Raw genomic sequence first — 68,895 nt, 5'->3', positions numbered from 1 at the left:
GGGACTGGCTTTGGAAGGACCCATGCCTTGTGTTTTAGCTTTCTGGCCTTTCTTATGTCTGTGGCAGTGGGTCTGAATCCCAAACCAAATGTTCCCAAGTTTTCAGGAAGAGATACTGGTTGTATGATGCCTTGCAAAGATGAGCCCAAACCTTTACCGAGTACAAAACCATTCTTCAACATCTCATAGGCTACCATGACTGATGCGGTGGTTATCTTTGGATTTGGAATGTATTTCCCCTCCGGAACTTTCTCTACCAACATCGTGTCAGAAACCTGGTAGACCCACGGTCCCTGGTCATTTTTCACTTCAATGATCGGTACAATGGCATTGTTGTGCGCACATAAGCTGTCTTCCCCATGCACAACTATTTCTTGTCTATCCCATTCAAATTTGACTACCTGGTGTAGTGTTGATGGGACTGCTTTAGCAGTGTGGATCCACGGTCGACCCAACAGTAAATTATAGGAAACAGCTATATCCAACACCTGAAACTCCATTGTGAACTCAACTGGCCCTATCGTCAGCTCCAGCACTATGTCCCCAACTGAATCTCTACCTCTGCCGTCAAATCCCCGCACGCAAATATTGTTCTTATGGATCCTCTCCTCTTCTATTTTCAACTTGCTTAGAGAGGAGAGAGGACAGATGTTTGCGCTTGACCCGTTGTCAACCAATACCTGGGTCACCACAGAGTTTTCACATTTTATTGTGAGGTAAAGAGCTCTATTGTGCTCAGTACCTTCTATAGGCAATTCATCATCAGAAAAGGTGACTCTGTTTGCCTCAAAGATTTTGTTGTCTATTTTTTCCAAGTGATTCACGGAGATCTTATCGGGAACATGTGCCTCATTCAAGATCTTCATTAAAGCTTGACGGTGCTCGTCTGAATGGATCAGTAATGACAATAGTAAAATTTGAGCGGACGTCTTTCTTAATTGTTCCACGATAGAATAGTCATGCAGCTTCATCTTTCTCAAGAACTTTTCTGATTCTTCTTCAGTTACGGCTTTCTTCATTGGTGTTGGATTATTTTTAGCTATTCTTAACTCCTCGGGAGTAAAACACCTTCCCGAGCGAGTCAAACCCTGTACTTCACAGATTTCTTCCTTGACTTCCTTTCCTTTGTACATCACCGTTACCCGTTCGTAATTCCATGGAATGGCCTTGTTGTTGATTACTGGTAATTGGGTTACTAGCTTAATAATAACCCGATCTGTGCATGCTCCTTCCACGATTATGATGGGTTTGCTGGCCAGTCCTGGTACAATCACCTTTACCCTTTCCTGTTTCGTTGCAACTTTGCTCAAAGATCCCTTCTCAACTGCCACAGATGGCTCAACACTCTTTTTGATCTGCTTGAGCACCAGCTTCTCCTCTGCTAATTGTTCATCTGTCTTGGCTTCACTAGACCGAATCATCATGACAGTCTGTGATGGCTTCTTGGGTTCCCCCTTTGCATGCACTATTTTGATCATATTGCCTCTTGATGGGCTGGCATCGGATTCCTGTTGATATTGGGTGCTTCGGGAGCCTGAACTTCAATTATATTGGTATCAATTAGCTCCTGTATCACATTTTTTAAGTGCCAGCACTTTTCTGTATCATGACCCGGGGTACCAGAACAATACTCACAACTAACAGTATAGTCAAGATTCTTTGGAGGAGGATTTGGCAGTTTGGACTGTATCGGCCTTAGAATATCTAGCTGTTTTAGCCTGTGGAACAGACTAGTGTAGGATTCTCCCAACGGAGTAAAGGTTTTCTTTTTCTGCAACCTTTCACCCTTGAGTGCTTGACTAGGCATGAAACTTGGTCCGGGAGCGTTTTGGTAGGTTCGTGGATATGGATAATTATTTGGTAGGACAGGAGCACGCCATTGAGCGTGGGTGGTTGGTTGTATGCTTGTGCATTGTGGACGAAAAAATGAGGTTCTGATGGGGGATAGTAGTGTTGGGGTGAATTGTGGTGATAAGTTTATTGGTGGGGTCGAGGTTGATTGTAGTAGTGAGGTGAACCTCTGGATCCGGACCAAGTTCCTGAATCAACCATTGTCGCTTCCTCTCTTTTCTTCTTCCCAATCCCTCATATGCCGCCTTGAATAGCCTGAGTAGTTGCTTTGGTAGCCGAATAGCTCGTGATTTTATTCGCTTTGAGGCCTTTTTCTACTATTCCCCCCATCTTTACTACTTCGTTGAATGACTTTCCCACAGCTGAGACCAAATAGCCATAGTAGGTAGGTTCCAAAGCCTGTAGGAAGTAATCTACCATCTCACTTTCCTTCATTGGGGGATCCACCCTTGCTGCTTGTTCCTTCCACCGGAACCATATTCTCTAAAGTTTTCACTGTGCTTTTTCTCAAATTTAGTCAAGGATAGTCGATCTGGAATGATCTCAAGATTGTATTGGAAGTGACAAGCAAATGCTTGCGCTAGATCATCCCATGTGTACCATCTCCCATGGTCCTGGCGGGTATACCATTCCAATGTTGATCCGCTCAAACTCTGACTGAAGTAAGCCATTAATAATTCGTCTTTTCCTCCAGATCCCCTCATTTTGCTGCAAAAACCCCTCAAGTGGGCTACTGGATCACCGTGCCTGTTGTATAGATCGAACTTGGGCATCTTGAAACCGGCCGGTAATTGCACATTTGGGAACAAACATAGGTCCTTGTAGGCCACATTGACTTGCCCTCCTAACCCCCGCATATTTCGGAATGATTGTTCTAAGCTTTTAACTTTCCTGAACATCTCCTCCTGTTCGGTATTTTTGACTGGCTTATCAGTTTCTGCTGGGAGGTCAAAGCGAGGGGTATATGAATGGGTTTCTGAAGCTTTGAAAGTGGGCTCTGAGGGGTAGTATTGGTTTTCCTGGGCCTGGAATATAGGCTCGCTAGGAGATTTGTGGAGTGTAGTTGGGGGAGGTGCTACGAATACAGGAGTTACTGGTGGAGGAAGGTATGGAATTGGTTTAGGGGGTGGAGATTGTGGTGTATGAGAAGTGGTGCCTCGGTAGTGCTGATAAATGGGAAAACTCGAGGATAGATCGGTGGCAGGATGATCCTGAGTTTGAGCCGGTGGTGGGGTGGAAGCAGGGTTAGCCGGGTAAGCTGAGGGTGATTGTCCTTTAGACCAAGCCTGATACATCTCGGCCATCTATTGCTTAAGTTTAAGCATCTCCTCTTTCATTTTACTAACGTCCAGCTCCTCTACTTCAACACTTGTGTCAACATCCGGGATAGACATAATTTCTGGTATTGGTCCTTTTGATCTGGTTTGGTAATGATAATGTGCCAGTATACTCTAGATAAACTAACTGCTTGAATTCTGGAAATAAACAAACTTGTTAGTTTTTAGAGTTTAACACATATGCAATTACACGTTGGGATGCAATGTACCTAGGCAATTAACCATTTTTTATCATGTATTCGCTCGGTTGCTTGTGTCATCTCAGCTTTTCCTGATCTTTCCTTTTATTGTCACTCACGCCTATCTTTATTTCTCTCCCCTTTTCATTTTATTCTTTTCTTTTGGTTGTGGTCGAATCTTATAGAGATTGCCTACGTATCATGTCCCCGCATGAATCAGACCGTACGTAGTTCTGGCGAAAACAATTATTAATACTCTTATTTATTTTTTTAACACACGAAACAGTACAAAGACAGAAATGACATTACATTTGGACAACACTTTAAGAAAATGGTTTAAAAGACTTGACACAGACTCAAACTAAAACATGACTATTATATAAAAAGTTCCAACAACTATGACTACGATCCACTCCACAATCTTTTGCTTTCAATCATTGGAACATCTGCTCACGGTGGGGCTTGACCCGGTTGACCTCCTAGTGTACGGTACATTCTTTCTAACTCCATTGCAAGATAATGGGCAAAAGTAGGTGCATGCTCTAGAAACCTTTCATAATCCATCCCTTGGCAGTTTACATAACTTTGAGAGGTGTAAACAGCCAAATCATGGATTTGTGCTCTGAAATCTTGGAGATTTTGGTCTTGGTTTTGCAATCGTTGTTGGCGAGTGGTGGCTATATCTCTTATGCGATCTTCGCGATCTAAAGCTGACTCCAATTGAGCTCGAAGTCTGGCTTGATCGAGTCTTGCCTGTGCTCTTTCCCTATCAATATTTGTGTGCTGATGTTCTCTATTGTACCTTCTCATTTCTTCCAACTGTGCATGGAGTTGAGTTTCTAAATGTATCCAATGGTCCTTCTCTCTATTGAATTGAGCAATGTTTTCTTCGGATCTTATTACTTGGTGTTCCTTATTAGATTTGGCCTCCTCATTTAACTGTATGATTTTTTCCTTAGCTTTGTCTAACGCCTTTTCAGTCTTTGCCAAAATGGAATCATAATCTTGCATTTTTTCCATCAGATTGGCAATGATTTTCTGATCTTTCCAACTTCTCACTGGCATTTCAGAGGCTTTCTTCATCTGTTGAAACGGAGCGCGGAGAGTTTTATTCTCGCTAATCAGACTCTTCTTTTCACCTTCTACTTATTGTGCTTGTAAGTCTTTCTCCAAATTGAGGTTCCTCAGACTTTCTTCTAAGGCATGAATAGTTACTTTGTACCCCTTTTCCTTTTCAGCCCAAGCCAACCGTTCTTGGATTTTATCATCAAAGGTTTGAACATGCGGTCTTTTTATGGGCCTTCTAAGATCAGGTTCTGGTGCATCATCCACGCGGGATCTTTTCTCAAACCACCTAGCATATCCTGGATTTATCTCGCCTTTCGCAGGATTTGGAACTTGAGTATCATCTTTCAAGTATCGACAACCATTCCAAATCTGCTGGATTAAAGCCTCAGGGAGAGTGGCTTCGGGGTGTAGCTCGATCACTTGCACACTCAAATCTTCATCATCAGGCACCACTTGGTATCTCCCTAGCTGTCTTAGAACTCTCTGTGGCGCATACGGCTGGACGTTTCTTAAACCCAACAGCAGCAAATAACTCTTCAAGGTTGACATGTGTATCACCTCTCTTACCGGGAGCCATCCCAAGGTCCACTCAATTTGACTTGCCATTAAAGATCTTAAATGGGATATGCAGGCTTCCACCCCTTCTGGAGATTTATAATCTTTTATTCTTTCTTCATAACTCTCTATGAAATTGTCCTTGCTTGGACCATACTGCATGAACTTGGGGTGATGTCGGAGATGTTCAGTCAACCACATTTGCAACAAAATATTGCACCCTTCGAAGAATTTTGCTCCGGATTTACATAAAGTAAACGCCCGATAAATGTCTGAGAGAATGATCGGGGCAAGGGTGTGAAGTTCCTTGGTAGTGGGGACTTGTACGACTCTGGCTATGCAAATATCAATTGTCCGCTCTTTGTTTGGGAAGACCATGATTCCCAGAAAAGTCACCATGAAAGCGAAGAGACGGTGAACCTGCCAGGTGTCCTTGTTTTGTTTGTTAGTAAGGCCCTTTTCATGAATTTCAAATCCATCCAGCTTTCCGAACCTTGAATATAGGAAGCTGAAAGAACTACACCCTCTGACAACGTTGCTTTTTCTGATTTGATTACTGATGTTCAGAAGACCAAAGAATCGATGTACTGAGGGAGCCCTTGGGAATATAAGATTCTGGTTTCTCAAATCTCCGTCAAAATCGGAATATCCAGCTATTTCTTCTAATGTGGGAGTAAGCTCGAAATCAGAGAAGCGAAAGACATTGTGAACAGGGTCCCAAAAAGTCACTAGTGCCGTAATCAAATCATCGCGTGGTTTAACTTTCATAATATCTGTGAGAGCTCCCAAATACTTAATGACCCATTTCTGACCATCTCCTCCTAATTCATACCACCACATCTGAAGCCGAAGAGAAACTCGTCTACATCTGTGAACGGTGGGTTTTGGATGGTGCTCATTTTATATCTACAAGTGATTTTAAAAAAACAAAAATCAAGACTTATTTTGAAAACAAGAATTCATAAAAAAACACTTCGATGAAGAAGATTTTAAAAAAAATCTTTTTTTTATTATTAATTTTTTTTAAAAAAAAGCGAGTGTTCTTGCAAAAACAGCCTTCCGGTGCCCTTTTGGGGACATTCGGCATTTTTTTTTAAAAAAATAGTTGGGCCCGATGTGGGTTGCTTACGTATCTCACATCCGGCGAGAATTAAACTTACGTAGTTCGTAATAATAAAACCATTTTTTTAAAAAACACGACATTTCCTTTCCTTTTCAGAATTTCAAACTATTTTGGAATTTTTTTGAAAAAAACCAATTTTCTTTCTCGGTTCTCACATTGATTTTCTAACTTTTCCTATAAGCTGGTCAACATGCAAATCCGAAACAAATGAATGTACAAATAGCAAGTAAGATGCATCAAGATGGTCTTTTCATTTCGGGTGCACCTGTCCTAGACAGACCCAACCCCTGTGTTGAGTCTCCAAAGTCAAATGCACATGATGCAAACAAACGTTCCTACTAGGGATACAACATGAAGCTGAGTTATTCTAAGTGAAAAACCTGGGGTATACTATTCTAGACCTGGCTTACCCAAGCGGACAGCTTGAGCCGAAGTGGGGGCAACGTACCGGGAGCACGAAAGTCTACCCGGCCTAGTTACTTGTCCCAACTTCGTTCTATTTGGTATGACTTCTAACAGAAAGGTGGGCCACGTGCACGTGTGCACCATAAATTCAGAAGACTCAGAAAGAAGAAGGGTTTCGTAGCAGTTTTATATATACAATTCAGATAATATCAAAGCGGAAAAAGCAACATTTAGCACATTAAGCATAAACATGTAAAAATAATATAATAAATAAATCCAACTATAACAGTTATTCTAAGCTCGAATTCTTGAACCCTGAACCAGAGATTCTGGGTTCGGTGTCCCCAGCAGAGTCGTCAGAGCTGTCACACCTCCTTTTTCCGCTACACCCCCGCTAAGGGACGTAAAAGGAGTTTTTCAAATTAAAGGACAATCGAAACGGGATTTTATTTGAAGGTTCAGAGTCGCCACTTTGGAGATTTGTGGTGTCCCAAGTCACCGGTTGAATCCCGAATCGAGGAAAAGAATGACTCTGTTTAACAGTCTACGTACCAGAAATCCGAATAAGGAATTCTGTTAACCCGGGAGAAGGTGTTTGGCACTCTCGAGTTCCGTGGTTCTAGCACGGTCGCTCAACTGTCATATTCAGCTTATTAATCTGACTTTTAATATATTTTAAACTTATTGCGTATTTTTAACTTTTATCACCCACTTTAACTTGATTATTTGTAGTTATAGAATTGTCTTGAAACGAATTACGCGTACGTATATTCGTTTTATTTTTACTTTGTTTTTATGTAAGGAATCATGTCACGCGTACGTGTACATAATAATATTTTTATTATAAAAATGAATTTGGCCGAAGTTGTGCGTGCTTAAAACAAACTACGAACATTTGTCATTTTTGTATGATTAAATGGTAGGTGGCGTGCCTCGGACTATATGGGCTAAATTAATTTAACAACCTCCGAAAACCCATTTTTATTGAGAAGATTTGCCCGAAGTTGCGCGAACGCATACTCCGAATTGTCTTTAGAATTGTAATCATGTCACGCGAACGTGTCCACAACCATGACAGTATATTAAACGTGCCTAAAGCAACTAACGCATTATTAACTTTGCGAGGGCCCTAAAAATTAGCTAAATGGCACGCTTCAAATTTTAAGTATTTTTTAAAGAAATAATTATATGAGGGCCACGCATTTGCCATTTTTATTTGGCGCGGCGCATCACGATTATAAAAGAGTTAGTATTAATTATCTGAGGGCCATAGATTATTCAACAAAATGGCGAATCTCAATTTCTAAAGAGTTAAAACTAATTAAATGGGGGGCCATGAGTTTTGGGATATTATTCAACATGACACACCTCGAGTTGTTTTACTCAACCAAAACGAACTAAGGATGTTCATGAGTGACTATTTTTGCTAAATGGGAAAAATATGCTAGCTTTATGACTTGATTGCCTTACCAATGCCTATATGAAATGGCTCGAACCAATAGATCATATTTGTTTTAATCTCAATCCAATTTTGTATCATCCTAAGATTAACAAATGACCTAACCAAAGTAAACGCTAACCAAGAAGCTTATCGATTAGTAAAGCAAAGGGAATTCAATTTAACGAAATTCACATTTTTTCAAACAGCTTATTTTCCAACTAAAGATAGACGCTACATGATATTGTAGCAAAATTATGAATATTAGCACATAATTAAATAAATACAGAGGAGGCAAATTGTATTTATTCAATTCTTACGTACCAAGAGAACAATCCAAATCCGTCGATTATTGCTGGCTTAAAATGATTACTAGTTTATATCTAAAACCCTTAAAAGAGAATAGCCATCAAAATAACTTAAACAAACATATATCAACCAAATTTCGAAATTACGACAAACCCATTGCAGTAGAACTGGAGGATCGTAATTCAACATACTTCAGATTTCCATTCAAACTTAAAAGCCAAACGAATCAAACCTAATAATGGTTTGATAATGAAAGCACGATTATACTCCAATTTCAATGATTAACAAAAGGGAATGGAATTTAGCAATTTCAATTTCGCAACAACGCAACTAATCACGCTGCTCCTACGCAGAAACTACCATATCTAGTGATATTTGATCATTCAATATCTAATTGAGCAAATGACTACCCAAAATTATATACAGAACTCCATTACTGACCTAACTAAGCAAACATGTTGTCCTGACTTTTTAAACAGATTTTAACATTATGACCATGTCCATTCACACGATGCTGGTTTTAGATTACAGAATATTCGACCAAAATCGAATCCCATATCTATTTTAAACCAAACTCAGCCTCTAGAAGCATTACCACTGACCAACATTAAAACGCAAACTGTTCAAACTAAAACTTGAAATAAAGACAGAATTAAACTCTTTTAATGAGATTAAATGGCCAACATGCTTCAGATTCCCATATCACAGAAGGTTTTACAGTGGGTGGAATAAAAATGTACCTGGAAATAAAAGAAGGAAGCAGAAAAATGAGGTATCAGCAGTAACCAACAGCAGCAGTAGCATTCAGAAGTTACAACAGTAGTGCAGCAAAAAATAACCAACAGTTTTATACTTCTCCAAGTATATAACAGAAGTAAAAGGAAGAAAATTCTAGATATTTCAGATCCTAAACCAGGTAATGAAAACAGTAGTTATTTTTCAATTTCTCAGCTTTTCTCTTTTAATTTTCAGTCCTCTCCTCTCTCTCTCAAAATCCGTCTTTTAATCTCTTAATATTCAGAAAATTCTCTCCTAATATTTAGAAAACCCTCCTTTTACTTGTGTTCAGCCCCCTCTCATTTATAGCCAAACTTGAAGCATTTAAATTCAATCCCACCATTTTCTACCCTTCCCCTTTTGAATCCCACTACTTAATGTTTTGTCCTCCACTATATTAAACAAATATATTAGTTCCCACTAACACATATCTTTTCCTTATTTAATTCCCTTATTGCCCCACTACTGCATGCTTTGTCCCCCACTATATTAAACAAATATATTAATTCCCCACCACTATGTCTTGTCTCCCACTACGTATTATTTTATGTATTATTTTAATAATTTAGCGCTTAGTGGACAGAACACTCAAATTAATCAATTGCTAAAACTTAAAATCCCGAAAATGCCCCTGAAACTACTGAAATTACCATTTTACCCCATCAGCTATATCCAATCCTCCTAAATCAATTAACCAAACTATAGCAGCTATAACTAATTCCTAATCAAATTTCATCAACAAATTTAAGCTAGAAACTCAGATTATGTCAAATATCATTAAAACAAATACTAATGATTCAGGGAACCACACCATATGATGAACAATAAAGAAACAACTGAAATCATTTTGACTGAACAACATTTTTTAACAACAAACATACTTTCAGATTCAATAACAGTAACAAATTGAACATAACAAACAAGTAGATTCAAATCACTAAACTCAAAAATCAATTGAACTTCAAATTAAATCTAACAACATTACAACCAACACACTTCTATATTAAACTAAACAAGAACAAATGAATAAAAACAAACTGAAGAAATAATCAAGAAATGATAAACAACGAACAAGAAAAGAATCAAACATATATTGATTTCAAATCCGAGAATATCAAACAAAATACGGACAGAAATGAAACTTAAACCAACTAACCGGAAATGAACAACGACGAACTCGAACGGAAACAAATCTGCCCGGAAACTTTGAAACCAAAATAACTCGAATCTGCCCGGGAATTTTTTGTATGTTTTCCGGTTGATTTCAGGCGATGAAGTTGGACGACGAAAACGAAGAAGGAGCAGCAGCGTTTGGTGTTATGGTTGTTTGGACGTGAGGCTCTGTGTGCGTGTGTGTTGTGGTGAAGCAGCAGCAGTGGCTGCTGGACATGGAGCTAATGGTGGTCGTTCATGGTTAAGCTGGGGACGAAGAAGAAGAAGGAGCAGCAGCCATGGGGAGTTGGTCGTCGATGGCTGTTCGTGGTTGGTCGACGAGGTTGCTACTGGTTTGGGGCGATGGAGGCGACGGACTGTTTGGTTGCTTGGTGGAGCAGTTGGTCGTGAGGAGGAGGCTGTGTGTATGTGTTGAGCAGCAGCAGCCATGGCGGGCTGTTTCAGGTGGAACGAGGAAGAAGATGACCGGAGCTGCTGCGTCAATGGCGACGTGATGGGGTGCATGGATAGTGGTGAACGGAGGGGGGCTGTGGGGCTTCGTGGGGGGTGAACGAAGAAGATGAAGAGAGGGGGAGAGGGTACATGGGTCCGGCGGCTAGGAGAAAGAGAAGGGGTCTTTAGGGTTTTTTGAGTAACAAATGAAACAAAAATGAGAGAAAGAGTGAGGGGGGGTCGTGTGGTCAGATGGGGGGGGAGGTTGGGCTTTGGTCAAGGGGTTTTGGGTTGGGTAGAAGTGTTTTGGGCCTAGGTTTAAAATTGAAGAAGAGGCCCAATTCCGATTTTCTTTATTTCCATTGCTTTTTTTCTTCTTTTATTTTTTCTTAAACTAAAACTAAATTCTAAAAATCCTAAATTATCCTATAGAACTAAATTAATTTATAAAAGTACAAATTAACTCTCAATAACAATTAACACACAATTAAATAGCAATTACGATAAAATCATACAATTTGGACATTAAATGCTAAAAATGCAACGTACATTATTTTTATGATTTTTTGTTCTTGTAAGAACAAACTTAATTGCTCCTAATTGTAGAATTAAATTCTAAATGCAAATACGACATATTTTTGTATTTTTTATTAATTTAATAAATAAACATGCATGGACAAATACAAATCATTTATCAAAAATGCCACGAAAATTCTCAAAATTGCACACAAAGGAAAATTATTATTTTTTTTGAATTTTTTTTTGGGAGTATTTCTCACATAGGGCAAAAATCACGTGCTTACACCTGGTATGTAGAACAGAAAAATGGGGTAAGCAATCAGCAACAACAAACAGCAAAATACAGCAGCAAAAAGCCCAACACAGTAGCTTCAACACCTCAATCCAGAAATCCCAGCAACACGGAGAAAACCAGTAAAATGGAGAAGAAAAATAGTCCAAAAATCTCTCTTTGTTTTCTCTTTCTAGATTTGAACTCTCTCTAGTGTTCTTCCTCTCTCAATATTTCAGAAAATTTGGTTCTATCTTTTTTACTCTCTCCAAAATGAATTTTGCACCTGTATATCCAGTGTATCCAAAGTGTATATCGGGTGTATATCGCTCTCTCCACCCTCTCTTTTGTTCTTCTCCTCTCTTCTTTTTTTTCCCTCCTATTTATAGCAAAATTTTCGAGATTTTTCAGATTTTTTTAAAAAATATTTTATTATTTTATTATTTTTTAATTAAAAGAAATCCCACTTACAAATTGCTTTTATTTTTTTATAAAAAGAAATCCCAACTTTGTTTACTTTTATTTTTTTAAATTCCAACTTTAATTACTTTTATCTTATTTAAAATTTCACTTTTTTTACTTTTTAAAAGAGAATTCCACTTTATTTAACTTTTCTTAAAAAACAATCCACTTTCTTTTGCTTTTCTTTTAAAAATGCTACTTTCTTTTACTTTAATTTTTTTTTAATTTTCAGATACCTTTATATTTATTTTTTAATTCCACAAAACTTTACTTTTATTTTTTTAATTTTCTACTTTCTTTTACTTTTTAAAAGAGAATTCCACCTACTTTTACTTTTATTTTTTTTATTCAATACTTCCCTTTTTCTTATTTTTTAAATCACTCCCGACAATTAAAAAAATTAAAAAAAAAATCGCATTTTTTTTATTTTAAAAATAAAAATAAAATAATATTAATAGTAATAATTCACCTTTTAAATTTTGTATTTTTACCCTATAATAAAAAGTGTAACAAAGCTAAAAATTGTAGGTTAAAACCCCTAAAATATTTACATAGAAGAAGTGATAAAAAAATTAAATATTATCAAAAATTAGGTGCTCACAGCGGAGGTCTTGAGTTTGGACTCTCAACAAGAGCATTTGATTTTTGGTATTTTGCCTTGGTTTGTATCCGTTATGCAACCATAATGCTTTATGAAAATTTCTCTTCTTTATTCATAACTATACTATATTGTTTAGTTATGAATGCACTGACTCATCCCATTCCTATTTGCCCTGGTGATGGATGCACTAACTCATCATAGTCAAGGGGAGGTGCCATGGTGCATGCTTTTCGCTGATGACATTATTCTAATTGACGAGACACGAGGCGGCGTCAACGAGAGGCTAGAGATTTGGAGACATGCTCTTGAGTCTAAAGGTTTCAAGTCGAGCAGGACGAAGACGGAATACCTCGAGTGCAAATTTGGAGTTGAGCCGACGGAAGCGGGAGTTGAAGTGAGGCTTGACTCTCAAGTCATTCTCAAGAGGGGTAGTTTCAAGTACCTTGGATCGGTTATTCAGGGGATCGGGGAGATTGACGAGGATGTCACACACCGTATAGGGGTGGGGTGGATGAAGTGGAGGTTAGCGTCGGGAGTCTTGTGTGACAAGAAAGTGACACCGTTACTAAAAGGTAAGTTTTATAGAGCAGTGGTTAGGCCTGCAATGTTATATGGAACTGAATGTTGGCCGGTAAAGAACTCACACATCCAGAAGATGAAAGTAGCAGAGATGAGGATGTTGAGGTGGATGTGCGGGCATACAAGGATGGATAAGATTAGGAATGAAGATATTCGAGAGAAGGTGGGCGTGACCCCCATGGAGGACAAGATGCGGGAAGTGAGACTCAGATGGTTCGGGCACATTCAGAGGAGGAGCACTGATGCACCGGTGAGGAGGTGTGAGCGACTGGCTGTAGTGGGCACGCGGAAAGGTAGAGGGCGACCTAAGAAGTATTGGGGAGAGGTGATCAGATAGGACATGGCGCGACTTAGGATTACTGAGGACATGGCCCTTGACAGGGAATTATGGAGGTCGGGCATTAAGGTTGTAGGTTAGGGGAAAGTTGTGAATATTTCTACAGCACAATAGAGTGAGACTAGCTAGTTAGGAGTTAGACTAAGAATGTCATTGGTCGTCTATTGATGCAGGGCTTTACCTGCTAGTTTTACTATACCAGCCATCTATTTCGTATTTCGTATTTTGTATTTCATATCTCTTATATTGCTGTTATTTTATTATGCATTTTTATGGTACTAATATATCGGCTCCAATTACCTTTTTGAGCTGAGGGTCTCCTGGAAACAGTCTCTCTACCCTTCGGGGTAGAGGTAAGGTCTGCGTACATATTACCCTCCCCAAACCCCACTTGTGGGATTATACTGGGTCGTTGTTGTTGTTGTTGTATACTATATTGTTTAGCGGTGCTGTCTATACTAGTAATCTTTATAAGACTAAATTTATATATTATATTATGTAATATATTTTATGAATTGAATAGTCTTTGTAGCTCGTGAAAAATGTTTATCAATTTGTATCATTTTATGTTGCACTATTTTTTTCTTAATTTGTTAAAAAAAATATAAATTTTATATTTAAAAATAAGTCAATTTTAAAAATTATATTTATACTTAATAATGTAATTATATATCCAGAAAAATTATATTACATTTCAAATCAAAAGTTCCGACATCTTTTTGGGCTTTTAACATATTTTGCTGGTCGACCTTTATATTTACGGTCGTTGTCCAAATATATAAAAAATATATATTATATTAGAAAATTATATATTTTTAACTATTATTTTGAGCACAACTATCATAAAAATCTCAATTCTTTTTTCTTCCCCTTAAACACTATGGATAGTCAAACATGTGCAATTTAAACGGCGGAGTGAGCTTGACGGGAAGGACCTGGACCAAACCCAAGTTCCTATTACTGGACTCTATGAGACACAAACCAAATTAAACCCAAATACGAATTACTTGTAAAAATAGTACGGTATAGCCAGTTTTCGGACTGGTCATTCAAAAAATAGTCGGTGTTTATCAAGTCAATGAAAAATAGCCACTATTTTGCTGTAACAGAGACCAGTCCAGCATAATATACTGGAGTTCGGTGCACCTGTGTATGAACTCCAGCATAATATGCTGGATGCTGGACCGATATATTTTGCTTGCTCCGGTATAATAGCTCCAGTATATTATACTAGAGCACCGGTGCTTCAAAATACAGTATATTATACTAGACCGGTATAGTTGCTGCAACTCCAATATAATATGCTGGAGTTCAAGCACCATTTCTAAATCTTAAGTAGCTAAAAATAGCACCATATAGCCAGTTCTAAATAGCACCGTATAGCACGGTATTTCGAACAACCAGTTCTAAATCTGTCTAATTTTGAATTTCTCCCTAGATTGTAATAATGTGGTTGATTCTATAATTTTCTTGCAGAACCTCACTTTTCACATTGCATAGGTCAGTGTCTTCCTGTACTTCCAAATCTTAAGTATATTGATATTCTGCTCCAAATATCTTGTGGGGTTTTCCCTTTTTGCTTCATTCAATTTTCTGGGTATAATTCAGTCTCGTTTCTGCTTTATGTATGTAGTTGTACTGTTAAAGCTTGTAGTTTTTATTAGGGTATTGGATCCAAGGAGCTTCGCAAACGTTTTTTTGTGCAACTTTGGGTGGATGACATTTCTTTTTTCTTTTTTTTTGAATTGAATTTCCTAGTTGCAATTCTTTGATTGCAAAAAAAATGCAAATTTGATGGCTGTTGAGGTTTCTGCTACATATTTGAACTCTGAATTGGACGTGTCTGTGAATTATGATTAGTTTAAAATATTCTTCTTTTTGTGAGTTCTTTTATTATATTGTTATTGGATCAGATACCACCTTCCCTTATGAGTAGTGAAGTATAAAGAAATTTAGTTGATTGACAGAAAGCATGGGTTAAAAAAATAAAGATGCAGAGTGAAACAGGGCGAAAAGAAGTAGCTTGTAACTAGTTGAAATGCAGAGGGAAAGTTCCACCTTTGTGGTATTTGTCGTTATGTCCATCTGCAAGGCTGAGTCATCTGTATTAAAAGCTAAAAACCGCAGTTAATTTCAGTACTTCTGTTGGGAGCTCAGAAGATAAGTGAATGATTGATTAAATTCTACCAATTTGTGAATGATGATACTTCTTATTTGGACATTTGGTTTTCTTTGTGTATTTTGGTTTATGTGATGCTTTAGTGCTATATTAGAATCATTGTTCCTTGTGATTTTTACAAGTTAGTATATGTTTTTATTTGCTTCCCATGTTATAATAGCTTTAAATGGTGATGGTTAATTTGTTTTCAAGAAGTAAGAATCAAATTTTCTGAAAATCTGAATGACTAACCACAAGATTTCACTAAGTATTATAGTAAAGTTTTCTTGTTTTCAAGTTTTGTGCTTTTGATCAACTGTGCACTTGACAGTTTGCTTCTAGCATAAAACCTCAAGAACTCATTGTTCTTTTGGTCTTGTAGCATTTAATGGCATATCTAGCCAGTGCTGTTAAAATCGATCAGTTCATCTTCTAAAGAGGGTCCAAAGCAAGTGGTTTTCCTTCGAACAAAGATGCCCAAAGTGATCCATTGATCATAACGTGGTAGATTGTTTGAATTTCAACTTTGAGAAGTTGGATTAATATCTTGTAAGTTGGTCGATAAAATTAGTTATTTTAATTACAATTTGATTGTTGTTACAGTATTAAATTCATGTATGTTTGGTTATTTTTATGTTAAGTGACTTGTGCGCTTCATTTCTCACTTTTCGCTTCAAGCCCCATGGATGATATTGCATTTTTGCAATTTTTGCTTTTAAAGACTTTCTAGCAACTCCCTCACTAGACTGGGTTGCAATTGTGACTGGTCCATTTCGGAAAAGGACAACTACAAGAATATTGTGCGTGATAACCAACTAAAAAGCAAAGTTAAACTGTCCATGCTTTGATAATACTACCTGAGATATACTAGGAATACCTCATTAGATTACAACATGATAAGATTTTATGTGACTCAGTTGATAAGTATTGTAAGATATATGATAAGACCAGTTCTGGTAGAGTTTGGTAGCATGAGAAACAATCAGCAACTTCGTGGTATCTACATTAGTGCCATAAAAAACTTTATCTTTTTTGCTGTTGTGATAAGTTACCAAAAGCAATTTGAATTTTGTGATTTGCTTATATCTTCTTTGACAAGTCTATCCGTGACTGATGCGTGAATGATAGTTATTGATGAAAATAACAGTAGCCCTGAATCCTTGGTACTCAATATATATAGGCAATCGTCTTAAAATCTAAATTCACCATTTTCTAGGAACTTAGGGAAGGATCCACAAGGTGGATATAATTTCACAGCTGCAGGAGCAAGTAAATACCATTGCAGCTCTTGCTTTCAATACCTTTGGTACCCTTCAGAGGGATGCCCCTCCTGTTCGTCTGTCACCTAATTATCCGGAACCGCCTCCTGCTAATCCTACAGAGGATGCAGCCAATGTTGCAGAACAACCAAAGTAAATGAGTGCTGCTTTTGTTAAGGCTGCCAAGCAGGTAAACCTCCCTACCTTCACATTTTCTTTCTATAACACCCTCGTTTGGTCATAGATCAAGTTGATCAACTAAGATGAGCAAGCCACATTATATGGATCATTTGCATGTACTTTGAAAATATCCAGGATTCCTAGAATATTGATATTTTTTTTTCTGGTCAAATAATGTCTTTTCGTCTTCCTTTTACTAGTCTATTTATATTTTAATACATCAAATCTTTATATTATCTTATTTGTGGACCTTTATGCATTGTCATGGGGATATTTATGTTTCATGGCTCATCCTATCTAAGTTTAAGTCTTTCTTTGTTGAGTCTTGAGACCAGTGTGGTTGAGTTCAAAGACCTAAGTATGTTGTCCTTTATTTTAACAATACATATACTAATGTAATTAACATCACAAACTACTCAAACTAAAACCCGACTTATTCACATAATGGTGGCAAATTCCAACTACTAGTTGAAACAGAATCTCATAACTCTTGGGACTTTAACTTGAGAACTTGCTCTCAGCCTCAGGAGTTAAACAATAACATCTAGGCTAAGTCTCATATGGTAATCCATGGTTCTTCAAAACCCGAAAATTTATTCTAGCTTGTGGCCCTTTAGCTATCTTTAGTGAAATACATGGACACACTTGTCATTATTTCTAAGGTGTTCAAGTTCACAGTTATATTTCCCTTGTTTTCATCTTGTCCTCGCAATCAGAGGTTGTCTGATCTAGCATCCCACCAAACTTAAGATGCACAAATGACATTGCATACGACCTATTGCAGTGTGCTCCTAAAGTGTTGCTTTGCTACAATGTTGTCGTATTCTTGAAAACATTTTTCTTCTGTTCTTTTACTGGACAGTTTGATGCATTGGTTGCTGCTCTTCCTTTATCAGATGGGTGTGAAGAAGCCCAATTGAAAAGAATTGCAGAACTCCAGGTATAAGCTTCTCTGTAGATAATTTTTTGACATATGATATTTGAGCAAGATGATGCTCCGTCTTCCTCTCATTACAATGCCATATTCTTACTGAGAAACAGAAGCTCTATATAGTTAATTAAAAAGGATAAATGAATATTAATCTGTGATTGCGTTTTTGGGCTAGGTAATTTTGTCTGCATTTTACCCAGTAACTCTTACTCTTTGTATGTTATGTAGGCTGAGAGCGATGTAGTTGGCCAAGAACTTCAAAAGCAACTGGAAGCTGCAGGTAAGGATTTTTTCCTACTGTATCTGACATAATTTTGGTTTTGGGATAGGCATTTTTTACACAATACATGGCTATGCACATACTGCAGAATTTGTGGTCGAGGAAAGTTAGCATTTATGTATTTGTTTTCCTAAGTTGTTCTAGTTACGCTAAGGTCCAAACGTCTATGTACCTTTCAATCTTTTTATTATTTTTTGGCTAAGGTCCAAACTCAGTTTGATTTTGTTGACTTAGAAAAGGAGCTAAAGCAGGTTCAGGAGTTGTTTAATCAAGCAACGGATAACTGCCTGAACCTTAAGAAGCCAGAATGAATTAAGCTACTAGTACATATTTCATTTTCGATGGAACTAATCAGACAGTATTTGCTTAAGGAGGCCCTCTTCCTGGAATATGCCTTGGAGGAACAACAAATCGCCTGCACCAGGCTTCTTATGGGTGCATTTACTAACTGGTCAAATATAAACTGGCTGTGTTCTGGCATTACCATTTGAAGTTCTTGGCCGCTGCAGAAAAGAATTCAGCATTCCATGTGTACCTGCTGCAAATCTTTGTTTATTCGTAATGGAAAGGCTAGGAATGATGTGTTTTAAAAGCAAATTCAGCCTTCATTTGTCTCCTCACATGCATTTCCTATTCCTTCTATCTAACCATAACACTGGCGTCTTCTACGAGACAAGCACGATTTGGAAAGTTGGTTAATATGGTTCTCTGCTCCAATAGTTTTATGTAGTCAATAGAATTGCAATTACTGGATGTGTATTTTCTTAAACATATAAGCCAAAACAAGGGAAGGAGTACAAATAGAACCCATTTTCCCAAACGACTTCATCGTTCTACTGTTTTGATTTGTTTACATATTTTGTAGAGGTTATCTAAATACACTCTACTAATACGTTGCCTGGATACTTCCAACTGTAAAATGCCATCGTCCTCGGATATTGCCAAATCGAGTGACCAAGCAATAGCTCATAGCTCAGCTTGCTCGTTTATTATAACTAGTCTTAGAGTACGCGCTTTGCGCGTGTACCCTATCTCAATGAGTAAAAACTTATTTAAAATTTATCTTTGAATTATCAAATAAAAGTATAAGTTCCTGAAAATGATGAATGGTGATTGTGTATAATTAACTCTATAATGAAACAATTGTCCAACATAAATACTTAATTATCAGTCAATAATTCAGCTTAAAAATTATTTCAATGACTGAAATTAGAATTCTGTATTTGGTTTTGCAGTATCAGTATTCAAGTGATATGAGTAATTCAATAGTATTAGCTAATGCCAAATTTTAAATATTTAACTGTAGTTATTATTCTTATTCAATGCGATTTTTTTTTTCAAATAATAAAAAATCAATTAGGTAAAAAAGTCATCCATGAATGACATGTTCCCAGAAAGAAAAAACAAATAAAAGTACTTTGTATATCTCAATCATTATATACAATAAATAAATTCTAAATCAAATGCAAAGCCATAATTGTAGTCAAGAAACCTACTTATATTCATCTAAATTTAATGTTAAAAATGTTAAGATATCTCATAAATTATCTTTCTGGAATAACTGATAATTGTTTCATATAAATCTGAACGTACAAAGTTTATAAAAAGACTTTAACACCTATGTTATTATTCAAAACCTCATATTTCCTCTTTCTTTGATCTTTTTCATTATTCCCTTTATTTATTTTGTTTATCATTTATATATAGTTAAATGCAAGATTTTGATAAGGTAAAATTTTAATAATTTTAAAGTTCCAAATATAAGGACTTTCAATATAGTTCAAATAAAAAAAGATTTAATATGTAAAATTTAGTTGATTTTAATTAAAAGAATAATTAAATTACTATTTTTCTAAGTGCAAACTATATTTTTAAAAGGTAAAAAGGCTAAGAACATTTCGCTACGAGATTTTGTGCTTTTAATATAGTATACATTATTTGATAATAACTATTTAAAAATAATATTCAAAGTTGTATTTGTATTTTAAATTAAAAATTAACAGACAATTATATGCTCCTAAAAATGATAAATACTAATCATAGATAGGGATTTGTACCTATTTTAGAAGATACAAAGAGGATCAACTAACTGGCAAAAGACGTCTTCTTTTATTTTTCTCGCAAAGAAAATTCAAATTGTTCAATTTCTTTTATCAATAAAAAATAATATATTCAACAGATTAGAAAAGAAGAAATCACTATGTCTTCATCTTGGAGAAATCTTTCTTTTCTCTGCCCAATTATATATTAATGTATTTATTTGGATGCATCCAAATGTTGTCCTTTTACGGAGTAAGAATCAATAATTAAAATTGAATTACTTGCAGTTGACGAATTCTGAATGGACTATGTTAATCATATCATAGAAGGAGTAAAAATATGAAATTTATATTAAAATCAGAATTACAATTTATTCTTTCAACCAAATCTCATGAATATAGTTTTTAGTTTTGTTATGTCTGTATAATCAGTTCTCATTTAAATTTGGATTAAAAGTAAGTATTATTTAATTAAAATAATATTTTAATTTTTATATTATTTAAAAAAATTATGAAAAATAATTTACAAAAAAAAAGCTTTACATGTTTGTTTTCTAAATATATTTTGTATGAACTTTTTATTTTAATTTATTGATATGTATTAGTATGTCTGACCAATTTCCGGTTAGGGAATGCAAATGATCCGAATAACCTGTATAAAATTTGTAAAAATGTTAGTTTAAACTAATAATCATACATGAGATATTGTAAAAAAAAAAAAAATCATAACTGACACCCTTTTAATTTTCAATTGTCTATCAAAAATTCACTTTATTAATTTGCTTATACTTTATTTAAACATAAAAAATATTTCTAACGTTACCTGCACATCATTAGTATATGTTTTTTGTAATATAAAATTATAATATAAATATAATACATCAAATAAATTAATATGGTCGTAGTCACCAAAAGTACATTATAACTTTATATTTTTAAGAAGTGGCATAGAAGATAAAAGAATTATATCGAAAACGGGAACAAACAAATAACTGGAAAAAGTAATTTCTTTCTCCTACCAGAAAAAGAAAGAAGACGAGCATTCATAGATTGTGATTTAAAGTTTACTAATATGACGTCTTCGTGTTCATGCTATATAATTTTTGAAAGATCATGCATGACTCAAATTTAATGATATAACTAACTATGATTATTTATGGCAAAAAAATAACATAATATGCATATATCTTGTATTTAAATAGCTATATGGCAGAAATCTTTTCATGCTAAAATATAGGGGGGGGGGGGGAGGTGAGGACTCCTAAATCTTACAAAACGTTGTAAGTGGGCGAATGTTAACAAAAAGGAATGCGTAAATAGGTTAAACTATGAGGAAAAAAAGGACTTCAAAACCTAAAAATGATGGAAAGAAATCCTAAATATTAGGGAATATTGATTATCTATTCCTAAATATAGGAAAAATAATTCAATTTTTATTCTCAAATATTAGGAAATATTAAATGATTATTTCGTCTAATGTGAAATCAAATTTCAAAGGGTAAAAAAAACGAACGACATTTCGCTAAGGGCATTCGTGCTTTTAATATAACAAGTAACTTGAGTTGGCATAGCAATATGTATTATTAATTATAACGAAAAATAATACTAATATTTAAGTAATAAGACTTAGATCGAATGTCTAACCGATTTTCTGTGATGAATTGCAATCGTTCAATAACCTATATTAAAATTATAAGTTACGTGACATTTGAAATTAGCCAAGTCCAAAATATGAAACAAAACATTATATAATAAAAATTTCTCGATGCAACACTAAAGATAATTACTTGATGCAACACTAAAAACTGGTGCATGCAAACGTGCTTGCAAAATATGAAGTAGCAAAAGATATTGATATTAGTAAAAGAAACAAAACCTGAGATCGTAATGTTGGAATAGGGCGAAGTTTGACGATTAAATTGTGACATTGTAGCTTCTTTTATAGAAGTATTATGGTACACAATTTGATACATGAAATGAATTATTTAAAGTAAATTGTGTGTAGGTCAAAAAGACAAGAAAAAGTTATCAAATAATAAAAACTTCTGGAATTTTAACCAAGTCCAAACTCTCCTTGTGTAACCAACGTGAAGAAAGTTTTACCAAATATTAAGGCACATTTAATACTCCAACTTTCCTTGTGTACCAAAGTCCCAACTTTTACCAAGTCCCAAATGTAAAGGGAATCTAATTAAGTCCCAAATCCGAACTTTTTTTGTGTAACACTCGTGAAGAAAACTTTTACCAAATAATTTAGGCAAACATAATAACTCATTTAATACTCCAAAGAGTAAAAGGAATCTAACGAATTTAATGAGATAGTGTCATTCAATGAGAGTGAAAATTAGGAATTTTTTTTATTAAGTTTCCTTGTGTAAGAAACGTGAAGAAAATTTAACCAAATAATCAAGGCAAAGTTTAATAGCAAATAATTCAAGATTATTCACCAAAATTTACCAAAAAATCTTACAATACTTAAATTACTATATTGTTTAATGGGAACTTTATGTTTTAAAGGGTAAAAAAGACGAATGACATTTCACTAAAGGCCTTCGTGCTTTTAATATAATATAGATTACTGCAGCTTGGAGGCTTTCCCAAATATTTTATAATTGGTTTATACGTAGAGGTGAGTCGGAGTGAGACAAGAATGTAACAGTCATACTCAATGTTCAGAGCAGCGAGATAAGTATCTAGAAGTTACTTTTGTTAGGATCGCATGAGGCTTCCATATGATGGAAAGTAACCAGATCAGGTGGCAATTGGCACCAATCTAAAGTTTTTACACACAAGATATCTCTGCCATGGAGAGTAGCATAGCATCAGGGAATCCAAAAGACGACAGAAAACTTCAAGTCAGTTAGGATCTTAAAACGATGCCTAGTGAGCTTCTCATCTGAATACAACGGAGAACGAATCGCCCAAATGGATTATTATGCATGCAATTATCAAAGAAACCATTAACCACCGTCTGCCAAAATGAAGTTTTAATCATTGTCAGAATAGCAAACAAGCACATGTATAAAGACATGCCCTCTACCTCTCCAAGGTCTTCAAGTATATGTAGATCTCATATCTAAGAAACAAAAGTGCGATATGAAACATAAAAAAACAAAGAGCAGGCAATAAACTAAAAAAAGTAGTGAAATATATTGTATCCCCAAGAACTAGCCTACAAAAGTTTCCAAGACCCATAGATAGTGAAATATACTACATCTGGATTTCAACTGAGAATCCCCTGCGCTCCCCTTTTAACGCTAGTAAGTAGTCATGCAATGAAGCACTCAGCAATTCATTCGACCAGCAGATCACTGCAAAAACAAAGTGAAATGAGTATCGAATACATCATCATTTTCCATGAGTTGCTGTTAATAGTTTAAATTTCAACTTTTTGTTCCCCAGTTAAACCAGAAACGAAATCGTGGAGAAAAGATAAGCAGCAGTCAACAGCTAAAAGATATTAATAACCTAAAAGAATGTTGCATCCATTTAATTCAAAAAAGGAGATGGGTTATTAATTTTAGTTATAAATAAGCTCAACGGGTTGATCAAACCTGAGGCTGCTGCAACATTTGCTGCTGTTGTTGAGGTTGTGTGTAATTCCCATATCCTGCATAGCCCGCCGCATAATATAGATTTGGATCTTGAGTAGGTGGAGCATAACCATACGCCTCATATCCAGGTGTACACCCATAATAACCGCCATATTGGTTTGGATCAACCTGAGGCTGCACAAACCAGAAACACATAGTTCATTGGTACCAACTGAGAAGTGCCAAAACCAGAAATTAGAATATTGGCATTACTAAATAACCTGCTGCTTGTTTGCAGGACTACGACCCCAGGAAAGACGGATGCTTTGTCCACCAAGCTGAGTTCCATTTAGTGACCGTAGAGCTTCCTCAGCACAACTTCTGCAATAACAATGATGGCTCATGTGTTAAGCCTCCAAGCATTGAGATTGATCATCTTCAGAAGGCATATTACTGTACCTGTCAGCAAACTGAACAAAGCCACACCGCTTGCCTACCGGTATTTTTACATGAAGCAACTGTCCATAATGTCCAAAAATCTGCCTCAGATGCTCATCTGTTACATTGGTATCCACGTTCCCAACAAAAATCTGCAACCAAATTCATTTGGATATGAGTACAAGCTAACTGAATGTCAAATTCTGCCAGAAAGAAATGTACTGACAGTGGTATTAGAAGGGTCATCCTCATTTTGAGTTCCAGGTGAACTTTGATATGAAGCTGCAAAAAAATGAGGCAAAGGTGAGGGGAGAGGGAGAAAAATTTTATGCTTCATGAGTAAGATGGAATACAAAAGAACAAGTATGTACCATAAACCATCACAAGAAGGCAAAGGTCAGCCAGGGGACAACCACCATCAGTAATACAAATCATTTTGTACAACTTTCTTGATAACAGAACACTATTACATATGATTCAAGAGATAAAACACACTGTGATTTCACAATTATATAGATCATGCATCAGTCGGATGATTGCATAGCCCCAAAAGAGAAAGAAGGATAATTGTTAACTCCTACAGGTCCCAAAAGAAACAGAATATGCATCCGAACACAAACTGACAGGCATTTGGCTAAACCGTTAAAGGTCACGAGGCATGTCTAAAAGTTTAGAGAGGCAATCAAGCATTTGAAAAATGGAAACATATCTGAACTGTTGGATCACCAAACATGAGGTTACTTTGCATACACAACGGATATGTCCGATGTGCTTGTGGGAGTATGGAAGCAGGAAGAGATTTATGTTTCAAATTTGTCAGGGATAGCCACAGTTAGGCGAAGGGACAAAATGAAGACCAATATATGAGTAAACAAGTAGAAAAAATATTCTCAAGATGTATATTCACCACTAGGTGTCCTGCAGTTTCTGAATAATTTCCCGACTTTCCCAGCCTAAATGGCATTAACTCATTACATCCTATCTCATGCATTAAGATAATTATAATGCTTTACCATGTGACTGTTAAATAAGAGGTGATAAAAGGCAGAAAAGGGGTTAGTAGTTTCCATGACCAAACCACCTTTGTAGTAGGCACCAAAGTGTTGCAAAATTGGACTCAAAACACCAAAATAGGTGAAAAAAAGACTTGAGAACATTTTTATATATAGCGTATGAAATTCACGCGCTATACCTTAACGGCAAGTTTCTATGTTAAGGTATAGCGCATGTAATTCATGCTCTATGACTTAGTTTGAAAAGGTGGTCAAAGACTTAGAATAGCACATCAAATACATGCACTATACCTGAATGTGAAAAGACAATAAGGTATAGCGCATGTAATTCATGCCCTATACCATTTACGTAAACCAGCCCTCTGCTTCCCCAACAAAACTTCCCAAAACGCCCCTCCCCACCCCAATTTTTAAAAGAGAAAAATTTCATTGGAGTCCACACCTTCCCGGAAATCTTGTCCCGTTCACATTTTATTGATCTAACACCCGATCTAAGGCTGCCTCGTGGAGTGGAACTCGCTTATAGCCCGATTCGGTTGTCAAAGAGTCATTTTTACTCCATTCAAAAAAATTCAAGAATAGGTATTTCTAAAGACTTTTTTAGTGTGTGTGTGTGTGTGTGTGTGTATATATATATATATATATGAGCAATTAGTTGTTAGTATTGTATATTGTATTGTATGATTTTGTGTTTGTTTTGTGAATTTTTTATCCGAATTAGTTTAATGTTTAGTAAATTTGTATGAAAATTGCTTATTATACCTCTGTTATATAGTTGTTGAATAATTTGTGTTACATGTTGACTATTTTTATAATTGTACAACAATAATATATGACTTTTAGTGTTATTTAGTGTCCTTTAGTGTAGTAGAACTGTAAATAAATTTTAATTTATGTTATTTATTTAGGGTAATAAGCGAGTTCCACTCCACAAGGCAGCCTTGGATCTGGTGTTAGAACGATAAAATATGAACGGGACAAAATTACGAGGAAGGTGTGGGCTCCAATGAAGTTCCTCTTTTAAAGGGGGGGGGGGGGGAGTTCTGTCGGGGAAGAAGACTGGTTTAATTAAATGGGCATAGCTCATGAATTACATGCGTTATACCTAATTGTCTTTTCACATTAAGGTATAGCGCATGTATTGATGCGCTATACTAAGTCTTTGACCGCCTTTTCAAACTAAGGCATAGCGCATGAATTACATGCGCTATACCTTAACGGAGAAACTTGTCATTAAGGTATAGCGCATGAAATCCATACGCTATATATAAAAATGCTCTCAAGTGTTTTTTCACCTATTTTGGTGTTTTGAGTCCAATTTTGCAACACTTTGGTTCCGTATTCGGGGTGGAGGGGGAGGGGGGCTCCAAGCAATCTCTATCCTATACTCATTTTTAGTAAAATCAAAACCAATTAAATTTAGAATCTAAAGCACTATTCAAGTGCAATATTCTGAAATCCAATCATAAGACAATTCACGTCAGTCAAGAGATCATAGCGAAAGAATCCCTAAAACCAACCTCATTATCATCTTATTTAAACTCTCCATGAGATAAATATTCAGAATATTAGTGGCGAAATTTTATCAAAATAAACCTTCAAAAAGAGAAATACTACCCAAGTAACTGTACATAGAGCTGTCAGCTAAAAATAACTATAACCCCTCTGTCCCATTCATGTGAAGAGGCTCGGAATATACAGAGTCAAAGGACCTAGTTTTAGCATGAATTTGGGCATCGATTCTTTAAGTTTTTGAAATAAAATTTACAGATTCTTGAGCGATACAAAATTATTACAAGCCACAATGGTTGATAATTCAAGATAATTTAAATAATAAAAAATCGTAGTCAAAGAAAAAAGGGTTTAACTCCTTCAACTAGTAATAGTGTCACATAAAGAAAGCATGAGTACCAGATCCTGTACCAAACAGAAACATATGATGGCAGCATAAGATTGTAATGGTGGCAGGAAAGTTCTCGCCCCTGTAAAGGGGATTTACTGAACAAGTTCATGAGATAAATGAAGCAGACTTAAGAGATGAATCCAGGGCTAGGAACTAAATCAATGAATGAAACTACCAAAAAGCGTAAAGGAATAATGAAGATTAAGTTCAACTTCAGGCAGGCTAACAAGATATTGAAGTTAATAAAATGGTGGAAATGTAAAGATAAAGTGAAATGGCTGAAAAGTAAAGGCTGAAAAGTAAAGATAGCAAAATGGCTGAAAAGTAAAGAAAAATAATCTGACGGAAGGAGTGCGGCGTAATGGAAAAGTTGCAAAATAAAAATAAGAAGTTACGAGGATCCGACATAACGATATTTAACGACATTTAAATGAACTGACTTACGCCAAACCACGTTCTAAATGGTATTCATTTCAGCTGAAACAAGCATCCAGGCCCTTAAATCATAGAGCCTCCCATTCATCCTGCTTGGAGACAAGCGGAGTTTTATGAGATTTAATATTTCAAGGGGAAGTTTTAAACAACTGGAACGAAATGATGTGGATAGCTGGGTACTCATCAATAATTCAAGAGCATAATCGGAATGAAAGGAAACGTAATGACACCCATATGGCCGAGCAAAACAAAAATAGACATCAGCTCCGCCCAAAATAAAGCAACAGCATCCTCAAACTATCAAAACTTGACCATTGAAGGACTTTATGGCAACTAAACAAAAAACAAAAGATCCAAAATCTACAAGCCAAGTGAAGCAAGCAATCAAGCTGCAAGCTGGATACATTTCGCTTAACTGCTGTAAAAGATTACCACATAAAGCAGTACAAGTACCAACTGGGTTGAGACATACCTTGACTCTGACCACCCATACCCTTCTTGTTAGCTGCAGGACCAATCCGCATGGGCCTGGTCGAGCAAAACTGTCCATTCATCTCTGTCATAGCACGTAACTGCTCACTTTCATCCCCAAATTTAACAAAACCATAACCTTTGGTGCGCCCTGTGGCCCTATCTGTTACAACCTTAGCACCCCTCACCGAAGGATAGTTAACCCTAAATGTCTCCTGGAGCATGTAATCAGTGACATCAGCTGCCAAGTCACCAACAAATATTGTATATTCAGGAGCATTATCGGAACGTCTTTCACCGGAGCCAAGAGATGCCCAGTTAAGTCTAAAATTTTGCTCAATATTAGGCATCAAGGTCCCATTATATGCTAGCAGATTCCTCTCTGCGGCAGCATGACTATTAAACTCAATAAAGCCATAACCCTCTGACTGTCCAGTTTGCTTGTTACGGATAACTTTAGCATTGACCACCTACGCAAGAGACAAGCAGTTAATATTCTCTAAAAAAAACCTAAAAAGTGAACGGGAAAGAAGACTGTTAATAGTAACACTACTGCTCATACAGTATAAGAGGCAAGAAAAAAATAAATAGAGAGGGGGAAAGAGCGCATGTGTTTATTTTGTCTACTCACACAAGCATGCATCTAAATTCAACCATCACACAATCGGTAAGCATAAACAAATTGCACATGGATTTACTTTTTTGATAAGGTTGTTTATGGAATGCACATAGATTTACTTTTTCTGGTAAGGTTGTGTATGGATTACACATGGATTTACTTTTATGATAAGGTTATTTATGGATTATTAGGCCCCTTCTTGCAATATGCCAGATGTAGTGAAAACGCATTCAGCTTAATCCTTTCCAGTGTCAATACCCATAGTCAAAAGAGGCCCATAGTCAAAAGAGGCAGGTATCAGCAGGTATAGCCACCAATTATAAGGTTAAAAATTACTATCCAATTTTTTACCCCTGTAACACATCAAAGGAATCTCAACTGAAGAACAACTTAATTAGAAGATAAAAAGCAACCATTAGACAGCAGCTGATAGTTCCAAAAGATAATCCCAAGCCACTTCGACAAACTAATTAAAACTTAGCTATCATTTATTTAAAAAGATAACTCTAACAACCCTGTCAAAGAGTCAATACTGGCCCTTTTCCCACTTTGCTCCTTTTGTAATTTGAATCCCAGCCTCTTGGCTGAAGGTGGAAAGTACTTTTCCGCTAGGCTTACCTTACTTGTCTAGATATGGTTAACCTTAACACCTTCCATTGACAACAAAATTAAACAAGTTACAGAATACAAATAACAGCATAGTCGCATACCCTTTACCAACAAGCTAGTACAAGATCAGGACTACAAACTACAGCAGACTCACATACCTTTTACCAACATTCTAATACAAATTACTGAAGACAACAACAGAATATTCACGAACTTTTAGCAACAAGGTGATACAATTTACTGAATACACACTATAGCATATTCACATACTTTTACCAACAAGCAAATTCAATTTACTTGCACAAACATGCCCTTTTATAAGGCATATTCTCACGCCTTTTACCAACAACATAACACAAGTTACTACGTAGAACCAACAGAATATTCACACACTGCATACCAACAATGTAACACAAGTTTAAATACAAACAACAGCAAATTCACATACCTTTTAACAACAAACTAATAGAAGTCACTGCATATAAACTACAGTGCACTCGCATACCTTCTACCAACAACTAGTAAAAGACGGCCCATGCTAAGCATGGGCCCAAGATATTTCATATGCGAGAATTTCTTTATAATCATCTTTTTTGTTTTGTTTGTCTTTGCGGTAAATAGTTAATTTATTCAGAGATCATTATTGTCATTTAATTTGTTGCTCGTGAGATATACCCCTTATGGAAATTCGTTAGAACTTGCTCCCCCACCCCCACCCCACCCCGCTTTCTTCTCCTTCTTATTTGTGATTGATTTGAATTGGTTTGGTTAAAATTGAAAAAATAACATTATTGAGTTTTGTTGGATTGATTGTTGAAGAGCAAAGAGATTTTATTAAGTCTATTGGTGTAAGAATATTAGATACAAAATTTAAAGTTATTTGAACCTATTCTGAAGAAATAATTTCTTCGTGAAGTTTCTTAAAAACTCTTGATGATGTGTCAGAATATATGAACTATTTACTTTGAAGCTACGATACATTTTATATGGAACTCCTAATGATGCGCAAGGACTTATAGGTTATAGCAATTCCATCCATTAGAAATTTAGTAATTCGTGTTTGAGTTGTGGCAAGGTAAGTCTTCTTGCGATCATCTAGGAATTGAACTTCATTTTTCGATGCGAAAGTTATTTTTAAATAGCCTAATTAGGCGGATCAAAGCTTAAATAGTGACAAAAAAAACCTATATATGTAAATCTTCCAAAAAATATTATCGCCAAGTTCATAGTTAATACATCGCTATTTGATAAATATTGAAGAATTTACTTTTTAAAGTTTTTTTGTGCCGATAGACCAAATGCAAAAGTATTACTAACAAACAGGCTTATTTTGTCTTATAAAAGGTTTATACTGACAAAGTAAAAATGGCCATCATGACACTAAAGTAATTGCCTCATTGGACAATATTAGAATAAATAAAACTATTATAATTATGCTAATTCATGTGTACTGAAAAACTGAAAAATTTGTCCGTTAATATAAAATAACTATTAGTGCATTATGAATTTGTTCTTATATCAAACTTCAAAATCTTCAAAATAGGATTTACATAAAAGATTTTTTAAGCTTTTCGAATTCTTTTACATTTATCTCTTTAGCCAAAAATTATTCGTTGTATTGGGCGTCCATATATTGAAAATTTAAGAGTTTAAATTTTATGTATTGACAATGTAATAAAATATATATACAATCAAATAGCTTAAAGGGAAGTTACATATAACTCTATTTTTAATAAATAATACTTCAGACAAACAGTTATAAGATTAAAATATACTCATGATGTAAACAATTTTTATACTATCATTGCATGTAATTTAAATTGAAAAGCCAAAAATTTAAAATATGATTTGAGATTTAGAAATCAACGTGCAAGCTCATGCATTAAAATACAAGACTTCCAATTTAGTTTTGCATTTTACATTATATGAATTTAAGTGTTATTTGTCATCATATCCCTTTACAATTTTAAATTTAAGAAAATAATTTTTTAAAATCTTTTATGTGTATAAGACATATTTATTATGTGTAAAAATAAATCTCCAATATATAAAGAAAAAGAGGTAGGGACATAAAACTAAAAATAAGTTTGTAAATAGCGAAAAAATTCAACTGACCCTGAATTTAATAAGGACCCATGAATATCAGTGTTGAAGTTGACCTTTGAGTAATTTTCCTTCGTATTCCTTTATTTTTATTTTATTTTCTTTATGGTTTTCATTTCCTTTGCTCTATATCATATAATGACTTCTAATAAGCTAGATAAAGGTAGTTAGACAGGAGAAGTCTATGGCCTTAAACTAATTTTGTTATTGAGAAGATCGTGTGGAATTTTATTAGAAAGATAAGACCGAGTGCTACTATTCAAATGTCTGTGAAATTTCAGATGGGTCCCACCACGATAATGACCATTTCAAAACTGATGCAAAGCAATTTACCAAAGAGGGCTTAAAGTACAAAGGATTTACGGAAAACTAAGAAACAAAGATGAGTAATAAGGAGATAAAGTAAGGGCAAAACAAATCTTTGTAAAAGTTAAATGTTACAAAGTAGGCGGAACCTGGCATTTTCATCCATTACAGTCTGCGCTAGGATATACACCTCCAGCGCGAGAAGGACAAATGATTAAAGCAGGACTACAAGCTAATGACTAAATTAACCTCGTGATGGCCAGGCAGACATGTTGACCATGACCTACCTGGTTATTCCTATTTATAGTATAGGAATAGATGTAAGAGGAGTTACTGAATACGAATTACAGCTTATTCACATACCTTTCACCAACAATCTAACCCAAAAGTCACTGATTACAAACTATAGCATAGTAACGTAACTTTTCCCAACAGAATTACTAAATACAAACACCATCATCAACAACAACAACATATCAGTAAAATCACACTAGTGGGGTCTGGGAAGGGTAGGATATTTCCGGGAGACAATCGGCTCACCAGAAAGAGATAATAATTTCAGAAAAGAAACAAAAGAAAAGATCTGTAACAACAAAAGAAGCAGGAGAAGTAATAATAATATCTTAAAATACACCAAATAAGTGAAAGGGAGTGCAATAATACAATCACATGCTCAACAACAAAATAGTGTGAACACAACATACACCGTTATGTTGGGAAATACAAACACCATCATATTCACATTTCACAAATAAACATTCAGTAAATATTCATATCTGAATGTAGCAAACACTTGAAAATCTCTCGGAAGATAACAAAGATCAAATCTTCCACATAAAGCCTCTTAAATTTAAAGCAAAAACGAGAAATTCCATGAAACAACAATTACTATGAATCCAAAATTCAGCAAAAATCTATATCACAACGTACGGTAAAACAATAAAAAGGAGAAAAATTCGATTGTTGGTATACGAGGCATACCTCCCCAGTTTGTGCGAAGCAGTTGAGGAGGTACTGTTCGTCCATCCAAAACTGAAGATCTCCGATCCAAAGGCTTCGGATCTCATCAGCAGTAGTCGGCTGAACAGAACCGGAGGCGTTATACTGAGGCTGTTGTTGTTGAGGTTGAGGAACTCCGCCCTGCTGCGGCGGTTGCTGGTAATAATATCCAGATTGCTGCTGAGGCGTCGGAACCTGATACTGCAGCGGCTGCTGAGTCATCCACTGCTGTGTCTGCTGCTGGTACTGTTGTGGTGGTGGAACCATGGAATTTGCTGGTTGCATCGTGGTGAAGATGGGGGCGGATTAAGAGAGGCAGGGGTCGGGGGAGATTCGGCAGAACCCTAGAAGGATGTATGGATGTGGAGAGACGAAAAAGTAATGTAACGAAGGGGACGCAGTGGGTGCACGCGTGACTTTTGTTATTGCGAGATATTTTCTTGCCTTTCTTTTTTTGGGGGGGTTAAACTATCAAATTTTTATTTAACCAAGTTTAATATTTGCATCCGTTAGCTCATAAAAAAACTAATCAAAAAACAACCAGAATTGACCAAAAAATATTTAATGCTACTAAGGTCTTATTTGTTTGCACTTAATGAAGGTCTGAATCTTAATCATTCAAATGTCAGACATTAAGTGTGTTTGTTTTTAAAGTTTGAATCTTAATTAATCAGATCTTAATCATTAAATGTATTTATTTTTTCTACTTCACAACCACTTAATGAGTCTGAATAGGTCTGTATGATTAAGATCTATAACAAAAACTTAATTTCATTAAGATGCTATCACATATTCATTATTAACTGTCGCCACCAATATCAACTACCGTCATGCCACCACCACCACTTCAACTACCACCACGTCACCATCATCCTCAATCATAGCCATTACCATTATCGACCATCACCACCCAACATCCCCACCACTCCGATCACCATATATCATTGTCACCCACAATCACAGTTATCCACCTCAACTAATACAGCTAACCACCACATCACCCTCAACAACCACAGCCGACACTGTCCATTATTGTAACCTACCGCCACCCACCAACCACCTTTCTCTGTCACAACTACTACCACCACCCGACATTATTAACTATCACCACCCACCACCATTATCCTCAATCATAATCGACACCACTACCAGTCACTACTAGCTACTAGCATGAACCACCATCATCAACTAAAACTACCACCAACCACCGTCTCTAGTCGGCATTCACCCGTTAGCCCCTATCATATTTTAAAAAACTATATAGTTTATTGATAGAATATTAGACTAGCTAGTATTTTATTTGAATTTTATGTTTATTAATTTTCAAATAAAGATAAATTTTATGCATTCAAATATTAAGAATCAAACAATCTTAATTATTTCTATTCAGATCTTAATACACATCTTAATATATTCAGATATGTATTCAGATTCAGATGTCTTTATCTTAATACACATCTTGATATTCAGATGTGCATTCAGATTCAGATGTCTTAATCTTTAAAAAAACAAATGAGACCTAAGAGTACCAAGCTCCTGATGTCAAGTAATGGGGGTTTTAATGCCTTTGCCTTATGCTTCTTATGTTTTGATTATCTAACAAACTTGTTGTGAAAAACCAGATAGAGAACCTGGCCCACATGGTATACATTTCAACTGACCTGGTTCAAGTCTAAAAATCAGCAAATAAATAAACGACCACAGGGAGGAACACAATAGGGACCTAGTGACCTGGTCCCTTAGGGTTCTCCGACACAAGTACAAGTCAGTGACTGTCCGCAATCATTATAAAGAGGAACACAACAGGGACCGTCTCGCAACTATTATAGAAGAGGAACACAATTAGGATCTGGTCCGATAGTGTTCTCTAACAGAAGTACAAGTCGACTATCCAGCTAGAACACAACTACACAAAAGTGGTTGTGCAAACAGTACAGTAGTCACTTCTCATTAGGAAGAAGCGTGTATCAAGAATTGACACCACTATCCATTGTAATGTCTTTTGTGATATAACAACCTAGTGCAAGGCACAATATCTTTGTGCATTCAGTGATATTCTCTCAAACATAACAGTGTTTATCCGGTATTGAAGTCACTGGTGTGTCAAGAACAAGAAAACAACTCCACTAAGGATCAGTTTCTTAATGAGTCCATGTTCATCCGTAGTTGAGTTGTAATCATGTTATTTGTTCTTTATTGTATTTCCTAGTTTGCTTTCTTGGAAGCTTTGTCTTAGGAACAAACCAAAAATCCGTAAACTTCAGAGTTTATGTTGTGACTAGGAATAGTCATAAGTCTAAAGCCTTTGTAACTAGGAGAGTTATAAAGTGGCTTGTGGTGGGTGCATCACAAGTTGAAGTCTTTGTAATAGGGTTATTGCAAAGTGGCTTGTAATAGGGAGATTGCAAGTTAGTGAAGTTCAAGCCTACAAGAGTAGGTCGTGGTGTTTTGATCCCCTTGTGTGGGATTTTTCCACGTAAAAATCCCTTGTCTTCTTTACTTTTAGTCTCTATAGCATTCTCAGCATCATCTCACATAGGACCAGGTACTCCATAATTTGGTGGACACATATAAACATTGGTATCAGAGCAGGTTCTTTCTAAAGGTTAACACTTAGAAAGGATCTCAATGGCTGCTCCACCCAACTTTGAGGAAGGACAATCAACCTACAAACCTCCCAGATTCAATGGTCAGTACTATAGCTGGTAGAAGACTCACATGCATGATTTTATGATGGCAGAAGACTCAGAACTGTGGGATATCATTTGTGACGGTCCCTATGTCCCCATGAAGAAGCTTGAAGAAACAGGACCAATGGTGCTGAAAGGTAGAAAAGAGTACAACGACATTGACAGAAAAGTTGTAGAAAAGAACTATCGTGCCAAGAAAATCTTGATGTGTGGCATAGGACCTGGTGAGTACAACAGAATCTTAGCTTGTGACACTGCCAAAGAAATACGGGAAGCGTTGCAAACAGCACACGAAGGAACTATTCAGGTCAAACAATCTAAGATCGACATGCTCATCATGGAATATGAGCTCTTTAGGATGAAGGATGATGAGTCTATACAAGATATGCACACAAGATTCACCTTCACCATAAATGAGCTTCATTCACTTGGATATGTCATTGTAAGCACGTGATTTTTGCCCAATATGAGAATTACTCCCAAAAAATTCAAAAAATAAAATAATTTTTCTTGATGTGCAATTTTTGTGATATTTTGTGTAACTATTTGTATGTTTGTCTATGCATGTTTATTTGCTAAATTATTAAAAATACAAAATATGTCGCATTTCGCATGTAGGATTTAATTATACAATTGTTAGTAACTAAGTTTGTTTTAAAAAAAAATACAAAAATAGGCATCGTTTGCATTTTTAGCATTTAATGACCAAATATACAATTTTATTGCTTAATTATTACTTAATTGTGCGTTAATTGTTATTGGAAATTAATTTGCGCTTTTACAACTTAATTTAGTTCTTAATAATAAGTTAAGTATTTTTATAATTTAGTTTTTAGAAAAATAAAAGAAGAAAAGAGAGCGAAAATATAAAGAAAGTCGGAATTGGGCCTCTTCTTCGATTTCAAGCCACATGCCCAAAAAATGGCTCAATCTTCCCTACGACCCAGTCCATTTCGAATTGGGTCGACCCAGACAATAACCCAACACCCCTATTATTTTACAAACAAAAATAAAAAAAAAATAAAAAAGAAGAGAAAACCCTAAAAAAACAAAACACTCATCCCCCCCCCCTCATTTTTTTTCATCTTCTTCTCCAAACCTTCCAAACCCCACCTCCCATAGCTGCCCTTCATCCTCACCATGGACAACCCAGCTGCGCCTTCAACTTCACCAACGTTCATGGCTACTCCTCCTCCTTCGTTCTTCGTCAAGCTCGAGCTTGAGCTCGACGTTCATGGATACTCCTCCTCCACCTCGTTTCTTCTGCTTCTGCTACGACCCAAACGACCCTTCTACTTCCATCTTCTCCATCCAAGAAACCAAACGACCTGCTGCGTCATCCATGGCTGACCTTACTGTTGCATCGTCTGCGTTTGCTGGCCATGATGCTGCTGCTCGTGACTGCTGCCATGGATGTTCAGCACGGCAACTGCTTTTGCTTCCTCCGTCGAGCTGCTGTCGGCGTTTCTGCCGCTGCTGGGTCGTCGCCGCTGCTGCCTCGTCGCGGCAGTTTGCTTCAGCTGCCCCCGACGCTGCCGCCTCACCTTCGTCCTCTTCACTTCGGCCTCGCGTACACGGATGAGTTTTGGTCGATGTCGTCGTCGTTGGTTGGTCGTTGTTCGTCGTTTCAATCCGGTTGGTAGATTTTGAATTTTATTTCTTGTCCGTACCTTGTTTTGATATTCTCGAATCTAAAAATAGCAAATGTTTGTTTTGTTCATGTCTATGGTTAGATATTTGATTTTTTGTTTTGTTCATGTTCATATGTTTTGTTAAATTAATTTTCAGATTTCAAATGGAAATTTAATTAGTAGTTTTTCATGTTTATTTCGTGTTTGTTTTGTTGTTTAGGTAAAAGTTGTTAGTCTAATGTTGGTGAGATACAAATTGAAGTTTAATTAATTGTTTCTTCAATTTGTTTCATGTGTTTATGTATTTTTAGAAATTGTTAATATTGTTAAGTTCAAGTTTAAGTTCGTAATTGTTTCTTCGTCGATCTTGCTATTTGTCTAAAAAGAATTTAGTTGCGTTAAAGGAAATATATTGATTTAATCGTTTGAATCCGTCATGCTTGTTGAATAATATAGATTTCATTCATGTTCATACTTTGTTTGTTTGATCTTGAATCCGAAATTTGTATAGCTTGATTTTTTGTTTACCATTTATGATTATTTCTTGAATTTGTCTCATAAAGTTTAATATAGGAATTGTTGGTTGTAAGGTTGTTAGAGTTAATTTTAAGTTCAATATTATTGAATTTAGAAATCTAAATATACTTGTTTGATTGTTGTTGTTGTTGAATCCGAAAATAGGCTTGTTGTTGCTAAAAATATTATTCAATCAAATTTTAGTTGTTCTTTGTTCAATTTGTATTCATGTGATATTGTTGTTATGATGTTCATCCGTGTTCATATTATTGTTTGAACATTGTTAGAAATTGATCATATTGTCTATATTTTGGTTAAGTTTGATTAATTGATTGTTATAGCTGATGGGGTAGTTTGGTAATTTGTAGTACGATCGGGGATAAATTAGTAATTTGCAATAAGGTCGGAGGGGTAATTTAGGAATTGTATATTTTGTAATTGTTTATATAAAGCATGAGGGACAAAATGAAATGGGGTGGGTTGTGATATAGTTGTTTAATATAAAGGGGGAGGGACAGACAGAGATGGAGAGAGAGAAAAAAAGAATAGAGGGAGAAAAATTTAAGAGAGGAAATTCCGAAAAAAAAAATACTAAGACTTTAGAAAAACAAAAAGAAAAACATTCTGGAAATTCAAAAGAAGAAGAATATACACCTGATATACAATCCAAATATTCTGAGATACGGATTGAGAAATTAAGGGTTAAACACTAACTAGTCTTTCAAAAATCTGAAAAGTTTTCCCTTTGCTTCTGTTCGTTGGTTGTTGTTGTTTCTGGATTTTGTCTTGATTTTAAAATCTGTCACTAAGTTTCTCGTTGCTGGTTGTTACTAGTTGCTGGGATTGTTGTTGTTGTATGCTACTGATTTCTGCTGATCTCTCACTTTTCTTTTGCTTCCAATATCAGGTACACAACTGACACGCTGATTATTGTAAACTGAAATAGGAAGCATGAATACGAAAAATGAAGAATTGAAGTTCTAAATTTATTTTGAATTATATTTTTAATTTTATTTGTATATATAAATTATTTAGCTTACAGAAATCGGAATCATGTAGCTATTTAATGTATATATAGTGGAACATCCAACGATGGCTTAACGGATGAACTATCTATATATTGCTTAAAAATAAATAAATGGCGTAGTAACTCCGTCTAAATTAAAAATCAAACGAATAGACCATTTCGGAACTTGTAAGAAAATTATTTAGTTAAATAATATTGGTTAATTCCAGCATGTAAATGTTTTAGGATTAAAATTAGATTGTCAAGCCATTTTTTTTTAATTTGACAAACTGAGAACATGCCTAGTATAATGTAATTAGGTAGTAATACGTGAAGCCCAGGTTTAGTTTAATGCCATATACGTTGGGCATGTGCCCGTATTGGCAACGGACTGCCTTGCTTGTATCATTTTTCAGAATTTACGAATCATATTGGAAACTCAACTACAACAACTCAAGCATGTAAATAAATTAAGACCTTTTCTCTTTCATTTTTGGAGACAATTTTAATAGAAAATGTAGGCACTTTAGGATTATCCTGATAAAATAAATGAGATGAGCCTCGCCCAATAAAACGCACAAATTGTGGGGCCCTCGATAAATGTTTAATTAAAATTACTTAGACTTCGGGATGAGCCGTTTAGCAAAATTCCACGGCCTTACCCAGAAATAATAATACGATAATTGCTTCAGGCACGCATTTTAATAATCTTACCTTCTTAAATTCGGGTGCACATTTATGTGACCCAAATCCAAATTTCAACGGAGTCGGAATATATTAACAACCACGGGCGCATTGATTGTGACGTGGTTCGAAACGCATTTTCACGACGTTGCAATTCCATAAAAAATAAATAATAATAAAAGCGGTTTAAACTTAATGAAAGCACATAAAGTAATAACATGTATTAAATCAGATATCTAGCCATTATAACAATTTAAGCGATCGTGCTAGAACCACGGGATTCGAGGGTGCCTAACACCTTCCCTCGGGTCAACAAAATTCCTTACTTAGAATTTCTGGTTCGCAGACTTCATTTGGAAAGTCGAATATTTTCCTCGATTTGGGATTCAAGATAAACCGGTGACTTGGGACACCAAAAGCCAAACTTTTCCCAAGTGGCGACTCTGAATTAAATAATCCCATTTCGAATATTGTCACTTAAATTGGAAAAACTCCCTCGCGCATTCAACCCTTCGGGGCGGGGCGCGCAAAAAGGAGGTGTGACAGCTGAAGCACGATGATTTTTGCCCTATATGTGAAATACTCCCAAAAAATTCAAAATCAAATGATTTTCCTTGGTGTGCAATTTTGAGTATTTTTGTGACATTTTTGGATAATTATTTGTATTTGTCTGTGTTTGCTTATTTGTTAAATTAATAAAAAATACAAAAATATGTCGCATTTTGCATGTAGGATTTAATTCTACAATTGTTAGTAATTAAATTAGTTTTACAAAAATTAAAAATTACAAAAATAGGCATCTTTTGTATTTTTAGCATTTAATGCCCAAATATACAATTTTACGCTTAATTATTACTTAGTTGCGCGTTAATTGTTATTGGGAGTTAATTTGCGCTTTTATAACTTAATTTAGTTCTTAATAATAATTTAAGTATTTTTATAATTTAGTTTTAGAAAATAAAAGAAGAAAAGATAATAAAAATACAAAGAAAAATCGGATTTGGCCACTTCTTCAAATTTTAACCCAGGCCCAAATAATTGCCCAATCTTCCCCATGACCCAGTCCACTTCAGACCTGGTCGACCCGGTCCGCCCCATTAACCCATTAACCCAACACCCCTCTTCATTCAAGACACAAAAAGAAAACAAAAAGAAGAAAAAACCCTAAAAACCTAAAAATAGTCCCCCCCTTCCCTTTGCTTCTTCTTCTCCAAGCTTCCTCACACCACAACCATGGCAGCCTTTCCACCTCCTCACGCCCAGAACAAGCTCCAACAACATTGTCGCAGCCTCATCGAGCTCGAGCATGAGCTCGCATGGTCGTTGGTCGCCATGTCTTCATCTTCTCCGTCAACCTTCTCCAAAAAAAAAAAAAAAACTATTTATCCTCCTTCACGCCACTGTTGCTGCTTCTGCTTCAGCTTTCTTCATCCCCTTCTTCCTCCTCGACAACCATAGCTGCTGAACGCCGCAACAGTCGATGACCATAGCTGCTGCCTGTTCCGCCATTGTTGTTCGCTGCAGCTTTCTTCGCCGCAGCTGCTACTGCTTAAGCAGAAGCAAACAACTCGGGCAGCTGCTGTTTCTGCTTTCGTTGAGGCTCATCGTCCAGTCCGTTCCCCAGTGCGTCGTTGACGCTGCTTCCCCTTCTACCACGGCAGTCGTTGCCGCAGCCGCTCGTCGTCCAGTTCGACGCCAAACAGACCCATCACTGCTGCTCGCGCCAGCTTTTTCACGTGACCATACACGCCCCAGCTGATTCACAGTCCATCTTCTTGTAGCGGCCGACTATCTTCTTTGGTCGTCCGTTCGTGGTCGTCTTCGGCGACAAATTATCTTGGTGCGATACTCGTTTCCGGACAGTTTGTTTTCATCGTCATTTGTTCTAAGCTTGGGTCGACGAAACAGTCCGTACATATTTCATTTCAATCCGGTTAGTGATTTTTGAGTTTTATTTTGTCCGTATTTTGTTTTGATATTTTTCGAATCTAAAATCGGCAAATGTTTGTTTTGTTTATCGTTTGAATTAATTTTTAGTTCATGTTCATGTGTTGTTTGTTAAATTAATTTTTTAGATTCCAAATGAAAGATTAAGTACTTGTTTTTCATGTTTATTTCATGTTCGTATTATTGTTGAAGTGAATATTTGTTAGATTCAAATTGAAATTTAATTGGTTATTTCTTCAATTTGTTTCATGTTGTTATGTATTTCCCGGAAATCATTAATGTTGTTTGAGTCATATGAATCCGTCATGTTTGTTGCTAAAAATAGATTTAATTCAAGTTCATCTTTGTTTGAAGTTCATGTTTAAATCCAGTGATTTAATGTGAGTTTATGTTTGTCTTTGATTTGTTAATTTAGTTTGAATCATGTGTTTTGTTGTTCGTATTGTTGTGTTCTTGCTCATACATTCATGGTCTAAATTAACCAGGATTGGTTCCCGATATGGTTAATTCATTCCATTAATTTTGAGTTGTGTTGTTCATCGTGTTCATATAATTGTTGTTGAAGATTGTTGAGAAATTGGTCATCTTGACTATATTTTGGTTGAGTTATGATTAATTGTTTGTTTAGAGCTGAGGGGGTAGTTTTGGTAATTTGCAGTACATTCAGGGTTAGTTTGGTAATTTCAGTAAGGTCGGAGGGGTAGTTTAGGAATTGTACATTTTGTAATTTTTTATGTGAAGCATGGGGGACAAAATGAATTGGGGTGGGTTGTGATATAGTTGTTTAATATAAAGGGGGGACAAGACAAAATTTAGTGGGAGAATCTTGTATTTATTTATGTTAGGCATGGGGGACAAAATATAATGGGATGGTGTGATATGTTTATTTAATGTAATGGGGAGGAGTGGGAAGATAATGGGTTTGGTAGAGAAAATGGGTTGATTTTTAATTGATTAAAAGATTTATGGGTTATGGGATATAAGTAGAAGTCTTGAAATTAGATTTTGGGGAGGGACAGACAGAGATAGAGAGAGAGAAAAAAAGAATAGAGGAAGAAAAATTTAAGAGAGGAAATTCCGAAAAAAAAAATACTAAGACTTTAGAAAAACAAAAACAAAAACATTCTGGAAATTCAAAAGAAGAAGAATATACACCTGATATACAATCCAAATATTCTGAGATACGGATTGAGAAATTAAGGGTTAAACACTAACTAGTCTTTCAAAAATCTGAAAAGTTTTCCCTTTGCTTCTGTCCGTTGGTTGTTGTTGTTTCTGGTTTTTGTCTTGATTTTAAAATCTGTCACTAAGTTTCTCGTCGCTGGTTGTTACTAGTTGCTGGGATTGTTGTTGTTGTATGCTACTGAATTTCTGCTGATCTCTCACTTTTCTTTTGCTTCCAATATCAGGTAAACAACTGGCACGCTGATTATTGTAAACTGAAACAGGAAGCATGAATACGAAAAATGAAGAATTGAAGTTCTAAATTTATTTTGAATTATATTCTTAATTTTATTTGTATATATAAATTATTTAGCTTACAAAAATCGGAATCATGTAGCTATTTAATGTATATATAGTGGAACATCCAACGATGGCTTAACGGATGAACTATCTATATATTGCTTAAAAATAAATAAATGGCGTAGTAACTCCGTCTAAATTAAAAATCAAACGAATAGACCATTTCGGAACTTGTAAGAAAATTGTTTAGTTAAATAATATTGGTTAATTCCAGCATGTAAATGTTTTAGGATTAAAATTAGATTGCCAAGCCATTTTTTTTTAATTTGACAAACTGAGAACATGCCTAGTATAATGTAATTAGGCAGTAATAGGTGAAGCCCAGGTTTAGTTTAATGCCATATACGTTGGGCATGTGCCCGTATTGGCAACGGACTGCCTTGCTTGTATCATTTTTCAGAATTTACGAATCATATTGGAAACTCAACTACAACAACTCAAGCATGTAAATAAATTAAGACCTTTTCTCTTTCATTTTTGGAGACAATTTTAATAGAAAATGTAGGCACTTTAGGATTATCCTGATAAAATAAATGAGATGAGCCTCGCCCAATAAAACGCACAAATTGCGGGGCCCTCGATAAATGTTTAATTAAAATTACTTAGACTTCGGGATGAGCCGTTTAGCAAAATTCCACGGCCTTACCCAGAAATAATAATACGATAATTGCTTCAGGCACGCATTTTAATAATCTTACCTTCTTAAATTCGGGTGCACATTTATGTGACCCAAATCCAAATCTCAACGGAGTCGGAATGTATTAACAACCACGGACGCATTGATTGTGACGTGGTTCGAAACGCATTTTCACGACGTTGTAATTCCATAAAAAATAAATAATAATAAAAGCGGTTTAAACTTAATGAAAGCACATAAAGTAATAACATGTATTAAATCAGATATCTAGCCATTATAACAATTTAAGCGACCGTGCTAGAACCACGGGATTCGAGGATGCCTAACACCTTCCCTCGGGTCAACAGAATTCCTTACTTAGAATTTCTGGTTCGCAGACTTCATTTGGAAAGTCGAATATTTTCCTCGATTTGGGATTCAAGATAAACCGGTGACTTGGGACACCAAAAGCCAAACCTTTCCCAAGTGGCGACTCTGAATTAAATAATCCCATTTCAAATATTGTCACTTAAATTGGAAAAACTCCCTCGCGCATTCAACCCTTCGGGGCGGGGCGCGCAAAAAGGAGGTGTGACAGCTTTGGCGACTCTGCTGGGGAAACGAACCCAGAACCTTTGGTTCAGGGTTCAAGAATTCGAGCTTAGAATAATTGTTATATTTGGCTTTATTATCTGATCTTTATTACATGTTTTTGGCATAACATGCTAAATGTTGTATTTTACCGCTTTGATATTATCTGAATTGTATATAAACTGTGCCGAAACCCTTCTCTTCTTACCTCCGGGGAGAAGCTCGCTGGTCGAGACTCCCCATTCTGTTAGTGTCAATACCTTAAATAAGAAAGAGGTCGGACGATCTCGCGGGTCCCCGGTACGTAGCCCCCTCCTCGACTCGAGTTGTCCGCTCGGGTACAAAGTCTAAAACATATATCCAGGTTATAAACCTAGCATAACGAAACCTCATGCTGGATCCCTAGTAGGAACGATTATTTGCATCATGTTGCATTTGACGTAGGGGACTCAACACAGGGGTTGGGTCCGTCTAGGACAGGCAACCTGAAATGAAAAGACTATCCTGCTGCATCCCGTTTGTTTTGCGCATTTATTTGTTTCAGTTCTGCATGCTGACCGGTTTCTAAAAAAAAACTTAAAAAAAAAGGAAAAAGAAAATTCAAAAAAAATATCGTTTCACTTGTAGTATTTCTTTAAAAGATTTTCGAAATTTCAAAAAAAAAAAGTCAAAAGAAGTTTAAAATTCAAAATATTTCCTTAGTCTTCGTCTCTTTTCAAAAAAATAAAAAAATATATATATATATAAAAATCCAGAAAATAGTTTTCCTCCTTTTCTTTAAAAGATTTTATTTGTTTCCCCTATTTTTGTTTGTGTCCTCTATTTCTGATCAGACCGAACTACGCGGGTCTGATTCCCACCGGATGTGAGATACGTAGGCAAACCTCATTGGTTCCGACCCCAATTTTCAGACAAAAAACCAAAAAAAATAAAATATTTTCCTTTAGTTCCTTCTTTATAAATCTTTCCTTAGAAAATGCAAAAAAAATAAAATAATAATAATATAGAAGTTTTCTTTAAGCTCAAATAAAAAATATAGTTTCCTTATTTCTGAAGTCTTTCGTACGAAAAAATGAAATAAGAATTAAAAATCAGCAACAAAAATCCAAAAATACTCTTTTCTTTTTTAGTCTTTCTTTTGTAAATGTCCATAAAAAAAATATTTGAAAAAATTGAATTCCAAAAATATTTTCGCTTTTCTTTAGAAGTGCTTTTGTAAATAAATAAAAACTCTGAAATTCCAAATCATTTTCTTAAAAGTCCATCTTTCAAAAATTTAAGAGGCAACATCATAAATCCAAAAAAAAATATATATATATATATATATATATATATATATATATATATATTCTTTCTCCCGTAGAAAAAGGTGAAACAAATGAAAAAATCAACCAAACAAAAAAAAATCCCCAAAGTTCAAGTCAAAAGCAAATAAATTTTTAGAAGTCTTTCTTTAAAAAATAAAACAAAAATCAAAATCAAAATAAAAAAATATTTTCTTTCTTCTTTTAAAGCATTTCTTTCAAAAATCCAAAAAAAAAAGGGTTAGTGTAGTTACTCCATTTTCGATTCCCGAACTACGCAAGATCTGATTCACGCGACATCGTGATACGTAGGCAATCCTCATCGGATCCGGTCACATTTTTACTGCAAATAATGAAAACAATAATAAAAAAAAAAAGAAAAAAGAGAAAAAATGGTGTTAAATAAAGGAAAGCCTAAGGAGAAGTGAGAATGACGCATGTCTTTGTTGCAAGCATTTAGAAACTCCCCTGACTGTATAGGTGCACCCCAATGTGAGATTACCTGTCTGTTATTTGTTTCAAACTAACTGTCATGTTTGCTGATAAGATCAGGTTCCTAGAAAAGTGGTTTGGTTTTGTGGTAATCTGGCCTCTCATACATACTTCACGAGATCAAAAGGAAACGTTCAGCCACCCGTCGCTAAATCAAGAGGAATTGCTCATACATATTTCACAAGGTCGAAGGGAAGTGTCGAAATGTCTTCAGAAATTTCTCTGCCAACGATTCCTATTTCGGAGGAAAGTTCAATCTCAATCATCCCAACTTCTGAGTCAGCAACTGTCGAGGAAAATAGGATTCTGCGTCTCCGCATGATGGAAATGTGGGACGCCTCGGCCAATGGAAAAGAGCCACCAAGTGCGATCCCTGGATTCCCCGAGCTTTTTCCTAGTGCAAGTGGGACCTCCAACATCCCCACAAGTTATCCAAATACCCCACTGGGATTTCCTACCATCTCAACCTACTTTACTGGAACACCTTTTTAGTCTCGCCCCCAGGTGTTAGCTGCCGGAGCGGTTTCAAACATATTCACTGCTCCACCTTGTTCATCCACGGCACAACTTGTTTTACCCAGGCCTAACTTCGATTCATCATCCTTCACATTTCAAGCACCACCTCTTCCATTGGAACCTAGTCAGTTCACTACCAACGCTTACCCTCAGCCGTCTCGGTACGAGTTTATCGCAGGACAGGAGAAAGCCGAGAAAATGCCTGAACAAGAGGAAATGACCAGAAAGATGAGGAGTATGGAACAGAGTCTCAAAAGCATACAAGGCTTGAGCGGACAGAAAAGTGTATCCTATGCCGATTTATGCATGTTCCCTCATGTGCACCTGCCATTGGGATTCAAAACCCCAAAATTCGAGAAGTACGATGGGCATGGTGATCCTATTGCTCATCTCAAAAGATATTGCAATCAGCTGCGGGGAGCCGGTGGAAAGGAAGAACTACTCATGGCCTATTTCGGAGAAAGTCTGGTTGGCATCGCATCTGAGTGGTACATGGACCAGGATATGTCTCGCTGGTACATCTGGGATGATCTTGCTAGAGATTTCGTCAAGCAATTCCAGTACAACGTCGATATTGCTCCAGATAGGAACTCTCTGACAAATCTAAAGAAGAAACCCTCAGAAAATTTCAGAGAATATGCAGTTAAGTGGCGCGAACAAGCTTCAAGAGTGAAACCTCCAATGGATGAGATAGAAATGGTCACTGTCTTCCTGCAAGCCCAAGAGCCCGATTACTTTCAGAACATGATGTCGGCCATGGGAAAACCTTTTGCAGAGGCCATCAAAATTGGTGACATGGTAGAACACGGTTTGAAAACAGGTAGGATTTTAAGTCAGACATCCATTAGAGCAACCTCCCAAGCCATCCAATGTGGATCCGGAAGAATGGCAAAGAATAGGACAAGAGAAGAAACAACCATGGCAGCATCATGGGGAAGAAGATACCGGGCCCCTAGACCTGTGTTCTCTGAAATAACCCCTCAACACTACTATCCTCATTCTGATATGGTCTATGCTCCACCACTTTATGCGGTTATGAATGCTCAACCTTTCAGCCGACCGCAACCACAGGCTAACAGAAATCAAGCTCCACCTCCTAGAAGTCAGCCTCCTTACCGAAACCGCTACAATCCTCGGCCTTCCCAAAATAACTTCCGTCCTCGGGAACCACCCAGGAGACCCAACTATACACCAATCGGTGAACCCTACTCCGCCCTATTCCCTAAGCTTGTCCAGATAAATTTGTTGCAACCCATACCACCAAACGAGCAAAACCCAGAATCACCATCATATCAGCGGGGTGTCAGGTGTGCATACCATTCAGGGGTAGAAGGGCACGATACAAATGACTGTTGGACATTGAAACAAGCGGTAGAGAATTTGTTAGAGCAAGGGAAAATTATGTTGAAAGATGAGGATGTCCCAAATGTGACCAATAATTCGTTGCCCGCCCACAACAACGGGCCGATGATTGGGATGATTTGTGAAGACAAGGAATTTGATCCGGCACTTAAGGCCATAATTGCTATTGCTAAAACAGAAAGGAAGCCCAAGACCACCCCGAAGCAAGAGAAAGGGGAAAAGAAGAGTAAAATCACCGAGACTGAACCGGAAAAGAAAATTGATGTATCCAAGCAGGCCTATGTGGTATGGGGGACGATCAAACCACCTCGGCTGAATGAGCCAGTGGTTATTGGACGCATACCACAGAAGCCAAAGTACAGTAAAGAGGAAGATGATAAGGTGTTCACGCTCGAAGAGAGTGAGGGAACATGTGAGGCGATGAGGAATAAGTTATGCGAAACACACATGGTCCAGCCAGGAGAGGGCACTAGCACCGCTGAGGTATCATACATGAGACCAAGCGCTAAGCTTCAAAACTGGAAGGCTACGCCATTCCTGATCAAACGGAAGTCCTAATGGACCTGTCCTGCCACTTTCTCTGCATCACGAGCTACCCCAGGGTGTGACTCATATGTTTTTCTTTAGATTCCTGTTTTTAATTTCCTCAATGTCAACCCTTTTTTTTATCTTCCCAAAATTCCAAGAAATGAAATCATGTTTCATCGCTCAGTTTCTTTTTCAAGAGATCTGCTATATTTTCTTTTTTTTGTTCTCTTCAATTCTGATGATGCAGCTTTAAATAACATGACATGCTTGCGGACTTCATGCCCAGATCCCGAGAACTCCGTCAGACTTCAAATAATGAGTCAAAATTTGAAATATAAAGAATTGGATAAAATAGGGACAACTAAAGAAAATTGGTTCATGGTTTGGAAAATGTCCGTCACTAAAGCAGAGTTTGAGGACAGTAAATGGGTTTAGATCCGTACGGAATGTTAACCTTAATGACTGCGGTTTGTCACGAGCAATTGTACCGACAAAGAAGGGTCCATACGTCATTGGAAAGTATTGCCAAGAAGAGCATTTGTATCTAGGCGACGTCGAAAGAAATGACGCCGACCCCGCTTTGAAAGCAGATGCAGTACTATGCCTAAATCGCTCCGGCGATGTCTTCGCACAGTTTGAGATGACGAAGGCTTTCATTCTCGCTACCCAAACACTATCAACCCTTTGCAAACCTATTTGAGCCGGTTACTCTTCTTTGATTACCCTCTTTGGAACCTGAAAGTATTATTAAAAATAAAATGAAAGAAAAAGAGAAATTGAAATGAAAAAGACAAATAAAAAAAGGGAAGAATAAAGAATTAGAAAAAAAATAAGAAAATATATATAAAAAAAATAAAAATAAAAAGAAAAGATACAATGAAAATGAGAAAAGGAAAAGGAAGTGAAAAACAAAGTAAAGCAGAAAAACAAAAAGAAATTCCAAAAACAAAAGTGGCCTGAACTACGTCTGACTTGATTCCGAAAGGATACGTAGGCAACCTCTCCCTGGGGTTCAGTCACACCAAAATAAAAATCCAAGAAGTCCCCCAAAAGTGAAACTGGGGCATAAGTTATAATGGTTCGGCAATGATCCCGCCCAAAAGGTTCCAAAGTTGTAGTTCAATCCCGATTCTTTTCACCCCAAACCTTGTCCAAGTCCTTTAGATCAATCGGCAAAGACAAGAAAGTGGAAAACATCATTGTTGGAATCTGATAGAAATCAAATCGAGAAGAATAAAGTGACAAAGTCTTATTGGTGAAACCTTCGGGCACCATAAGGCAATGAGAGTAGAGAAATCAAAAATGAGAGAGGTCGATTAGCGAAAACCCGCAAAGGGCGTGGTCGACCGGAAAAAGGATACTTCATCACTAAAAGTCCTGAAAAGTTTCTCCGATTTAGAAACCCAGATCAATAGGTTCATGAGAAGCTGGAGTTTGATACGGATCGTACATCCAGTCCAAAAGGCATGTCATGTCAGTTTGAAGCCAGCATGCACTCCAGATAAGTCCTTTTCCCCCCGAAAGGGATGCTTCTCTTTAAACTCATATGCTTTCCTTTTGCATAGTTTTCTTTGAATCCGTTTTGATCTAACTCTGATTCCGTAACAATTACAAAGAAAAGGTGGCAGGAACGGTTTCACAGGCCCCCGCTGGCAAGAGTCAAAGAAAATACGCGGCCTCAGTGGTGCGTCAGTCCCATCCCGACTGACCATGGTAGTTGATTTGCTTCCAAAGTAAAGACTTCGAAAGAAAAGAAAAGCCTACAAAGGCAAAATAAAGTTGGAAAGGTTAAGTACCACGCGGTTAGCCACTGCATTTTAGGTTTCAGGATCAAAATCCCTGACACAAAACCGACAAATCCCCACAGGGCCTCCCTTTGTAAAAATCCCAGTCTCCCTTGTAAAAATCCCCCAATGACTCTTCCCGGCATGACCCGATGACTCTTCCCGGCATAACCCGTGGACCTTTTTCGGCATAACCCAATGAATCTTTCCGGTATAACCCGATGAATCTTTCCGGCATAACCCGATGAATCTCCCGGCATAACCCGATAAATCTTCCCGGCATAACCCGATAAATCTTCCCGGCATGATCCGATGAATCTTTCCGGCATGACCCGATGAATCTTCTAGGCATGACCCGATGAATCTTCCCGGCATGATCCGATGACTTCCCCGGCATAACCCGAGGACTCTTACCTTTTCATGGCATAACCCGATGAATCTTCCCGGCATAACCCGTAGACCTTTTCGGCATAACCCGATAAATCTTCCCGGCATAACCCGATGAATATTCCCGACATGACCCGATGAATCTTTCCGGCATAACCCGATGAATCTCCCGGCATAACCCGATAAATCTTCCCGGCATAACCCGATAAATCTTCCTGGCATAACCCGATAAATCTTCCCGGCATGATCCGATGAATCTTTTTGGCATGACCCGATGAATCTTCCCGGCATAACCTGATGAATCTTCCCGGTATAACCCGATAAATCTCCCGGCATAACCCGATAAATCTTCCCGGCATAACCCGATAAATCTTCCCGGCATGATCCGATGAATCTTTCCGGCATGACCCGATGAATCTTCCCGGCATGACCCGATGAATCTTCCCGGCATGATCCTATGACTTCCTCGGCATAACCCGAGGACTCTTACCTTTTTCACGGCATAACCCGATGAATCTTCCCGGCATAACCCGTAGACCTTTTCGGCATAACCCGATAAATCTTCCCGGCATAACCCGATGAATCTTCCCGGCATGACCCGATGAATCTTCCCGGCATGACCCGATGAATCTTCCCGGCATGATCCGATGACTTCCCCGGCATAACCCGAGGACTCTTACCTTTTCCCGGCATAACCCGATGAATCTTTCCGGCATGACCCGATGAATCTTCCCGGCATGATTTGATGACTTCCCCGGCATAACCCGAGGACTCTTACCTTTTCCCGGCATAACCCAATGAATCTTCCCGGCATAACCCGATGACTTCCCCGGCATAACCCGTGGACCTTTTCCGGCATAACCCGATGAATCTTTCCGGCATAACCCGATGAATCTTCCCGGCATGATCCGATGGCCTACCGGCATAACCCGAGAACTCTTTCCCTTTTTTCCGGCAAAACCCGACGAATTTTTTTGACATAACCCGAACAGTGTCCAGCATAACCTGGCAATCCTCCCAATTTAGGGCTCCGATCCCTAAGTTGAGCAAGTTTCCATTTAGCCAGCATTAGGGCTCCAACCCTGAACTAAGCATTTTTTCTGTTAGCCGACATTAGATGAGTTGCGCTTTGTAGATTAGGGTTTTTTCCAATCCCCTCATCAATGCTGTAAATTTTCATGACAATTAACTCACGAAATTTTCCTAGTGAAACTGGGGCAGAAATTTCGTTCGTTTGTTTTGTTGTCTCAACAGGTTTGACCCTGAGGTGCATGGATCGAGACGACCTACGGGGTGAGTCTCAATCCAGAATAAAGAAAAGAACAAAAAAAAAGACGTTCCCACATATTGGAACAAACAAAGGGCAGGTCGCTCAAAAATTGGATCAAATTCCCGAGCTCCGCCAATCCCGTTTCATTCAATACTGCAAAAATAAACAAACGCCTACAACTTGCGAGCATCAAGATTCGGATCGAAGTCTACAAGCAGAATTAGCTGAGACCCAAGATCAAGTTGCAAAAGAATTATAGATAGGAATCTTGTAACTAGCGGTTGACAGACATAAGTAGTTAGTTCAGTTTCAATTTCCTTTGGTTGTAATAAGGAGGCCAGTAAAGCAGTAGTGGCAACAACAACAGCAGTAACAACAAGCATTGCAATTCCATGGTAGTCCCAGCTACCAAAAATTCCCGAACTACATTGACCTGATTCCTGTTTAGCCCAAGATATGTGGGAAACCTTTGAAGCAAAGGTTCGGTCAAATATTTTTCAAAAAATGCTTCACACGGAGTACTCCTATAAAGCGAGCGATTTTAGCCCGGCATGACCCGATGAATCTTCCCGGCATGATCCGATGACTTCCCCGGCATAACCCGAGGACTCTTACCTTTTTCACGGCATAACCCGATGAATCTTCCCAGCATAACCCGTAGACCTTTTCGGCATAACCCGATAAATCTTCCCGGCATAACCCGATGAATCTTCCCGGCATGATCCGATGAATCTTTCCGGCATGACCCGATGAATCTTCCCGGCATGACCCGATGAATCTTCCCAGCATGATCCGATGACTTCCCCGGCATAACCCGAGGACTCTTACCTTTTCCCGGCATACCCCAATGAATCTTCCCGGCATGACCCGATGACTCTTCCCGGCATAACCCGTGGACCTTTTCCGGCATAACCCGATGAATCTTTCCGGTATAACCCGATGAATCTTTCCGGTATAACCCGATGAATCTTTCCGGCATAACCCGATGAATCTCCCGGTATAACCCGATAAATCTTCCCGGCATAACCCGATAAATCTTCCTGGCATGATCCGATGAATCTTTCCGGTATGACCCGATGAATCTTCCCGGCATAACCCGATGAATCTTCCCGGCATGATCCGATGACTTCCCCGACATAACTCGGGGACTCTTACCTTTTCACGGCATAACCCGATGAATCTTCCCGGCATAACCCGTAGACCTTTTCGGCATAACCTGATAAATCTTCCCGGCATAACCCGATGAATATTCCCGGCATGACCAGATGAATCTTTCCGACATAACCCGATGAATCTCCCGGCATAACCCGATAAATCTTCCCGGCATAACCCGATAAATCTTCCCGGCATAACCCGATAAATCTTCCCGGCATGATCCGATGAATCTTTCCGGCATGACTCGATGAATCTTCCCGGCATGACCTGATGAATCTTCCCGGTATAACCCGATGAATCTCCCGGCATAACCCGATAAATCTTCCCGGCATAACCCGATAAATCTTCCTGGCATGATCCGATGAATCTTTCCGGCATGACCCGATGAATCTTCCCGGCATGACCCGATGAATCTTCCCGGCATGATCCGATGACTTTCCCAGCATAACCCGAGGACTCTTACCTTTTTCACGGCATAACCCGATGAATCTTCCCGGCATAACCCGTAGACCTTTTCGGCATAACCCGATAAATCTTCCCGGCATAACCTGATGAATCTTCCCGGCATGATCCGATGAATCTTTCCGGCATGACCCGATGAATCTTCCCGGCATGACCCGATGAATCTTTCCGGCATGATCCGATGACTTCCCCGGCATAACCCGATGACTCTTACCTTTTCCCGGCATAACCCGATGAATCTTTCCGGCATGACCCAATGAATCTTCCCGGCATGATTTGATGACTTCCCCGGCATAACCCGAGGACTCTTACCTTTTCCCGGCATAACCCAATGAATCTTCCCGGCATAACCCAATGACTTCCCCGGCATAACCCGTGGACCTTTTCCGGCATAACCCGATGAATCTTTCCGGCATAACCCGATGAATCTTCCGGCATGATCCGATGACCTACCGGCATAACCCGAGAACTCTTTCCCTTTTTTCCGGCAAAACCCGACGAATTTTTTTGACATAACCCGAACAGTGTCCAGCATAACCTGGCAATCCTCCCAATTTAGGGCTCCGATCCCTAAGTTGAGCAAGTTTCCATTTAGCCAGCATTAGGGCTCCAACCCTAAACTAAGCATTTTTTCTGTTAACCGACATTAGGGCTCCAATCCCTGAGCTGCGCTTTGTATATTATGGTTTTTTCCAATCCCCTCATCAGTGCTGTAAATTTTCATGACAATTAACTCACGAAATTTTCCTAGTGAAACTGGGGCAGAAATTTCGTTCGTTTGTTTTGTTGTCTCAACAGGTCTGACCCTAAGGTGCATGGATCGAGACGACCTACGGGGTGAGTCTCAATCCAGAATAAAGAAAAGAACAAAAGAACAAAAGAAAAAAAAAGAAGATGTTCCCACATATTGGAACAAACAAAGGGCAGGTCGCTCAAAAATTGAAGCAAATTCCCGAGCTCCGCCAATCCCGTTTCATTCAATACTGCAGAAATAAACAAACGCCTACAACTTACGAGCATCAAGATTCAGATCGAAGTCTACAAGCAGAATTAGCTGAGACCCAATATCAAGTTGCAAAAGAATTATAGATAGGAATCTTGTAACTAGCGGTTGACAGACATAAGTAGTTAGTTCAGTTTCAATTTCCTTTGGTTGTAATAAGGAGGTCAGTAAAGCAGTAGTGGCAACAGCAACAGCAATAACAACAAGCATTGCAATCCCATGGTAGTCCCAGCTGCCAAAATTTCCCGAACTACATTGACCTGATTCCTGTTTAGCCCAGGATATGTAGGAAACCTTTGAAGCAAAGGTTCGGTCAAATCTTTTTCAAAAGAATGCTTCATACGGAGTACTCGGATGGGCAAAAATCGCTCGCTTTATCTTTGCACGAAAACCCTTCGTGTCTTCGGGCAAAGAGGGGCAGCTGTAAGCACGTGATTTTTGCCCAATATGAGAATTACTCCCAAAAAGTTCAAAAATAAAATAATTTTTCTTGATGTGCAATTTTTGTGATATTTTGTGTAATTATTTGTATGTTTGTCTATGCATGTTTATTTGCCAAATTATTAAAAATACAAAACATGTCGCATTTCGCATGTAGGATTTAATTATACAATTTTTAGTAACTAAGTTTGTTTTACAAAAAAAAAATTACAAAATAGGCATCGTTTGCATTTTTAGCATTTAATGACCAAATATACAATTTTATTGCTTAATTATTACTTAATTGTGCGTTAATTGTTATTGGGAATTAATTTGCGCTTTTATAAATTAATTTAGTTCTTAATAATAAGTTAAGTATTTTTATAAATTAGTTTTTAGAAAAATAAAAGAAGAAAAGAGAGCGAAAATATAAAGAAAGTCGGAATTGGGCCTCTTCTTCGATTTCAAGCCACAGGCCCAAAAAATGGCCCAATCTTCCCTAAGACCCAGTCCATTTCGAACTGGGTCGACCCAGTCCATAACCCAACACCCCTATTATTTTACAAACAAAAAAAAAAGAAAAAAAAAAGAGAAAACCCTAAAAACACAAAACACTCATCCCCCCCCCCCCCTCAATTTTTTTCATCTTCTTCTCCAAACCTTCCAAACCCCACCTCCCATGGCTGCCCTTCATCCTCACCATGGACAACCCAGCTGCGCCTTCAACTTCACCAACGTTCATGGCTACTCCTCCTCCTTCGTTCTTCGTCAAGCTCGAGCTTGAGCTCGACGTTCATGGCTACTCCTCCTCCACCTCGTTTCTTCTGCTTCTGCTACGACCCAAATGACCCTTCTACTTCCATCTTCTCCATCCAAGAAACCAAACGACTTGCTGCGTCATCAATGGCTGACCTTACTGTTGCATCGTCTGCGTTTGCTCGCCATGATGCTGCTGCTCGCGACCGCTGCCATGGATTTTCAGCGCGGCAGCTGCTTTTGCTTCCTCCGTCGAGATGCTGCCGGCGTTTCTGCCGCTGCTGGGTCGTCGCCGATGCTGCCTCGTCGCGGCATTTTGCTTCAGCTGCCCCCGACGCTGCCGCACTGCCACCTCACCTTCGTCCTCTTCACTTCGGCCTCGCGTACACGGATGAGTTTTGGTCGATGTCGTCGTCGTTGGTTGGTCGTTGTTCGTCGTTTCAATCCGGTTGGTAGATTTTGAATTTTATTTTTTGTCCGTACCTTGTTTTGATATTCTCGAATCTAAAAACGGCAAATGTTTGTTTTGTTCATGTCTATGGTTAGATATTTGTTTTTTTGTTTTGTTCATGTTCATATGTTTTGTTAAATTAATTTTCAGATTTCAAATGGAAATTTAATTAGTGGTTTTTCATGTTTATTTCATGTTTGTTTTGTTGTTAAGGTAAAAGTTGTTAGTCTAATGTTGGCGAGATACAAATTGAAGTTTAATTAATTGTTTCTTCAATTTGTTTCATGTGTTTATGTATTTTTAGAAATTGTTAATATTGTTAAGTTCAAGTTTAAGTTCGTAATTGTTTCTTCGTCGATCTTGCTATTTGTCTAAAAAGAATTTAGTTGTATTAAAGGAAATATATTGATTTAATCGTTTGAATCCGTCATGCTTGTTGAATAATATAGATTTCATTCATGTTCATACTTTGTTTGTTTGATCTTGAATCCGAAATTTGTATAGCTTGATTTTTTGTTTACCATTTATGATTATTTCTTGAATTTGTCTCATAAAGTTTAATATAGGAATTGTTGGTTGTAAGGTTGTTAGAGTTAATTTTAAGTTCAATATTATTGAATTTAGAAATCTAAATATACTTGTTTGATTGTTGTTGTTGTTGAATCCGAAAATAGGCTTGTTGTTGCTAAAAATATTGTTCAATCAAATTTTAGTTGTTCTTTGTTCAATTTGTATTCATGTGATATTGTTGTTATGATGTTCATCCGTGTTCATATTGTTGTTTGAACATTGTTAGAAATTGATCATATTGTCTATATTTTGGTTAAGTTTGATTAATTGATTGTTATAGCTGATGGGGTAGTTTGGTAATTTGTAGTACGATCGGGGATAAATTAGTAATTTGTAATAAGGTCGGAGGGGTAATTTAGGAATTGTACATTTTGTAATTGTTTATATAAAGCATGGGGGACAAAATGAAATGGGGTGAGTTGTGATATAGTTGTTTAATATAAAGGGGGAGGTATATAGGGAGGTCTTGAATCAGATTTATAGAGAGGAAGAAAAATTTAAGAGAGGAAATTCCGAAAAAAAAATACTAAGACTTTAGAAAAACAAAAAGAAAAACATTCTGGAAATTCAAAAGAAGAAGAATATACACCTGATATACAATCCAAATATTCTGAGATACGGATTGAGAAATTAAGGGTTAAACACTAACTAGTCTTTCAAAAATCTGAAAAGTTTTCCCTTTGCTTCTGTCTGTTGGTTGTTGTTGTTTTTGGATTTTGTCTTGATTTTAAAATCTGTCACTAAGTTTCTCGTCGCTGGTTGTTACTAGTTGTTGGGATTGTTGTTGTTGTATGCTACTGAATTTCTGTTGATCTCTCACTTTTCTTTTGCTTCCAATATCAGGTACACAACTGACACGCTGATTATTGTAAACTGAAACAGGAAGCATGAATACGAAAAATGAAGAATTGAAGTTCTAAATTTATTTTGAATTATATTCTTAATTTTATTTGTATATATAAATTATTTAGCTTACAAAAATCGGAATCATGTAGCTATTTAATGTATATATAGTGGAACATCCAACGATGGCTTAACGGATGAACTATCTATATATTGCTTAAAAATAAATAAATGGCGTAGTAACTCCGTCTAAATTAAAAATCAAACGAATAGACCATTTCGGAACTTGTAAGAAAATTGTTTAGTTAAATAATATTGGTTAATTCCAGCATGTAAATGTTTTAGGATTAAAATTAGATTGCCAAGAGTTTTTTTTTTAATTTGACAAACTGAGAACATGCCTAGTATAATGTAATTAGGTAGTAATACGTGAAGCCCAGGTTTAGTTTAATGCCATATACGTTGGGCCTGTGCCCGTATTGGCAACGGACTGCCTTGCTTGTATCATTTTTCAGAATTTACGAATCATATTCGAAACTCAACTACAACAACTCAAGCATGTAAATAAATTAAGACCTTTTCTCTTTCATTTTTGGAGACAATTTTAATAGAAAATGTAGGCACTTTAGGATTATTCTGATAAAATAAATGAGATGAGCCTCGCTCAATAAAACGCACAAATTGCGGGGCCCTCGATAAATGTTTAATTAAAATTACTTAGACTTCGGGATGAGCCGTTTAGCAAAATTCCACGGCCTTACCCAGAAATAATAATACGATAATTGCTTCAGGCACGCATTTTAATAATCTTACCTTCTTAAATTCGGGTGCACATTTATGTGACCCAAATCCAAATCTCAACGGAGTCGGAATGTATTAACAACCACGGGCGCATTGATTGTGACGTGGTTCGAAACGCATTTTCACGACGTTGCAATTCCATAAAAAATAAATAATAATAAAAGCGGTTTAAACTTAATGAAAGCACATAAAGTAATAACATGTATTAAATCAGATATCTAGCCATTATAACAATTTAAGCGACCGTGCTAGAACCACGGGATTCGAGGGTGCCTAACACCTTCCCTCGGGTCAACAGAATTCCTTACTTAGAATTTCTGGTTCGCAGACTTCATTTGGAAAGTCGAATATTTTCCTCGATTTGGGATTCAAGATAAACCGGTGACTTGGGACACCAAAAGCCAAACCTTTCCCAAGTGGCGACTCTGAATTAAATAATCCCATTTCGAATATTGTCACTTAAATTGGAAAAACTCCCTCGCGCATTCAAGCCTTCGGGGCGGGGCGCGCAAAAAGGAGGTGTGACAGTCATTCCAAGAAACAAGCTTGTAAGGAAAATCCTCAATGTTCTACCTGGTTCTTGGGAAAGTAAGGTAAATGCCATCACTGAAGCTAAAAATCTACAAACTCTGACCATGGATGAGTTTATTGGTAATCTGAAGACATACGAGATGAAAAGAAGGAAAGACAGTGAAAGAAGAGAGCCTAAGAAGGAAAGAACCTGGTACTCAAAACTGAAAGCAGTGACTCAAGTGATGAAGATAGTGACATGGCCTATTTTACTAAGAGATTTCAAAAGATGGTTCGAAGAAATGGCGGTATACCAAAGTGGGGCAGTTCAAGTAAAGCAAGGAATAATGATCTCTGTCACAGATGTGGAAAGTCGGGGCATTTCATCAAAGACTGTCCACTTGCAAAACAGGAGCAATACAAGTAAAATCCTAACAAAGCAGCAAAGATGAACCTGGTTCCAGATAAATGATTCAATCGAAAAAGTGTTGTTGACAATATTGTTAAGCAGGCTCTTGTTACTTGGGGAGACTCCTCTAGTGAATCCGAAAGGGAACCAGATGCAGAAAATAGTTCCATGATGGCAGTGGAAACTGAAGCAACGAAGTATGATTCAATGTTCGCGCTGATGGCTCAGTCTGATGATGATGAAGAAGATGAAGACGATAAAGGAGTAGTGAGAGGAAGCGGGCTGCGATGGATTATGGATGTTTAAAGCATGTGACTGAAAACATCATGAATTTCCTCTCTTTGAAAGCCCTGCTTGAAGGGAATGTATCCTTAAAAAGGAAGTAGAGGGTACATTCTCAGTGAATGTAAAGTTGGAAAGGCTCCTTGGCACTCAGGTGTGAACGTGTACTATGTGAATGGCCTAAAAGTACAACTACCAATCTGATAACTGGCCAAGTGATCTTAGTAGACAAAGGAAACGAGAACATCCACTCTATTAACTATGAATCTCCATAAGTCGGTGGTATGAGATGGGTGAAGTCGAATCTTGGCATGAAATATTGGTGTATGCAAGCTTCTCACCTCCGAATAAAGTAACCCAGAAGGACCTGGTGCGTGATTTGCCAAACTCAAGAGTCACTCTGACACGGTTCACAAAACAAAGGAAGAGACTCTCGAGGTGTTAATGGTTCTTGTCAAGAAGATTCAAGTGAAAGCAAAAAGGAGGGGGAGCCACGAACAATTTCTCTGCACCAAGGACTCCACAACAAGATGGTATTGCTAAAAGAAAGAACAGAACTGGAAGATGCGACATGGACAATGCTCATCGACTATGGAATTGTCAAGAAATTTTGGGCAAAAGCAGCAAATATTGCTTTCTACTTGGTGAACAGGTGTCTGATCAGGTCCCTCATGAATCAAAGAAAATACCTTCTTGACTACGGGAAGGACCAGCCGCATGCTTTCGACAACGGGAAGGACCAGTTTGGGAAGTTCAATGCAAAAGGCAAATTAAGAAATCTTTCTGGGATACTCTCCACAAAGCAAAGGCCACAAAGTCTACAACAAAGGCACACTAAGTAAAAGGAAGTGCTCATGGGGTATTCAACAAGACATCTTCCTCTAACCAAGGAAGAAACAATGATGATCAATATGATAATTCAACTCTGGTCCCTGGGAAATATCTGAGGCTTCAAATAAGGAGGCTGACATAATGAGTAAGATGAAGGAGACAAGTGAAAGACAGTGTAACATCATCTTCCACCTCTCACAAAGAACCTAGTACTTCACTTACTACCACTGAAGCTGATGAAAGAGTGAAAATGCGGCTCATGGCACTCCATAAGCAACAAAACAAGAGTGTAGGGAAATCAAAATTAACCTCCCAACTTCCCCTACCAATCAAACCTCAGTCCCAAATTGAAAACACAAAGGCTCCCATCTATGTGACATTTCAATCACTCTCGTGTATTCTATAGTTAGATAAGAATTTTAAAAAAAAAATCCCTTCTGAATCCCCACTCCAGAATAGAATCCAAAGTCAAGTCCTTAGGAATCTTACTTGAAGGTTGCCCAAAGAAGTTTGAGATACCTTAAGGGAACTCATGACATGGTCCTGTATTACCCCTCAGGTGATAGTTTTTAATCCTGTTGGGTATGACGATGTTAACTGTGTAGGTTGTCTTATGAAAAGGAAGAGCACTTCTGGAATGATTCACTTGCCATGTTCATGCCTCATCCCTTGGGAGACAAGGAAACAAAACTCAATGGCCACGTCAACAACTGAAGAAGAATATGTAGCGGGAGCATCCTGCTGTACTCAAACCCTATAAATTGAGCAGCAACTAGAAGACCATGGGGTATCTTCGAAACTGATGGTATGTCTTCTCCAAGCAGTCCAATACAAGAGGACCAAGCTCATTGAGGGGTGACATTATCTTCTGACTGTCAATATGGATAAAGGGTTGATCTGTAGGAAGTCTTGCAGAACAGGAGACCAAATTCCAGATATCTTCCTCAAAGCCTTGAGTAGAGAATATTCAAGAACATACAAGGTGAAGATGGTATCATGAGAGTCTAATGAAGAACCTGATTCTTTATTAGTTGGCTATGCAAGACACCGTCAGGTAAAGTTAGCTAAAGTATTTTCTGACCAAGCCTAACCCACATCAATACCGTTGCAGGTAAACACGCATGACGATCATAGAAGCTAAAGGTACAGTATGAACTGCGAGAGAGGAGCTGCTAAAAACCTTTTTCAAAAAAACAATTGGTCTAGCATCAAGTTCTTGTACCCCAGGTTAGTAGTAACGTGCGTATTCTGCATGCCTTCTCAAAATAAAATAAAAAATAAAAAAAACACAAAATTAACTCAACTGCCACATCATCCGATTTTTCAAAGTCTGCATCTCCTGTATTGTCTTTCAAATCCATTCACCCTCTCTGCAAGGTAACACTTTCCCACAAACCTACAGCCATTTTCAAAACTATTCAGAACCTGTTTCTCTCTCTCCTCTCATCATTAGCCCTTCTTCCAATAAAACATTCTTTTTCTCTCATAGCAAGCCATGAACCTTTATCTCTTTTGTGTACCTGTAATCCTTTCTTCATCTCTCGCTCTCACTCTACTTGTCTTCTAAGTACTTCTATAATGGCAAGTGAACAATCTCTTCCTTCTCCCACCAATAACACCACTCTCACGTCCTTATCATCCTTGAAATCATCCCCAGAGCTTCACTATTTCACTCATTTTACTACTTTATCCACTCCTACCACCTCTCCCTTTCCTATAGTTTTCCCTTTTCTGATAAACCATGTCCTCTCTCATTTTGAAAACCCTACATGTAGCCATTCCGTTAATCCCATCAACGTACACTTAGGAGGTTTTACCTCTCAAGTGTCAGAAGTTCCTGACCCATACCTGAACTCCTCTATTCTGGACTTAGTGACTCTCTCAGAGTCACCAGAAAAGGAAGAAACATATAGCATCATGGCTATCGTTGCTGAGAGTCTGATAAGTGAAGGAGCATATCTCTCATCATGGTATCAAGGGGAAGAAACTCCATGCCTAGGAGATGTAAGAACCACAATACTCCTTGAGTCTTTGGCTCATGAGACGTTCTCAGAAAAAACTTCTAAAGAACCTAATTCTCTTCCATACAAACCCACTCCTACACCTCCTAAATAGTCTAAGCTCATAGAATCCTCCTCCAAGTCACCCACTATCAGGTCACAGCAGCAAGAGCGTTTTGAGTCCATACTGCAGAAAAGTAAGAGGAGTGTCAAGAAAAGGAAAAAGAGGATAATGAATCAAAGAGAATTTGTCATTAACAAGAGTGTTCCAATAGATGGGATTGACAAAAATGTTCTAAGGAAACCTGGTTCCCTAGTACAACAATCTTTGAAAGCTCGAAAGTTTGTAGATAAAGCTTTTGATAAAACTATTGAGCAACAAAAAGGGTCATCCGTGAAGGGAAGCAGCAAGTCTAAAAAGAGTCAAACTGAGCAAGCTATGTCTGAAGATGATATTGTGGGGATAGTAAGCTGAAAAGGAAAATCTGTTGAAGGGCCTAGCAAATGGAAACGGGAAATGTTACAGCACGTGGTGCACTGAGGATCACGCCCTGTGATATTGGTCTCTGGCAGCAGAGATTAAGAACTCAGAAAGTCTTGAGGGGTCGTACATTTGATCCAGCAATTTCGGAGATGGCTGGTATGAGACAAATTCTGGAGATTGTGAAATTTCAATAATGAGAACACCTGTTTGAAGGGAGCATGCCTCTGGTGTACGAAGATGCGATACAAACCTTTTACGCATCGCTCTTCTCTGTTGAGGGGAATCACATTTGTGCGCTAGTAAATAGAGTAGACATTGTACTTTACACCTCAACATTGGGAAAGGTTCTCAGAATTCCATGTGAAGGGATGTTCTCAGTCAAGGGTGTCTGTGGTGTAAACTTTAGGAGAGCCATCATGAAGGAACAAACAATTCAGTAAGGGGAACAGGTGCATAGGAAGGTTTTGCTTCCTGAGTATCAGCTTCTCTTTGAACTGGTCAATAAGGTGCTCTTACCTCGTTCTGAGAGGTGATCTATTGCTACAAAATCGGATATGATCTTAATAGAAGCACTTGATGGGTTTGTCCCAATCAATCTGCCATCAATTATGATAGATCATATGCAAAAAGTGGCAAACTTTAAAGGTGGGAATCATAGGCTACCATATGGATTTCTCCTCACTCAACTGTTCAGATTCTACAAAGTCCCCTTGGGGAATCCCAGAGTAGGCACACGTAAGCAAACTTTCTCTAAGACCGCTTTAGAAGAATGTGAGTGTATAGAAAGAGTTGGTGGAAGCATATCGGCTATTTCTCATCTTATCAACGCTCAAAATATAGCTTTTAAAGAGAACAGAAGGTTGAGGGCTCGAAATGCCATACTGGAGGCTCAGCTCAGTCAAGCAGTTAAAAGACCTGATTCTGTTAATGAAGAAGTTGCACGACTGACAAAGGAAAATGATAGACTTTGGCACAATTACTTGAAGAACAACTTTCTGCAAATGCTCGACTGGACCTGGTTCTCAAAACCATTGATGTCTCTTCTTCCAAGCCTCCTTCTTCTAGTGTTCCTTAGGATCCTCTTAGTGTCCAGCTATTTTTGCTCTAATATTTTGTGGCTGCTATTTTATTTTTGTTTGCCTTTGTTTTTGTGATGGCATGCTGGAATTCACTATTACTGCTCCTGTCTTGCTCAGTCCATTGTAAATATTAATAAAGCAACCCCCTTTTGCCTGTCCAATGTTGTATTCCTCTGGCTTCTCTTTTCTCTCATGTTTTGTTCACATATGTGGCATGAGCTAGCTGCGTTAGACTTCTTTATGCTAAATACTTGCTTGTGCTCTTTTTAATGATGCCAAAAAGGAAGAATATAAGACTTCAGGGGGAATTTTGGGGAACTTTTTGTGGTTTTTGGAGAGCTCTGAGATTAAGGGGGAATTAACTGTGGAGAGCTTTGATATTAAGGGGATTTTTTTAAAAAAAGGGAGGGGGAGATCTGAGATTAAGGGGGAACCTTGTATAGTTTCTGGTATCGTATCTGGTTACTTCTGCTCTAAGCAAATACTATCCATGCCTAAGTTTGCCATCATAAAAAATGGGGATTTTGATAGGGTTTTCAATGCCTTTGCCTTTATGCTTCTTATGTTTTGATTATTTAACAAACTTGTTGTGAAGAACCAGATAGAGAACCTGGCCCACATGGTATACATTTCAACTGGCTTGGTTCAAGTTTGAAAATCAGCAAATAAATGAACAATCATAGGGAGGAACACAACAGGGACCTAGTGACCTGGTCCCTCAGGGTTCTCCAACACAAGTACAAGTCAGTGACTATCCACAATCATTATAAAGAGGAACACAATAGGGACCTGGTCCCTTAGGTCTCTCTAACAGAAGTACAGGTCAACTGTACATCTGGAACGTAGCAGCAGAAAGTGACCATCTCGCAACTATTACAAAAGAGGAACACACTTAGGATCTGGTCCGGTAGTGTTCTCTGACAGAAGTACAAGTCAACTATCCAGCTGGAACGCAACTGCACAGAAGTGGTTGTGCAGACAGTACACCAGTCACTTCTCATTGGGAAGAAGCGTGTACCAAGAATTAACATCACTATCTATTGTGATGTCTTTTGTGATATACCAACCTGGTGCAAAACACAACATTTTTGTGCATTCAGTGATATTCTCTCAAGCATAACAGTGTAGCTAGGGTAACTATTTATTCTTTCTAACTCCTTTTGCCATTTAGCTTATGCCTACCATTGAATGTGTAGATCCAGTACAATTTCTTTGATTCTCTTGCTGCATGTTGTCTCTTTTCCTTTTCCTTAAAATATTTTGTTGTTTCTTTCGGCCCATACAACTTCTTATTTGATATTTTTCTCCTATCCACTACAACAATGTGGCCTATAATATTCTGGAGTAATCACATTCAAACATCAGGTGCTCCCTTGTCTCCTCAATGTTCTTTCCACACATTACATATTCTTTTGATACTGATATTCCCCATTTCCGTAATCGCTCAACTATGGCTAATCTTCTATGTAATGCCAACCAAAGAATGAAATGATGTTTAGGCAATGCATTAGATGCTATGATTAATCTTTTCTAGGGACTCTTCTGATATTGAGGTCTTGCTGCAATGTAGAATTTCTTAATACTAAATCTTCCATGCTTGCAGTAGCTATTCAAATCATCAATGTAACTCTTTTGACTGAACTAGTCCCTAGCATCAAATATCTTCTTGACAAGCCAACAAGTTTGCTTAAGAATACTGATATTCTTAACACTTCTATCTTTTATATAGAAGTTATGGATCCATTGGATCCATAAAGTATCTTTCTTTGTAGTTATAACCCACAACAACTTGTAGAGGGCATCCTTGTTCCAGTAGTAGATATCCAAAACATTGAGCCAACCTGCTGACATTGGCATACATATGGCTTCCCAAGCTATCAAGGCCCTCCTAGATGGTCCATTACTTCCAGTCCATAGAAAAGTTCTACATGCTGTGACTATTAAGTTGATGATCTTCTTAGGCAATATGAACACTTGTGCCCAGTATGTTTGTATTTCAAAGACCACACTTTTGAGTAGCTAAAGTCTCCCACTATATAATAGGAATTTAGCTGTCCAACAGTTGATTCTTGCAGTGATATTCTCAATTAGTGGCATCCATTGCTGTATAGACAATTTTTTGGAAGACAATGGCACTCCTAGATACTTGAATGAAAGTTCTCATAGAGTGAATTACATTTATTCTAGAATCAGTTCTTTGAATTCCCTAGGAACCGCAACAATATATAGTGCACTCTTCTCCATGTTAGCCTTGAGACCTCACACCTCAGAGAAGTGAGTGAATCTATCCAGTAATATTTCTTGCCTTTCTTGAACTTCGGTTTTACTAAGACGAGGAGAATATTTAAATATATATACCACATTATAACCTCTCTAAATTAATATTGTCGGATCATAAAATATTATTAATTTTATAAAAATATTATTTAATCGATAAATTAATACTATTTATTAATTTAAAGAGTATTTTCGAGATTCGATGAAGATTAGTTTTAATTACATCAAAATTATTGTATCTGACTAATTTAAATATTATATTTATTGAATTAATATAAAAAATAAATTCATTATATATAAAATACAATGTATGATTCATTGTAATGGTTATTGTTTATTTATTATAATTAATAAATCAAAGTAATATTTATTGTTTTTTAATCAAATATTATTTATTGTATTTTTACTAAAACCATTCAATAGCAACATAGAAAATTTCTTCAAACCGTACCCAACAATGGCTTCTCATATAAAAGGTGTCATAATATCAATAATGACAGATCGAATACGTAAAGCATTATATAAGTACAAAAAAGATCATTTCACATGTACTCGAAAAGAATTGCAGTTGTGGCTTGATGAAAATTTTCATTTAAAAGTTAGTCAAGGTACAATATCAAACACACTCAAACGATCACCTGAGTATCTTTCGGCTAACTTAGAAAAAGGAAGGGATATCAAGTGGCACAAGCCAACAAAATTTCCAAGCATGGAGAAGGTTATTTATGAGTACATTCTCCAATACCAAGACCATGTGAATATAACCGAAGAGTTAATTTTGAGAAGGCGAGAGATATAATGAAACTTTTATATCCTAAAAAAGATTTTGAGCACAACTTTTCTCAATGCTGGCTTGAGAAATTCAAGCTAAGACACAATATCAAGTCATTTTGTCGTTTCAGAGAAAGTGGCTCGATTGACATACAAGACATGGAGACGAAATTGGAGTCCGTAAGGAAAAAAATAGACCATTTCCCTATAAAAGATTTTTTAACATGGTTGAAATTGATTTGTTTTACAAGTTACAAGCTGGTTATTTTCTTGCTATGGAATAACTTGAAGGAAGAAAGCGGGACAAAAAAAGGCTCACGGTTGTTATTTGTTGCAATGATGATGGATCTGAAAAAATTCTTTTATGGATTATTGGATAATATGCAAAACCATGTTGCTTCAAGAAGGTCAACATGAACGGCTTGAATTGTCACTATCATGCAAATAAAAGATCATGGATGACAAGTGTGTTTTTTGATAAATTTATTCGTTGTTTTGACCATAAAATGCATGGTAGATTAATTTTGCTTGTGGTAGATAATTTTCGAGTACACCCAAAAAATATTAAAGGACTACAAAATATTAAATTGCTTTTCTTGCCACCCAACATGACATAAAAAATTTAACCTTGTGATGCTGGGATAATAAGAGCTCTCAAGATGTATTATCGATGTAGATTTTACCGTAAGATATTAGACGGCTATGAGCTGGGACAGACTGATCCACGAAAAATTAATGTTTTGGATGCTATCAATCTTGCAATCGCGATTTGGATGACAAATGTTCAGCAAGAGATAATTGCAAATTGTATTTTGCACTATTCGTTCGGGGTGAAGCCTCGAGGAATTTAAATGAATCCACTTGTGAAAAAGATATTCATGAACATGAGGTCATGGTTAATGATCTCGGTTACCGCAATAAAATAGATGTCATTAACCTGCTGAATTACCCAGGTGAAAATGATATATGTTGAGAGATCTAGAGCTTAGAAGAAATTGTGGATACCTTCGGAGAAAACAATGTTGATGATGAAGTTGAAGATTATACAATACCTTTGGAACCAGTTACGCGTGAGGAACACTTATCACGTCTAAAACTCTTGATAATTTTTTGGTGCAGTTCGAGAAGACAACATCAGAACTTTTGAATGCAATAAGAAAAGTTAGAGATGAGCTTCAACTAGATTTAAATTTTAAGAAAAAAACAAAAAAAAAACTAGAATCATATTCATTATCTAATATTTATAATTTTATGGGACTATATATTTATATAGGAGTCTTCCGAAAATATATTATCTTATTATCTTATCGAAATCGGTGATTTTTTCCACTAGCCGGAGTCGGAATCGAAAAAAATTTATTATTTTAAAGAGTTTATTAATTTATCTAGTATTAGTTTAGAGACGTTCTGCTATATGTAGTAGTATTTTTTTCGCTTAGTTATCGTACATTTTGCTTTATATACATTTTACTTTATAGTCATTGTGATCTAACTAAACACGTTTAACTAATAGTTTACTAAAATTTGAGTGTTTTTTGGTCAATTTAGATAATTTACTCACATTTTTATTTTGTAAGGAATATGTCAATCATTTACTGTTCCTCAATAATATCAGTTTCAATCATAGCATTTTTTTTAAATATTCAACATCAGATAGTTACGTATTAAATATTAAGAGACAAAATCTCAGAATATTCTAGCGTCTCTTTAAAACATATCATATAAAATATTGAATTTTTTATTTCGTCTCTTCTCTTTGTGAGAAAATACCAATTGAAGTGTCAAAAATTAGATTGTCATAAATATTTCATATATTATATTATACACAATAATAAGAAACTAAATATTTCATACATTGTATTATACACAATAATAAAAACTTACTTGAATACAAAAAGAGTTGGAGGAGTTCTAGTTATTACAACATCTATATTTCTTCAAGATTCAAGAATTATATAAACGCAAGCACATCTCTTAATCTAGAAGTGCAACATGAATTATTGCTGAAATAAATATAATTTGTAACTTAATATTACTATTAAACTGTTTGGATAATACTAGGACTAATACTCTATTAATAATTGTGAATTATACGCACAGATAAATATGGAGATACAATTAAACAATGGTGTCTGGAATACTGTGTTTTCCAAGAGGTTGTGAGTTCGAGTCTCTCCAAGAGCAAGGTGGGAAGTTCTTGGAGGGAAGGATGCCGGGGGTCTATTTGGAAACAACCTCTCTACCCCAGGGT

General features: G+C 37.0%; 2 protein-coding genes across 8 annotated transcripts; one reads left to right on the top strand and one right to left on the bottom strand.

The window, feature by feature from the left end:
* The first annotated feature begins 14,394 nt into the window (after positions 1-14,394).
* Positions 14,395-19,044, top strand: LOC107799049 (mediator of RNA polymerase II transcription subunit 21-like). Of its 7 annotated transcripts, none has more exons than XM_016622119.2 (6): positions 14,395-14,916; positions 15,957-16,123; positions 16,791-17,023; positions 17,876-17,953; positions 18,173-18,224; positions 18,596-19,044. In XM_016622119.2, exons 3-6 carry the CDS (start codon positions 16,991-16,993, stop codon positions 18,670-18,672), a joined length of 240 nt encoding a protein of 79 aa, XP_016477605.1. In that variant the 5' UTR covers positions 14,395-14,916; positions 15,957-16,123; positions 16,791-16,990; the 3' UTR covers positions 18,673-19,044. The 7 variants fall into 7 exon arrangements, 6 of the variants coding, with proteins under 6 accessions (XP_016477605.1, XP_016477601.1, XP_016477603.1 ...); XM_016622115.2 differs by having other exon boundaries at positions 14,397-14,916; positions 18,459-19,044; XM_016622120.2 differs by having other exon boundaries at positions 14,398-14,916; positions 18,599-19,044.
* A 4,160-nt stretch (positions 19,045-23,204) lies between these two features.
* Positions 23,205-33,177, bottom strand: LOC107784011 (polyadenylate-binding protein RBP45-like). Its single transcript, XM_016605061.2, has 7 exons — positions 32,675-33,177; positions 28,058-28,526; positions 24,461-24,516; positions 24,256-24,386; positions 24,078-24,177; positions 23,818-23,991; positions 23,205-23,574 (listed from the first exon to the last, which is right to left on the bottom strand). The coding sequence occupies exons 1-7, from the start codon at positions 32,975-32,977 to the stop codon at positions 23,572-23,574; spliced, it is 1,236 nt and encodes a 411-aa protein (XP_016460547.1). The 5' UTR covers positions 32,978-33,177; the 3' UTR covers positions 23,205-23,571.
* Between the last annotated feature and the right edge of the window lie 35,718 nt (positions 33,178-68,895).

The sequence above is a fragment of the Nicotiana tabacum genome, chromosome 3 (genome assembly GCF_000715075.1).
Source record: "Nicotiana tabacum cultivar K326 chromosome 3, ASM71507v2, whole genome shotgun sequence".
Classification (NCBI taxonomy): domain Eukaryota; kingdom Viridiplantae; phylum Streptophyta; class Magnoliopsida; order Solanales; family Solanaceae; genus Nicotiana; species Nicotiana tabacum.
Note: the sequence above shows the minus strand (reverse complement) of the source record. Positions and strands in the feature narration are given on the sequence as shown.

Bases quoted from the DNA above. Each gene is read 5' to 3' on its own strand.
- LOC107799049 (XM_016622119.2), top strand. From the start codon at position 16,991: ATGAGTGCTGCTTTTGTTAAGGCTGCCAAGCAG. The intron at 17,954-18,172 runs GTATAAGCTTCT...TATGTTATGTAG, and splicing joins AAAGAATTGCAGAACTCCAG to GCTGAGAGCGATGTAGTTGG. The intron at 18,225-18,595 runs GTAAGGATTTTT...TATTTGCTTAAG, and splicing joins AAAGCAACTGGAAGCTGCAG to GAGGCCCTCTTCCTGGAATA.
- LOC107784011 (XM_016605061.2), bottom strand. From the start codon at position 32,977: ATGCAACCAGCAAATTCCATGGTTCCACCACCACAACAGTACCAGCAG. The intron at 24,178-24,255 runs GTACAGTAATAT...TTGTTATTGCAG, and splicing joins TTTGTTCAGTTTGCTGACAG to AAGTTGTGCTGAGGAAGCTC. The intron at 23,992-24,077 runs GTTATTTAGTAA...TGGTTTGTGCAG, and splicing joins GTCCTGCAAACAAGCAGCAG to CCTCAGGTTGATCCAAACCA.